This window comes from Marmota flaviventris, chromosome 3 (assembly GCF_047511675.1).
Source record: "Marmota flaviventris isolate mMarFla1 chromosome 3, mMarFla1.hap1, whole genome shotgun sequence".
In the NCBI taxonomy this organism is placed as follows: domain Eukaryota; kingdom Metazoa; phylum Chordata; class Mammalia; order Rodentia; family Sciuridae; genus Marmota; species Marmota flaviventris.
Genome location: NC_092500.1, coordinates 165,060,096 through 165,121,043, shown reverse-complemented (window position 1 = coordinate 165,121,043; position 60,948 = coordinate 165,060,096). Strand labels below are relative to the sequence as shown.

Genomic DNA, 60,948 nt, shown 5'->3' with positions numbered 1-60,948 from the left:
TCTTATTAAAACTTCCAGAAAAGAACAGAAGTTTAAAAAGAAAGACAAGGAAAAAAAAAAAAAAAAGCAAAGTCCAAGTATGAGGCTAGTATAATCTTCATACCAAAGCCTGAAAAAGGGGAAAAAACAACAAACAGTATGGCAATAACAATAACAAAAATTATACGATAACTGTCACTTATGAGTATTAGAAAAAAACTGAAATAAAGTACTTATAACCCTAAACCAACACAAAAAGCTTAATAAGCTGATTTTAAAATACAAATAGAATTTTAAAAAAGGGCCAAGAATAATAGGAGCCATTCTGAAGAAGAATTTGGGAGCACTTGCCATATGAGATACCAAAACTTATAAAAATTGTAGGCACAGGGACAGAGGAATAGACCAAGGGAACAAACCCTGAAAAAGGAAACACAGACATAACAATACAGATCAGTGGAGAAAGGTCAAGAGGTCTGTACAACAGTGTTGAGAAAATTCATATGAAAAGGAGCAAAATTAGGTCTCTACAAAAAAGTGTCAGCAGATCCAACTGAAAATATGATCAAGTGTTTTGCTTTTTCATATAAATAGCAATGCTCAGAATAGCTTTAATTAATTTAATCAAAGAATGCTAGATATTCCTAGTAAAAAGAGTTTGGTTTACTATAAGCTAGTTAGAATTAAAATGATCAGGTTCTATGTGTGTAATGTAATAAGGTACACACACACACACAAATATACCAAAACACAACTTTAACTTTTTGAGGATCTCAAGTTCAAGGGCAGCCTCAAATGAAGCCGCAAGTGGAAAATTTCATACCTGACCACAAGTGAGGGGTCACAGTCAAAACTCAGCCACACTAAAAAAAAATTTATAAAAATTATGTTCAGGGTATATGTAACAAGGCACAGTTGAAACAAATAACTCATATTTAGACTTGGGTCTCATCCCTAAGATCAAAATAAAAATAAAAAGCACTGGGTATATGGCTCAGCATTAAGTAAAACATAACTGGGTTCAACCCCCAGCACCAAAAACAAACAAACAAAAAAACCAAGAAACCCACTTCTTTGTCCTTTTCTTGCCTAAACTTTTCCAAGCATGTTTACTTGTACCTTCTTCTTTCATTGAGCTAACTGCATAACAAAATTACACTTTGATGGCTGGAAAAATTAAAATTCCTATATTAGTTCTAAGAAACAATAATGAATACTAAGTTACCTTCCAAACAAAGGGTAAGTAAATTCTTTTTACTGTATTATCACACTTTTTTTTTTTTTTTTGGTACAGGGGGATTGAACCTGGGGTGTTTTACCACTGAATCACATCTCCAACCCTTTTTACTTTTCATTTGAGACAGGGTCTCAAAAGTTGCTTAGGGCCTCACAGTTACTGAGGCTGGCTTTGAACTTGAGATCCTCTTGTCTCAGCCTCCCCAGTCACTGGGAATATAGGTATAGGTCACCTATACCTATATTCGCCTGGCTATTATCATACTCTTAAATTTCTTTCTAACTTAATATTTTGTAATTTTAATTCTACTTCATTAACCTGATAACAGCATTATTTTGATTAACATGGACATATAGTAATATTATTGTATTCATATTGAACCATTCTGCTGGGAGGTTGAGATAGGGGGATCTTGAGTTCAAAGCCAGTCTCAACAATGGTGAGGTGCTAAGCAACTCAGTAAGACCCTGTTTCTAAATAAAATACAAAAATAGAACTGGGGACGTGGCTCAGTGGTTGAGTGCCCCTGAATTCAATCCTCAGCACCAAAATAAATAAATTAATTTAAAAAAAAATGAACATTCCAAATATTAAGCTGTGGGTAAACAAAACAGATTTGGTAGAGAAATGCTAACTGGCTTAAAAATGCTTTCTTTCTTAATACACCCATATAAAAATACAATATTTAACATGAAACAAGCTACTGTTGTAAATAATCAGAATACTCAGTCTGTTTAGAAATATGGGTCAGGGCAATATTTCAATGTTAAACAAACTTGTACGTGTGACTGGAGAACTAATGATTTATAGGGCTTCAAAGTAGACAAATTTTTAAATTGCAGCACATCCTCTATTAAATAGCGGTAAAAAACAATAACATTGTAAAGTCAAGCAAAAAGAAGGAAATTTCAGTTGTTTTCTAAAACCTGATGATGTGGTGTGTACTTACAACCATGGCAGTAAAGTACTACAGTATACCACATGCCAATTTAATACTTTCTTACCCTAAAAACATATTTTTTATTCTCTAACAGAGGTCAATGTACATTATAATCTGTTCTCCTTGAATGCCATTTTGGATGTTATTTCTTTATACCTGTATGTCACAGATACAAATAACGAACAACCACACCTATCGTTCCTGAGACTAGCTGGCTGCTAGTATATTAAGACTCAGCATCTCCCCTGGCCTATTGACTTAGCATTCTAACCACTAATATAAACATTTAAAAGTTAGAAAGGATGAAAGAGGAGATAAAAGGTACAGACATAAAGGAAGAGGACAATGTTTTTACTGGCATAAAAATCCAAAAGAAAGCTTCTCAGCTTCCCTTATCTCTTTTCCCATGAGAAAACCCCCAACATCATATGTACTCTTTTAGAAAGCTCAACAAGAAAGCACAGTATTAAATTCAAACCAGAACATTAAAGGAAAAAATACAAAAACAATCATAAGTACTTAATCTTGGAATTTTGAACTGTTTTAGAGAAGCAAAAAAATTCATAATGCCATATTTATTCTCTGACCAAAAAAAAAAAAGTATTTAAGCAAATGTTTCTTAAGAGACTTTGGCATACATGCCCCCCACACTGCTGGTTTTCTCATTCTCTGAAATTCCAAATCATTTTTTCCCTTAACAGTTATGTAAAATATCAATATGGTTTTTAAGTTTGTACTACTGTACGAGCTATGAAAAATGCTTTCCAGGAATTCAAGTCAGCAAATAAGGAAGAGCAGACAAACTTCACTATAAAAGACGTAGAAGAACCTCTTAATTTTTTTCTGAGAGAATTTAACCTTTATTATTTATTTATTTATTTGTGTGTGTGTTTTTATGTGGTGCTGAGGATTGAACCCAGTGCCTCACCCATGCCAGACAAGCACTCTACCACTGAGGTATAACCCCAGCCCTTAGAAGAACATTTTAACAGAAGATTTTTAAAAAGAAGTCTTTGAGCATGCCTGTAATCCCAGGGATTCAGAAGGCTGAGGCAGGAGGATTGCAAGTTGGAGGCCAGTCTTGGCAACTTAGGGATACTCTTGTCTCAAATTAAAATATAAAAAGGGCTGGAAACGTAGTGCAGTGGCAAATCACCCCAGGTTCAACTCTCAGCACTGCAAGAAAAAAAAATTCTTTTCTGGGTACCCCTAAAACAGTAATTGATGGGGGATAAACAGATGATGCGTGATAGAGAAAAAGGAATCTGCTTTTCCAAAAGTTAAAAAATAGGACAGAGACACAAAATGGATCAAGAGCAGATAAAGTAGAATCACTCCTTTTTAAAAAATATTTATTTTTTATTTGTAGTTGGACACAATACCTTTATTTAATTTACTCATTTTTATGTGGTGCTGAGGATTGAACCCAGGGTTTTGTACATGCTAAGCGAGCGCTCTACCGCTGAGCCACAACCTCAGCCCCAAGTAGAATTACTCTTAGTTGCCTTAATAGAGAAACCTTTAAGAGATACTGGTGGTTCTACTAGCCAATTCAAATTTGTAAAAATATGACCTCCTCTTTTTTCCATTAAATGTATGTCAATAAATTAAATTCTTGCAATTTCATTGCTGATTGTCACAGCATTTTATGCTTGCCAATGGTAACTGAATCTAGAACAAACTTTCAGGGTTTTACATGAGTCTTCCAGTTGCCATAGTATATCAGAAATAAGATGGGTACATGTTGTAAGGAGGTGACGTTTTACATATTTATAACATCTCAAGGTCACTGAAATGGAACCTCACTATAAAAAAAAATGTGTGTTCTAACCCAAGTCGGTTTCAGAAAAACAATAGTTTATTGGCTATCTCCGCTTAAATGTATGTGAACACCTCAAACTCTGTATATTCAAGACTGATCTTACTCTTTCTCAATGTCTTCTTTATTCAGTCTCCATTTGGCTGCCCAGAAATGTGGGAGTCTGCCTTCTTACTTAACACATTCAGCTGTCAACCAGGTCCCAACTAGTGTAACCTCCTTAACATCAATATTCTGTTTTCCATCCTCACAGTTACTGCCTTACTTCTAACCTGATTACTGCTAGTACAGAATACTGCTTCATCTCCTATTTTGTCTGCGTCCAATCAATTTTCTCTACCACTGCCATAGTAATCATTCTGTCTTTCAATATAGGTTCTTGGTGTTCTGGTCCTTCCTATCATCACATTCTCATTTCTCATCTTACTCATCGTTAATTCCTATAGAGAAGCCATATTTACTTCCTTTTCCTAGAATGTCCTGTGAACATACAGCTTTGCTTATGGCACTCTCTCTGTCTGGTGTGGTCTAAATAATTTGGAGAATACCAAGTCTTTTTAGATCTGGCTTAATTATCTACCACTTTAAGACCTTCCTACTGGGCAGAGTGGCATGTGCCTATAATACCTGCCACTCATGAGGCTAAGGCAGGATGATCTCAAATTCAAGGCCATCCCGGGCAACTTATTGAGACGTTTCAAAATAAAAAATAAAAAGAGTCAGGGAAGTAGCTTTGTGATGTAGCACCCTTGGATTCCAACACCAATAATGCAAAAACAAAACAAACAAACAAAAAAACCCCCAACAAACAAAAGGAAAAAAGACCTTCCTGGCTCTCTGAGGGAGGACTGACACTTGTGGCTCATTATGTTCTATGCATACAGGTGTCACATTACTGATAATCACCTGGTAACCCTTACTGGCATATATATCTGGCTACTAAGGTCCTCAAGCATAGATGCTATACCTTATTCACATTTATATATGCACTGCCTAGCAATCTGGATGTAGTACATGATAAAAAAATACCAGACAAATGAAGGAACTTTACTTATGTACATACTTAATTATCATTCCTTCTATCTCACCAAATCACCAAGATAATAATACTATTGTAACAATGCCATTCTGTTACATACACATCATTTCCTTATACTTACACGCAGAACATCAATTAGAACACCCATATCTTTCAGTGTCAACTGGTGCATTTATATTTCTAATTTAGCAAAATATTTCTAGGAAGGATTAGGAAGATATTGACATTAAAAAGTGAATCACCCAAAACTTGCTAAACATCTCTATTTATGTCAACAAAATAATACTTAATATTTTTGCCAAAGGTGAATAGCTATTTAATAATGTCTTTATTAACCTCCATGTCACTATTTAGAATTAGTTATGCCTACCCCTAACAAGTAGAATCATAGAGATTTTTCAGCAAAGAAACACTTAAATGTAATCTTAATACAGTCATCTCATCTCTGACAAAGCGCCAAAAACAAAGTTTGGAGAAAAGATTGGCTTTTTAACACACAGTGCTGGGAAAACTGGATATCCACGTGTAGAAAAATAAAACTAGATCCCTATCTCTCATGCCGCACAAGTCAACCCAAAGTGGACCAAAGACCTAGAAGTTAGACCAGAAACTTTGCAACTGCCAGAAGAAAATACAGAGGCATCGCTGCAACACAGAAGTGAAGGCAATGATTTCCTAAAGTTTGGGAATGAGATGACAGCAAAATATAAAAAAAAGCTTCTGCATGATAAAGGAAACAAGAGTATCAAGAGAGAACTTATTGAATAGGAGAAAATCTTTGCCAGCTATTCTTCCAATAGGGGGTTAATATCCAGAATATACAAAAAAATTCAAAACCTTAACATGTAAAAAACAAAATAACCCAATCAATTAATGGGGAAATGAACTAAATACATTTTTCAAAAGAATAAATTTAAATGACAAACGTATATGTGAAAAAATGTTCAACATCTTTAGCAATTAGAAAAATGCAAATCAAAACTACATTGAGATTTCACCTGACTCACTTAGAATGGCAATCATCAAGAATACAAACAACAGCCAGACCCAGTGGTTCCAGAGACACAGGAGGCTGAGACAAGAGGATCACAAGTTTGAGCCTGAGGCAACTGAGACTGCCTCCAAACAAAAAGGACTGGGGATATAGCTTAGAGATAAAATGCTTCTGGGTTCAATCCCCAGTACTGCAACAACAACAAAACAATAAATGCTGATGAGAATGTGGGGAAAAAGGAATACTGCTTATACACTTTGGGGACTATTAATTAGTACAAACACTAAGGAAATGAGTAAATGGAGGTTCCTCAAAAGACTACGGATGGGACTGCCATAAGACTCAGCTATACCACTCCTTGGTATCTACCCTAAAGAATTAAAGTCATGGGGCTGGAGTTGTGGCTCAGAGGTAGTGTGCTCGCCTACCATTCATGAGGCACTAGGTTCTATCTTCAGCACCACATAAAAATAAAGATACTGTTATAACTAAAAAAAAAAAATAAAATAAATAAAGTCATTGTACTATAGTAATACGTGCAACACAATTCACAATACCCAAGTTATGGAACCAGTCTAGGTATTCACCAACAAATGAATAAAAAAGAAAATGTGATAAATATATACAATAGAATTTTATTCAGCCATAAAGAACAAAATCATGTCATATGCAGGAAAACAAATGAAACTGCAGAGCATCTTGTTGGGCAAAGTAAATCAGACTCAGAAAGTCAAGGATTACAAGTTCTCTCATATATGGAAACTAGAGAGAAAAATAAAAATACTGGCTTTGTGAAAACAGAAGGGAGACCAGTAGAATTAAGGAAGGGGATTTGGGGAGGAAGTGGAAAATGAAATTGATCAAATTATGTTATGTGCACGTACGACTATGCCACAATGAATCCTACTATTATGTAAAACCACATGTACCAATTAATTAAAAAAAGTGCTGTACAATAAATTCAATCTCAAAACCAGCCATCTTTACCACTTTAACTCAGAATATTTCTGGATTATTTCCAAAACTATAACTATTTATTACTATGAAAAACTTTAGGATATTTTAAAAGTAGAAACTGAAGGGAACCAAAATTTCTAGTATATCAGGACTTAGCATCTTGAATCAGTCATTTAATAGTTTAATATCTTCTATATTCTTCAACTTACTTACAAACTGATTACAAATACATCAGAATTTTAGAACGTTTATTTTTGCAAACTGCTTTGGGAAAGAATACATTAAACCCCTCCCCCCAGTCCTTAAAACACTATTTCCGGCTGGGCATGGTGCTAGACCCTTGTAATCTGTGACTCAGGAGGCTGAAGCAGGAGAAACACAAGTGTGAGGCCAGCCTGAACACTTCGTGAGACCATGTCTCAAAATAAAAAATAAAATGGGTTGGGGATGTAGCTCAGTGGTAGAGCACCCATTGGTTCAATCTGCAATACTGTAGAAACAAATAAACCCCCTAAACAAAAAACAATCAAGTACCTGCCCCCACTATTGCCTATCATGAAAAATATGATTTTTTTCTTTCTTCTTTTTTTTTTTTTTATGATTACACTGCTTCTCCTCAACTTTGGTCAAGAGAACAGAACATATCATAGGCTTATAGCACAAGCAGTAAGTAATCTTAAATCATTTAATATATCCATTTGCATTCATACACATATGGGAGGATGAAGATTGAGCTTATTTTTATTGGCAATATCAAAGCAATTCTATAATATATGTGCCACTTCTGCTTCTCTTTTGTTCACTAGCAAGTTCTTATTCTAGAGTACTACTGTCCAGCAGAAATTTCCATGAAAATGGAAATATTTTACATCTGCACTATGCCACCAGTCACATGTGCTATGTGAAATGTGGCAACACTGAATAAATTAATTAAAAAAAAATTTTTAGTTGTAGGTGGACACAATAACCTTTATTTTATTTTTTTAATATGGTGCTGAGGACTGATGGCAGTGCCTCATACAGGCTAGGTGAGTGTTTTACCACTGAGCCACAACCCCAGCCTAATTTTTAATTTAGGTAGTGATATGTGACTAGTGGTTACCATTTTGGACACTGTAGAAGAGATCCCAGAGTGCCACAGCCAATAAAACATATCAAATAATTTCTGAGTCTGATCTGGTTCTGCCAAACTAGACTTTAGTTAGAAACATACTCTGATTGGTGCCACCCTTGCTCTCAAAGTCAGGCAACAGATTTCAGAACTTTTCTCCTAAGAAAATGCACCAAGGCTCTGCAAACTTTTTATGGAAAGGGCAAATACTACCTCCAACTAAGGTTAAATTTCGTTAAATTTTACAATAACTACCACCACAATTACCATCTAAATCTTCCAATGGTTCTTCAATTTTCCAGGGATACCAGGTCTTTTAATTAATCTCTTTCAAGGAAAATTTCATTGTTATTATCTTCACAATGCCTATCTTGTACAGTGGCTGTGAGGATTAAATGAGATCATGTAAAGTGGCAAGCAGTTAAAAGTCCAATTAATGCTAGCGTGAAGTTTTCAATTCGCCTTCTCTCAAACACATCCTTTCCATTGTATGGTAGTAAGAGTGCGGGCACATGCACACATGTGTGAAGTGGTAAAGAGCCAAGTATGCAAACATTAGAAACACTTAGGACTAGTTTCTTAAATTCTTCCCCCTCCCTCAGGACTTTGATATGCCCCTTGGGAACTATAATCATGCCACTGAGAACTCCCTGCTAGTGAGTCACTGTAATTGTGAGTAAACTGTATTCCTTGAATGTACTGGAATGGAGGAAAGTGGTAATGGGTAGTAATAATCCTTCACTCAGGACTTGTTGACAAAATCATCATCTCATTACAAACTCACAACTCAATAACCCAGGCTTGTTATCATCTTCCCAATTCAAGTATTAAGGCCCTAAAAGTAGGATATCACATCTTGTACTTCCTTCTGTGAGTCCACACAGCAATAACTGGACATTGGTAGATGTTTTAAGGTCATTGGTACTGATTATCCTTAAGACTATAATTTAGTGTCTAAAAATTCAGTTTGTGTATAACTGTCCAGGAACACATATTATAATCATGAACCAGCCTTTCAAAGAGGTCATGAAAGAAACACTGGTAAACCAGCTTTCTGATGAAATGTGAACATTTTCATCTAAAAAGGAATATGTCTTTAAATTCTAGTTCTAAGTTTTGCAAATGATCTGAATTTGCTAACAAATTTTCTTCCAACCCTCCTCCAGAGAGTAGTAATATAGTTTCCATCATGTTCTCAAAAATAAATAAAAGAAATCCCCAAAAGCTGAATAACTACTGTTTATCCCACTGGCTTTGAAGTTAAAATTCTCAAGTTACTCAGCATGAGTTGTAAAAGCATAAAAAACCAAATGACAGAATAGTAGTTACCCTGAAGTATGCAGGGGGCAAGGTATGAGTAGTTGTTGAGAGGGCATCAGGTGGACTCTTAGGGCACTGACAATATTGATTTGATCTGGGAGCTAGTTATAAAAGAATGTTCACTTTGTAAAAATTCATTAAACAGAATACTTTTTTTTTTGTATCTGTCTCTAGGTGTACCGTATTTCAAAAAGAAGTTAAAAAATAACACAGATGAGTCACTTATACAGAGGAGACATCATTAGAAATCCTTAGAAATGATGCACTAGGAGAAGCCCATGTGGTGAAGAACTGAAGCCCAGACAACAGCCAGAAATGAACCCAGGCCCTCAGTCTAACCAAGCCTGCAAGTAACTGAGACCTGGAGCAGCACAGGCACTTGAAAGCAGAAGCTCCAATCCCAGTCAGACCTTGAAATTGACTGCAGCCTACAGCTAGACTGTAAATGAGACCCCAACCAGAACCATCTAGTTAAGCCACTCCCAGATTTCTGACCCTGAGTAAATCTGGGAGATAATGTTAGATGTTTTAAAAACAAAACAAACAAACAAAAAAAAGAATTTCAAAACACTATCTTCCTTACACATATTGAAGTGAAGAGTAGCCTCAGTAGTTGTACCTACAGAGAGACATTAGCTTACTGGTTTAAATTGGCAATTTTCCCTCCTTGAAGAGCTATGGTACAATATTGCTTTCAAAATTCAACCAAGAAGGAAGAAATACAGCTGGTGATATGAACATAAGTTTCGGCATCAAATGGAAGCTAATTTTTCTGTAAGACCCAGGACAGAAATCTTCTCAATGCTTCTTTCTATTACCTCCATCTAAATTGGAGATTATTTCACCACAGTAAAATATGTTGTGTTTTACTGAATAAGTATTTATTTGAATGGTACAGACGTATACATACATCCCTTAATTTTTCTGAGTGTTCTCACAAAAGGAAATAAAAAGTCAAAGAGTTATAAGTTACATAAATACTCTATAGATATATTAGCCCAGCATGATGGCAAGCACCTGTAATCCCAGACTTCAGGAGGCTATGGCAGGAGGACAACTTGAGCCTAGGAGTTTGAGATGGTCTGTCTGGACAACATAGCAAGACCCAGTCTCAAAAAATAAAATATGGACATATTATTTGTGGAAAAATCCACAAAAGAGATAGATGGAGTGGGGTTGGGTAGGGGGATGGAGCTATTCCTGTATCACTCCTGGACCTCCATTTGTGCTTCTGATGACTGTCCAAAGAGCATCAGAACCTGACACCTTAGCTTCTGGCTCCAGGGCCTTCCTTATCCTGCATCCCCTGCAGAGCAAAGGGCCTTGCACACAATTAAACATTCCCACACTGTTTTAGTTTGCTGAAAAAAGTTACAAAAGTTACTATTTTTTTTTCCCTTTCATTTAAAACTCTCAAAAGTTGTACAGGACTCCCTTCTCAAAATGGACTACCCATTGTGCCCATTATTTTCTTGCAGGTTTTTTAAATACAGAAATGACAACTGTCACTTTTGCTATAATATGGCTAAAAATTTTCACTATGTTAAATTTTAACCTATCACTTGTAATGATTTTTCATAGCTCCCTAGAGTTACATTGACAGTCAATATTTAATGACTGCACCTGAAGTTTAAAACAAATTATGACTACTTTGAAAACAATTTTTTGTTATTACATAGTTATAATGAAGAGCCCAGTAAATTAAGACTCTGTGTAAGGCTCAGTATAATAATATAATACATCCATCAAGACCCCAGAATTATTCATGCTATTATTTATATTGTATAATTAATATATTTACATATTAACATATTTAATATATATTCTTCCTGTCAAGGTTCTGAACATCAACTAATACCATTAATACATGATCCTTCTTCTTAATCTTTGTCATTTCCACTTTACTCAGTTGTCATCTCTGCAATAACCAGTAAGCAAAGGAAGACAGTGAATCCTCATTATTTTCACTATCTTTAAATATTTTTTAGAAAATGGAATGAGGGGTAACCAAAGATAATTACATCCGAATGAGTCTGATATTTCCCCCTAGGCAATGCTTGTAAACCACAGCCAATGAGGTAAGTAAATAAGTTCATTTAAGACCAAGGATAAGAAAACCAATCCATCAAAGAGCTGCTTCAGGGTACCATCCTAAAGACACTTGACTATGACAGCAACAGAGCTAAAAGACAAACTAAATATTATAATTTTTCCATTACTAAAGTTTTACAGCACTTAAAATCTTTCATAAAACACAACCTTAGAGGAGAGATATCTAAGACTTCAGACTGAGAGGACTTGACAATCATAAAATGCTTAGCATGGAGTTAAAAAAAAAATGGCTCACCCTGGTGGTTCAGAAAAGTACTAGATATATAATGACTCAACTATTTAGTTCTACATGTGGAGCTTTCAAATAATCTTCATCTTAATATTAATAAACTGTAATAAACTTCTTTATTAAATTTCATGCTCAAACAGCATTTTGAGGAAAGTATTCCCTCTTCAATGCACTGCAGACTGGTTTTTATTTACTAAATTCACTGAAAGGAGAGTGTATCTTTTCTCATGGAAAGGTTTCCTGTTACAATAAAACACCACTTTAAAGTCTGTGAGTGCCCAATACTAACTTGGTGGTCTAACAAAGAAAAGCCACATACCCCATTCTCTCCAGAAAGAAAAAAATCACAAACTTATCCCATTGGCATAGACACCACTTACCACTCAATTGAATCCTTAAAAGTTCTTAAAAGTAAATGAAGAATAAAAACAAATCACTGACAGCATGCTTCCCTGTTTTGAAAAGCTAATTCTTACTTTGGTAGATTTATTTTTGGGTGGATTAGAGAAAAACAACTCCTTACTAAAAACTACAAACCCTCCTTTGAGCAAAAAAATGCTATGAAAATTGCTTTGATACATCTTGACTTTCTAACAATTAGGAATGACAACTGTTTTGCTCCAGAAATGTGGGAGAGTTCACACGAAGGGATCCTTCTTTATAGTAAACAAGACAGATGTATATCTATAAAAGTATCCGCTTCTTCCTCTGCAGGCCAAAGCATCCTTTAAAAAGGCTATCTATTCAAATCATGCTCTGGAATGAGTTCATGGGCACTATTTTTTTACCCCCTAGTATATAAAAGACCACTGGACCCAAAGTGCTCTTTACTGTAAGCAAATTTCGCATCAGTCCTGTTCATCGAGTCTGTTCCTTTAAGTGCCAGAAGTAATTTCTGCCTACTTACTTGTTTAAAATGCAAGGATTTTTTTTTTTTTTTAAATCACATAAACTGCTTCATGCTTAGCAGTAGCTGCAATAAAACTCAAGGTACCATACTACTATTATTATTACCATTTTGTACAAATTTTATTGCTATTTTCGCTGGTGCTGGCCATGATGCTGGCTTCAAAACACAAATCTTGTGGTCTTCATTTGTGGTTGTTTCTTGATATAATCCTGACCTGATAACTTGTCCCTCTCATTCCAAAGATCTGCTCTACATCCTCGCCTGCAAAATGAGTCTTTTATTTAGTCTCTTCTCTTCCAAAGAAACGAAGTCATGCCACTGACGCTTTTGTAGATATACCAGGAATAAGATCATTCTTTTTATTTGAGGAATGATACCATAGAGTATGCAAAATAAAGGCGACATTGCTCTGTAATTTTTACTTCCTGCAACTCAAAACCTGTGGGATTGGTTCCTTAGAAAATCCGAAGGTTCCCAATGGATTTGCATCAATAACTGTCATAAAAATATCAGATCTAAGGCACAGAGAGGAAAAACTTTACCTAGTTTGCCAGAAATACCCTGCGCTCCTCCAGCTACTACTGGGTTTTGTGTGGGCTGTCCTTTTTTCGGGCCTGTGTTGTGTCTTTGAGGAAAAGTGGCCTGGCCCAGAAGCACGCGTGGGGCCGCTCCGGGGCCGGATCAAGACCCTCGCGAACACCATCTGCACCCAACCCTGCAGCTCTCGTTTCAGACACACCCCCCTCCACCCCGCGTTTCACAGGAGGTGTGGGCGCTCAACTCCTTCACTGTGGACAGGGGGACGCGAGGGGAGGCGGGCCGAGGCCTGAGCTCCCATTTTGGAAGACCGGGAGAGCTCGGCCCTCTGGGACGTGCGATCCGGAGTGAGGGAGAGGAGGGCGCATCCGGGGAGGGGGCAGGAGGCCGGATGGGGGTCTATCGCATTCGAGGCCGTGAGGAGGAAGGCGGCGGGAAAGACTCAGCGGAGCGAGGGTCACCGGAGTGAGGATCCTTTTTTGTTATCGCGGCGTGACGGGGCAGCCCCCCTCGGGACATCCAGCAAGGGGTCGCCCTGCCCTCCCTGCTGGGGGACCCTGAGGACTCCGCGGAGGCCTCTGGCCGGCTGGGAGGCAGCCGCCGCCCGGCGCCGGGGCTGTGCGCGCCGGGCACCGATCCTGCCCCTCCAGCGCCTAGCGCGAGGCGTGGGACCGGGTGGGAGGGGATGGAGGAGGCCCCCGGCCCGGGAGGCGGGAAAGGCCCCGAAGCTGCGGGACGGGCGGCGGCTCGGCAGCCCCGAGTGGCGGCAGCGCGGCCTGGCGAGCCCCGAGCCGGCTCGAGCCCCGGGGGCCGCGTGCGCCCCCCACTCCACTCCCCGCTCTCCGCGGCTGCCCCCTCCCCCCGCGGCTCCTCTCACCTGCACATGATCCGCCATTTTGCTCCATTCATGCTCCTCTCCGGCCCCCCCTCCCCCCCAGCGCGCACCTCGGCCGGGGCCGCTGCCGCCGCCGCCGCCGTCGCCGCTGCGCCTGCGCGCTGGGGGCTCGTCGCGCTACGCTCGCGGCGTAGCGCCGCTCGGCTGCGCAGGCCCCGGCGGGTCGGCCGTGGTTGGAGAATGCGCAGCGCGGCTGGGACGGCGTAAAGGCGCGGGCAACGTCAGCGGCCCCGAGACGCTGGGTGGGAGGAAGGAGCCGGCCCGGGGAGCGCGAGGGAGGGGAGCTGGGGGAACAAAGCTTTGTTTACATGGGTTTTAAAGGGGCCGCGTTCGTCACGGCGGGCGGGCGCTGGCGTAGGAGGTGGCGCAGCCTTTTACTTCTGTGCGCTGTGAGGGCTCCCGGATGGGGGCCGGGGTCGTCCCCACTTGGAACCCCTGCCCCCTGGGTATTCCCCTCTGCCCACGTGTCTTTCCCCTTGACTTGCCCCTGGGACGACACCGCCACCACCACCACCACTGCCAACAGCAACAGCAACCCCGCAGCGCACCTACTGTAACCCCCCCGGGGGGCTTCGGTGGTGCGCGGGGCCGACGCATCCCCACATACCTGCACTGTTCATTATTCTCCAATACACTGTTTTCAGCAGTTGGATTTATGTTTGTAGTTTTCTGTTCGGGGCCATTGCCCTCTGATCAGATTTTACCAGCGACCTAGTAGTGATTTCCTTGTTTTCATTTCTGTCGTTTTTGCCTGCATAAGCAGTCATGGAAATAGCTTCCAAATAGTGGTGATGATCAAAACACACAGAAGGCACTGTCTTAATCTCCTGAAACCGATTGCTATCTTAACCAGTACTCTAGGCTACCTCCTCAAAGGGGTCAGATGCTGGGAGGGGTGCTGCTGGTGGTCATTAGGACCCCTGGGCTCAGGCTGGTAGGACAACTAATTCCAATTACTGCTTTTCCCATTATGAGTTACCTGTGTTAGATAATGCAAGTTCTTCTTTAACACTGGATTCTACTCTAGTTTCTATTCAATGCCCCTACATTAGATCTCCCCTCGCCCCCACATTCCATCTTAAGTAGATTTCCAGAGCGTTGGTTATTTGAAGTCTGTGTATTTACTGGGTGCTACCATGTATAATCCAAATGACGGTGGTAGTAAATTACACACCTTTTATGTTCGTATATAGTGGTATGGTGCCCTTGATTCTCCTAGTGTGTCTTCCTGATTCACAAAGGTAGGACGTGTAAAAACTACATTACCCAGACTCCTTTGTAGCAAAGGTTCTGTATGCAAGATTGGCTCAGTAAATGAGACTCAGAAAAGATTTAGGAGGCATAAGTGAGGCAGAGCTTTAGACTCATTTCTGGGGAGCCCAATGCGCCTAACATCTCTTGGTTTCTGTACTTGTGTATTCCAGCCCCCCCCCCCCCCTTAAGCACTATGAGTGTAAAGAAGCAGTGATGGCCTTGAGTTACACTAAGGTGGTATATTCTTGAATTCTTATTTCAGTGATCATCTTTGGATTCCCTCCTTGACTGATTGGGGAGAGGTTACAGCTGGCTCAGATTTGTGTCTTTCCCCTAATGCTCCCCACCCATACAGTTATTTTTCTCTTTCTCTTCCCTTTATCAAGATGGTACCACCATCCATCAGCCAATTGCTCAAAATAAGCACCCAGGAATTATCTTAGTTTCTTTCTCATTAGTACCCTATATCCAAATACATCTGCAATTCTTGCTGAGTCTTTACCTAATTTATGCCCCAGTCTGGCCACTTCTCTATCTCTACTGCTAATACCCTGGTCCTAGCCACCATTTCTCTTAGCTCAGATATTAGATTTATAACTAGATTTTGTACTTTCTGTCTTCCTCCTTTATAATTCATTTTTTATACAGCTGCAGAATTAAAATTATAACAGATAATTTACACCATTACTTACAGTCCCTCAGTGGCTTCCCATTGAATTTAGAATCCAAATCCTTGCTGTGGCTCAAGAAGCCACATGATATGAATTCACCTCTTCAGTGTCTGTGCTTGCTCATAATACTCTGATCATTCTGGCCTTCTTACAGTTGCAATTCTGTTCTATTATAGTCCTTTACTCAGAAAATTTCAAGAACTGGGTGCTTTTAGTACACCATTTCCCCCTTATCTACAGGGGATACATTTCAAGATCCCCAATGGGTGCCTGAAACTGCAGATAGTACCAAACCCTATGAATGCTATATCTTTCCTATATACATCTATTCTAAAGTCATTTACAAAGTAGGCACATTAAGTGATTACCAACAATAGGTGATATAGAGCAATATAAGTTACTTAAGTTACTTAATAAGTTACTTAATAAGTAACTTAATACTTAAGTTACTTAATTGTTTGTTTTTGGAAGTTTCTATTTAATATTTTTGGACTGTGATTTTTGAAATTATAGATAAGGAAGGACCTCTGTGATAGGACAAATAACGTACTTAATGGAGAAAGGATAGTCTAGGAATGAAACTTGGAGACTGGTATTGTCCTCCTCCTCCCCTCAGCCAGGATCCACTGGGCATGGGGGAGGCAGGGATGAGATCTTTCAGAATCTCTGCTCACTTATTTCTTTGTCCAGTCCTTCGTCCTTTCCAGGCCCGTGTCATCTCTCTTGCTTACTTTATACCTGTGCTCCTGTTGTATGCCCAGAGCTGCCTCTTACGTAGTTGCTCCCACCTGTAACATCATTTGAGGTTACTAACCCCCAAGCTTGTACAAATAGTCAGATATAGTTTCTCCTGTTCCTTCCTCTGTTGCCCCCAAAGGAAAGTTTACAAACTTCTTTGTGTTAAATATTTGGTTGCTAATCTCTGTAGGATAGTAACAAAAAGTTGCAAAGTTCTTGGAGCTCTTGTCTCTCTTCACTGCAGCTGAGAAAAACCATTGTGAAGGAAAGGGTCTCAGTGGCCTATAATTGAGGGGTGCCTCTACTATAGACCCTCCCTTTCCAGTGAAAGCAGAAGCCAGGTGCCACCCCAAACACACCTGTGTCTCAATATGGACCCCTGGGATCCTTTGATCTGTGATACTTTTTCTTCCCTTCAGTGGTGCCTGGGGTACTAAACGTTGTCTAATTCTTTTCACCTCTTCAGTTCCTGGGAGGGGAGGTGTCAGCCCCTGTTCACAGGTTGCCCCCAGAGGCTAGGCAGAAGCTACTGGGGTAAGTGCGTAGGTGAAGTTGAACTTGACAGACGACAGGTGTGTTGCTCTTAGTACAGTCCTGTTACTTTCTTCAGAGTGAGGCTGGAGAAGGAGGATTTCTCCAGCTTCCACGGGCCTGGGATGGGATGGGGGTGTCTGGATTACCTGGGGCTGAGGCCTTCAGGTTTAAACAGTTTCCAAGGAATCTGATTAACTTGGGCGCCCCCCTGTGGTTCTGAGTGGAATGTGTCCCAGTTACCTCTGGGGAAGGAGAGCAGTGTGGTGGGAGGAACATCCTCTGCAGCCTTGCTGCCTTATGGCCTGGCCCACCCACCAGGAGAGTCAACATCTCGGAACTGACTTCAGACTTGCCTTATCACCCTTTGCACTTTTAGCAAGATTTGCACACTAAAGTCTGAAGGGCATTCTCTGGCAGTCCCTAAAATATGACCCTAAATCCTCTTACCCCACTAACTTCAAGGCAGGGCTGACTCTCCTTAGGGATTCTAGAGACACAATAGGCCACATCCTAAATGTGTACTCCTAGCCACTTCCAAGTGTATGCTTTATCCAGGACAACATTAATGGTTCTCCTTTGGGCTTTAGATCAACCTTTCAAACCCTGGGCTGAGGGCAGGGAGATGGAGTGGCCCAGCCCCCAGAGCCAGCCCATGCACCTCTGTAAGCTGTTTTGATCCCCTGGCATGTACAACAGAAGGCCTGAGTTATGCACCGCTCTCCTCACTAGGGCACCTGAACCCTTGTGGTAGAGGAAATGGATGCAGTTATATAAGCACCTTTATGGGATTGACCCCACGAGCATTTGTCTAATTCACAGTTTTCCCCAACAGTTTTGCACTGTGCCTCCATCCAGATTGCTTCTTCAAGCCATCTGGTTCTAAGGTGAATTTCTTGTGGAGCCATGCATCTTTCCCCAAAGCCATGTATCTTCTTTCATGGAGTCTGGATTCCACTTTGGGGCCTGGTAAAACAGGGCATTAGAGATGTGTAGCCCTGGGCTTGACTTCCTCCCCCAACCCCCAGCCCCAGCCTTAGCTGAGTTCATGCCTGCCCTGCCTTTGTCAAGGGACACTGGCTGGCTGGTTAAAGAGTGTACTTGGAAGCTTTGGAAAGTATGAAGCTACTGGAATTTAAGTTTCAGATGAAACCCAAGTATCTTTCTAATGCTCTCTAGGGCTAGCAAGAAGGTGAAATCTAGTGGTTGAGATGTATCTGGGGAATAAGTCCCTTCTCCAGAGGGGAAGTTGATGTTTCTAGTATCTTCACAGGGGGATGTGTGGTGTTGTTGGCAGCAGGGAATGCTCCCATGTAGAGGAACAGGTGCATCTGTGTGTTTATAAAAGTGTTGTCCGGCTAGGGTGCAGTTTGGGGCAGTCAAGTCTTTGTGTGGAATGCACTGTGTGATTCAGCTATTACTGAGTCGAGAGCCCTTGGGTTCTGGTTTGGTGGCCTTGAAGGAGTCCCTCAGACCTTTCCAAGTCTGTTTCCTCCCTTTTCGATTAGGAAGTTGTGATGGTTGATTCCTCAGGTCTCTTCCTGCTCAGTCATGCTCAGCACCCAGCCTGAGCCCGGGGTTTTCTGCTCCTGTTTTTACTGTGATTTTCTTTCTGGGTCTCTATTCCTGCCCGTCAGCCACTCCCCATGCTAGTTTCCTTACCTGACTTGTTGCTCACGGAGGAGCTGAAATTTAGCTTTTTGGAAATTGTGTGTTACTCACTGGAAATGCAGGAAGCTTGAGCATGAAACTCTCTCATCAGAAGAAAAAAAAAAAAAAAAAAAGAAGAAAACCACATACGGAGCAAGAAACCGCAGGGCCTATCAGCTTGTCGTCATCGCGCAGACTAGAATAGTGCAGAAAGCTCTAGGCAGAGAGGAAATGAACTTGAGAGAAGGGGGAACACAGGCCAAGAAGAGCGAGGAGCGAGGGCGGGAGCCCGGGCGGCGATGGTCAGGATGGAAGAGGTGGCGGTAAAGCAGGGCTTCCTGCACCTCCAGCAGCAGCAGACTTTTGGCAAGGTGGGCACCAGGCTGGGCCAGGGCGAGGCAGAGTAGGAGCTGCTAGAAATTCCTGGGGTGGGGGGAGTTCAGTGTCTCCAAACTCCTGTGGAACCTCGCTGTCCACCAGGACAGATGACAGCTCCGCCCCAGGAGGGTTCCTTTCTCACCTGACTTGTCTTCCAAACCAGGCCTCAAATCAGTCCCCAAACTGTGCTCTTTGCTGAGGGTTATAGGGTTGGGGGTGGGGAGGAAGGAGGGTGATGACTTAATCTCTCTCGTTCTGTTGACTTCTTGTGGGGACCACTTGTGGGGGACAATTGAGGATGACAGTGGAGCTTCCTTCCCCCTTTTTGACCCAGGTGGGGTGTGTGTGGCTAGCATTAAGCTTGGGCTGGGACCTCTGGGACCTGGGGCTCCAGTTTGTTCAATGTCCTCCTTCTCCTTGGCCTCCTGAATGAGGAAGTCCTCTTTCCTCACTGACCCCCCACCCAGGCACTTCTCTCTCTCATGGCTGGTCACCCTGTCAAGTGGTGAGGCAGAAAGGTTCAGGAGGGAGGAGGGATGTTCCTGAGCCAGGCCCTTCCTCAGGACTTCCCACAGGATGAGGACGCTGTGGTCTGGGCCCTCACTGCCCGCCCTCCTACTCTGTCCAGACTCGGGCTCTTCTTCCTTCCATCAGCCCCTGCAGGGTTGGCCTGCCACCTGCCTTCCTGCAGTCTGCAGCCATGGGGCTCATTCCCATGCTCCTGGATGCCCTCGGCCATCCCTGCTCACCACCTTGCAGGCCTAAAAGTCTTGGTTGCTGGAGGCTGATCTGCAGCGTTCTATCCTGTGGGCCCTTTTGCCTTCTGTGCTTCCTCTGATCTCTTGGGAATGTTCCCTCTCCCTGTCTCCGCATTGCTGCTGCAGTCCCTCTCCTGTGGTTCCTCTTCCCCCTTTGATCACCGCCTCTCCTTCTCCAACTCCTTTGGTTCCCCGCCTCCCACACCTGGGTTCAGAAGTGGCGCCGGTTTGGAGCTGTGCTGTACGGAGAGTCAGGCTGCGCTCTGGCACGGCTAGAGCTCCAGGAGGGCCCAGAGAAGCCTCGTCGGGGAGAGGCCAGCCGGAGGGTCATCCGCCTCAGTGACTGCCTGCGGGTGGCTGAGGCAGGCGGGGAGGCCAGCAGCCCTCGGGACACCAGTGCCTTCATTCTGGAGACCAAGGAGCGTCTGTACCTGCTGGCAGCCCCTACCGCTGAGCGTGGTGACTGGATGCAGGCCATCTGTCTCTTGGCCTTCCCCGTGAGTCATCTGGGGGTGCAGAAAGGGCTACAAGCATAGGGGAGCATTAGATACTTCCTGTGGGAAGGTGGTAGAAGCGCCAAGGTCAGAATGCTGGGGCACTTCCTGAAGGGTGGATCCCAATCCAGAGGGTGGACAGGGCTAGCAGGCTGGGCATGCCCTGAAAGAAAGCCTGGGCCAAAGAGGGCCTTGGGATGGTGTTGGTTGTAAGACCTGAAACTTCTCCCCAGGGGCGGAGGAAGGAGCCCTCAGGGCTGGAGGGGAAGAGTGGCAGGCCCTGCATGGAGGAGAATGAACTGTATGGCAGCTCGACCTCAGGTGAGGGGTGGGCTGCAGGGTGGGCTCCCGGGGCGTGGTTGGGAGGAGGTGTAGCCGATGGCGGCCAACTCTTCCTGCCTGTGGTTGCCCTGCACCCAGCTGGCCCCCTTATCATGCTGACTTCCGGTGTGGCCTGAGGTGGGGGGAGCCCGGGGCGGCTCACCACAGCTTGCCTGGCCCCTGATGGTGGGAAAGGGCAAGCTGGAGGCCCAGGTCAGGATACTTGCTGGGACCTTAGCAATTGTCTGAAAAAAAGAATGGCTTTGTCTCAGGCTTGGCTGTGCAAGGCGTCCTGGGACCGGGAGCTCCTTGGTGACCAGGCAGTCCTGCTCTGCTCACTGTCTCTGTGCCCAGGGTCTGGGGTGGAGTGAGCTGGTGGACACTGAGGGAGCTGGTGGGCTGCCTTCCATCTAAGCTCTGCCTGTGGGAAGCACATGGAAGGGTGTGTTCCTGCTTCACCAGCAGCTGTGCCAGCACAGATTTGGGGGGCTGCTGGTTCAGGGTGAGAGATGGTGGAGAAGCCCAGGCTGTGGCTCTGGCAACAGTGGCAGGAAGGATGTGGGCCCAAGGTTGGGTGAGGTCTGGGGGCATGAGGCCTTCTGTGGTAGGGAGTGGAGGGACCTGGTATTTGTATGGGGGGGGGTCCCCTGGCACACAGCAGCCAGCTTTCAAGATCGGGGCTGGGATCACAAGCACGTGGATGATAGTTTTTAGAGACCTCCGGCACATCCCCTTAGACCCGGGCAGCGTGGGCTGCCAGCTGTTTCCCTTAGCTGCCTTCTTTCTCCTCCCTTCTTCAGGGGTCTCCCTCAAGGAATTTGCTGTTACCGTGAGACCCACCGAAGCCAGTGAGCGGTGCCGGCTCCGAGGACCTTACACGCTCCGGTTGGGGGTGAGTGCCCTGGAGCTGTGGAGTGGCCCTGATCCAGGCACCCAGCTGTACGACTGGCCCTACAGGTTCCTGCGACGCTTTGGGCGGGACAAGGTGAGTGAGGGACTGCACTGGGGCAGGTGGAGACGATGAGCCAGGAAAGAAGGAAGGTGATCAGAGGCGCATTAGTGCAAGGGAATGTGTAGAAGGGAAGGGGAAGGCAGGCAGCAAGGTCCACAGGAGAGAATCAGCAGAGGTGGCTGGGGAGGGAAGCCATGGGGAGGGACCAGGCGAGGGGAGAGAGGGGGCGGCAGGTGAGGGAGTGGAGTGGCTCCTGGGTCTCCAGGAGGACTGCAGCCCAGTTGCGTGCTCAGTGGAGGCAGAGGGTGGGAGAGAGGATGGGGGGCGTTTTGCTTATGAGGAAGAAACTGAGGGAAGAGGAGCGAGGAGCTCAGGGAGAGGGCTCTGGCCGTTCCTGGCGGATGGAAGCTGGGGGCACAGCGTCTTATTGGGGTCGGGGGAGTCCAGGAAAGCAACAGTGCCTTTTTCCTGGCTGCAGACGACCTTTTCCTTTGAGGCGGGCCGGCGCTGTGTCTCTGGAGAGGGCAACTTTGAGTTTGAAACACGGCAAGGCAACGAGATCTTCTTGGCCCTGGAAGAGGCCATTGCTGCCCAGAAGGATGCTGCCCCTCCTGGGCCCCCACCCCCACCAGCCACAGTGTCCACAGTGCCCACTGTGCTGCCCCGGCCGGAGAGCCCCTACTCCCGGCCCCACGACTCACTGCCACCACCTTCACCCAGCACGCTGGTGCCGGCCGCGCGCTCTGAGGGGGAATATGCTCTGCCCTTTGATGCAGTAGCCCGCAACCTGGGGAAGAGCTTCAGGGCCATGCTGGCAGGCCCTCCCCTGCTCCTGGCTGACCCTCTGTACGAGGAGCCCTCAGCCCCTCCACCTGACCACATATATGATGAGCCTGAGGGCATGGCCTCCCTGTCTCTGTATGATAGTCCGCAGGAGCCCCAGGGTGAGGGGTGGAGAAGGAAGGCCACCGTGGAAAGGGGCCCCAGCATCCTGCAGCAGGACTTGTCTGTCTCTGGCTGGCCACAGGAAACTGAGTATGACAATGTTGTGCTGAAGAAAAGCCCAAAGTGATGTGGATGCCAAGATGGGGCCACCTCGAAGTACATGGAGGGTTGTGGTTGGAGACTGTGGAGGAGGAAGCCTGTCTCCCCTTCCAGCTTGGCCACTGCGTGGAGCATCTCTGTGGGCTCCGTCTGCAGACCCAGGCCTGGCCTGCCCTGTTTGGCTTGAGGGATTCTCCCTCCTAGGGCGCACTGAGTCACCAGCCCTGAGCAGGCAGAGTGCCCTGGAGAGACCCACCCTCCTCCCACTCCTTTCCACTTCCTCTTTTCTTTCTTTGACCCTAAAGGGAACCTGGGGGCATTTAGGGCAGAGGAGAAAAGGATATCCACAGTCTCCTGGACTCCCCTCACCCCATGGTTCCTTGGTTTGTGCTGGCCTCCTGCTTGCTGAGGTCCCTCCCTGGGACAGCCTTAGCTCCAGGCATCCAGGAGGATGGCTGCAGCTTTCTGCAGGTTTCAGATTTCTCCGTGGCATTAAAATGTTTTTGAACTACTTCTGTTATGACCTGAGTGCTGTGGGGGTGGGTTGAATACTCCAACTGACCACCACTGGACACCTTTTTGTCCAGCTGCAAGGACCTCCCTAGGCCAAGACTGGGCCCCAACCATCTGTACAATCAGAGGCCCGTGGAGTCAGGGTGTCCTCAGGAAGACCTTTGTCTTAGTCCGTTTTCTGTTGCTGTGAATGAACACCACAGACTGGGTTATTTATAAACAATAGAGGTTTATTGGGTTTAAGGGTCTAGAGACCAGGGAGTCCAGGAACATGGTGCTGGCATCTGCTTGGTATCTGCCATGGACCATCCTGCATCTTAACATGGCAGAGACATCACATGGCAAGACAGAGCCAGCATGCCAGAGAGAGCTCAACAAAGCCACTCCCTGGACACCCCACTAATCTGTGTATGGCTGACTCCAGTCTATGAGGGCTCTGCCGCATGACCCATCACCTCCCAAAGATCTCACCTCCAGACACCATTAATATAAGAATTTGGGGATTAAATTTCCAGTACATGAAATTTGAACCACACCAGTGTTCCCACACGTCTGCTCTTTGCCAGGATAGGGTCACTACAGGAAAAATGGTGGGAGATGCATTGCGGGGGGGGGGGGGGTTGATAAAAAGCCAAACTGTAAGAAAGGAAAGGATTGGAATTTATTGAGCCTCTCACACAGTAGAAATGGGGCTCAATGGCTGCGTGGTGCTGGGCAGTTCCTTCCCTCCCCTGGGGCTTGCCCTCTTGGCAACAAGAGGGACTTGCTCACGTGGGAGCTGAGAGTCCTTCCAGTTCTAATTCTCCCTTGGGGCCTGAGTCCTCCTTGCACTCTGTTTTACCACAGGGTCTCTGTCCTTGTGGTCTCATCAAAACCTGCTTTCATGAGAAGGGATATTTATATCTTTCTGATATCAGTGCTGTGAGTCAATTATGGTCACTGTGTGTGTCACTGTGGACTGCCCTGACCTCAAGCTGTGCATAGCCCAGAAGGGCAGAGAAATGGGCAGAAATGTCTGTCCTGAGAGGGAACATGAGTGCCACAAGAGGTGAAACACAGCCCTGGGCTTCAGAGGAGATTACTATTTGTTGGGGGACCAAGAAAGGCTTCATTCTTATCAAAGGTGTTTAAAGTGAACCCTTCAGGTGGGAAGGAGTTTGGTGGAGTTTAAGTGGGGTATGGGGAGAGCATTCTGGATGCAAATAAGAACACGGTTGAGACTGCACAGGGAGGTAAGAAGTTCTGTACTTAAGAGGGAGGATACAGCGATGTGCACAACATCCCTGACTTGCCTTGGTTCGACTTAGGATTTTTGATTTCATGATGGTGTGAAACCAATATCATTCTGTAGAAACCCTGCTTTGAATTTGGATCTTTTCCCCAGCTAGCCATATGTGGTATGATCACCTCTCTCAAGATTGGGCAGCAGCAGCGAGCCCCAGCTCTTAACTCCACCTAGTAGTTAAAGTATATTATTATTTTTCCCCCATATTTTTTATTGATGCAGTATAATTATACATATGGATTTTGTTGTTACATATTTGTATGCACACACGATGCAATATAACAATATAATTTGGCCAGTATGAGTCCTCAGCACTTCCTCCCTCCCTTCTCACCTCCCACCTTCTTGTCCCTTTCCTCTACTGAGCTCCTTTTGATTTTCAGAGATCTACCCCCACCTTTCTTTTCCTTTTTCCTCTCCAGCTTCTGCATACAAGAAATATATATGACCCCTTAAGTTAGTTTAGGTATATTAAATTCATTTTTGACTTATGACAGTTTCAACTTACGATAGTTTCAACATATGATACATGGGCTTATCAGAATGGAACCCAATAACCCCAGCATAGGTGGAGGAATGCCTGTGGGTGGGAAGGCAGATTCTGATCAGGTTGCAGAGAGTTTTTTTTTTTTTTTTTTTTTTTTTACCTAATTAGAGAGGAAGGAAGAATGAATTAAGGCTTTTGAGCAGAGAGTCCCACTGGAGCTTTAGGTCAATACCCTCGACAACCCCTTGGAAGGTGAACTTGGGGTTGGAGGGGGCAGGTTATGGGCTGAACAGAAGAGGGAAACTCAGAAAAGACTGATTTAAAAAGTGTCACAGAGATACCTCCTGTAGCTGTTGTCCTGTTGGATGTGGACCACAGGGAAGGCAGATTTTAAGGGAGACTCAGGCCTTGAGAACAAGGCTCCCAAGGAGCCGAGTTAAGATGACTGGCCTGGAGAGAGGCTCTGGAACTGAGGAGGGAAGTGAATGACAGGCACATGAGTTGACATCAGCCCCTCAGGAGCATTGCCACACATGGAGACAAAACTTCCTGAAGGAATTTGAGAGAGGGATGGGCAGGCTGGAAATAGTGGGTGGGGACCTTCCTGCTCATTTTGCCTGTGACCAAGGTCTGCATTCAATCCCAGCCTTAGGATTCCTGGAGGCAGGAAGGCCCAATGCTCCTGAGGACCCTAGTCTCTGCCCTCTGTGGGTAGGGCTGGCAGTTAGGGGTCTCGAGCAATGGAAGGCATCTTTCTAATTTCCTCTGTGGCCATCCCAGCCAGGCCCAGCAGGGGGCAGTGTTAGCCTGTGGAAAAGGCCACAGGGGGCTTAGCTGTGCTGGGCTTGGTTGGGGTCTAGGACCTGAGGGAAGGATGCTGCTACCAGAAAGGTTTGGAAGCAGCTGGAGGAATCTGCCTTTCGGAGCTTGTCCCCGCAGACTCACAGTCTTCAGGAGTGTGGACCAGGAGGTGGGGGTCCTAAGCTGAATACTGCTCTTGGCCCTTCTCACTTTTGAGATCCAGAGCCTTCTGGGTCCTTCCACCCTGAGGCTGGCATGGCCTGACAAGGGGAAGTGGCAGAAGGCTCAGAAAGGTGGGGCAAGGCTGACAGGGCAGGGAAGTGGAGCCTAGGGGGAAGTTGGGGGGATACCGAAAGTCTTTGAGACAGTTATTGAGGAAACACTGAGCAGACCCTCAGGGCCCCTCTTGGAAAACATGATCCAGTGGATGGGCCACCTGCAGAGAACTGCTGGTGCCACTTCAGCCAGCTTCAACCTTGCCATCGTCACCCACGGCCTGCCCATCATTCCTGCAGTCAAAAAGTGCCATGGAGCACCCGCCGTGGTCCAGCTCACTGGGAGCTGGGGTGTGGGTAGCTCCACAGGCCTGCCTGCTCTGTGGACACACACTGCAGGGCCCACAGCACAGATGACCACTGAACATGTCCACAAAGGGGTCCTTAGATGCATGAGGCTTGTTGCTCCTTCAAGGGAAGAGCAACAAGGGGCCAGCAAGGGACAATTCATGGGTAAGGAAACCAACCAGCCTTGAAGGCACCAGGCAAAGGAACATCAGGTGGGAGTTCTGCCCAGAAAGTGTCTCTTGGCTCCAGGATCTGCTGCCTGGCAGCTGTTGATACCACAAGAGACTAAGCTGTAACCAGGACACTTATAAACTGGTTTTATTTGCTAATTACACTCACGTGTTGCTTAACAATGGGGACATATTCTGAGAAACTGATCACTAAGCATTTTATCATGTGAATGTCATACCTAGATGGAATGGCCTACCACATTTCTTAGCTGTATGGCATATATATGCATAAAGATCAATATGGCATAGCCTATTGCTCCTGGATAACCAACCTGTACAGCATGTTACTATACTGAATACTGTAGGGAGTTGTAACACAACAGTATTTGTGTATCTCAATGTATATAAACACAGAAAAGGAACAGTAAGAGGACCAGGCGATGGGTATTTTTCAACTCTGCTGTATCTTATGGGGTTTGTGTGCAGCCTGTTGTTGCAGAGACCTGGTTGTGCATTGTATGACTCTATGATGCAGAGGTGGTGTCAGGGTAGGAATAGCATCGTGACAGGCCCCCAGCCCAGAGATGTGTACACAGATTCATAGACTATTGGTGTGCGCACACAGCATACTTTATCATTCTTCTTGTTTCTTTGCTTCTCTACCTCTCTTGCCTCCCTTTGTATTTTTTCAGAGTGTGTGTGCTGTATGTGTGTGTGTGTGTGTGTGTGGCCTGTGGTGGTCATTAGCCTGCTCCCATGCTTGCGGTGGGGGTGGCCAGCCCCCTGGTGAGCTCCCACCATGGCCCTCAGCATATATGAAGGCCCAGATTGCTTGGGCCTCTCTGTTCACACAGGCTCCTCCCTGATGGCTCTACTCAAGCTGTTGCTGCCACTACCTTTCAGCTGTGATGCTAACCAGCCTCCTGCCTCCTGCCTCCTGGGTGCTGATTCAATTAGCCAAGGTGCCCACCTCCTGCAAGCGCCATTTATAAAATCAACCAGGCCAGCTGGAGACCTCAGACAGGGCGGGGCTGGGAAGCAAAAGGAGGGGTCAGTAGCTGGGAGGAGGAGGTAGAGGAATGAGGGGACCTGGTAGGGGGTGTCTGATCCGATTAGGCATGAGGCTGGCTTCCCCCTGGCAGGTGGCTGTACATCACTGCCTGACTTTGGCCCTCATGGAGCGGAGCCCATCAATCTCTGGGCTCTGGCCAGGCTGCTCTCTTCCTTGCCTCCTCCCGCCCCAGGAACCCTCTTCGTGACACTAGCTTCTGCATCTCTGGGCTAGAGGTGGCTGATGGGGGCAAAATAGGTGTGGAGGGGAGACCATCACGTTCTGACAGATTTGTGGGGGTGCCAAAGTCCCAAGGCCGGGGCAACTGATTCCAAGATCTGCACCCAGGTGCGGTCAGCCTTGTGTATCCAGGGGTCTGGTCGGAGGGCTGTGGGGTGTAGGTGATCCTAACCCTAACCCTAACCCTCTGATGAGGCATGCCCCGGGGGAGCATTTTTGAGTCTGCACAACTTGTGTTTGCAAACTGCTTTGGGCAGCTCAGTGTCGTGGGTTGTGCACACAGGCTTAGCCTGACTCCCTGGGTTCAAACTGGATGCCTGGGTGCAGGCATCTGTTTCTGCATGTGGAACATTGAGATGATAATCACATGCTCCTTGGAGCCTTGTGGTGAAGATGAAAGGAATGAATGAATACAAAGCTCCTAGAATGGTGCCCGGCACACGCAGAGCTCTTCTCAACTGCTCCTCCAGATGGGTGGGGCAAGTCATCTCTATGTTATCAACAAGACCATGGCAGCCAGGAGAAGCCAAGTCCTACCTTACCTTTGCAGGGTGGACTTGGGCTCTGTGGAGGGGGGAAGGCTTGGGAAGGAGAGGTGGGATTCTGATAGGAAGAAAGGCAGAAGAGAGTTCAAAGAGAGAAAACATCAGTGGCTTTTGCTTTCAGCTGGATGGGGGCTCCACGCTGGAGAGAAGTTCACCCCTGCTCAGAGCTGTGCTCCTGTGGTTTGTTGTGCCCAGTCATGGGAAAGCTGGGAAAGGAAGATGCTTAGCAAATTAGACGACCTTTGGCTTGAGGCCAGGCTGGAGGGCGGGTGGCCACCGGCAGAGCTCCTCCTCCATCCATCTGCTGCAGGCCCTCTCACCTGCACATCAGGGACAAGAAAGCAGCCCCTTGCTGGGCAGGAGCACCCTGCAGGCTGGAGACAGGAGCACAGAGCCCTGGGACCAGGCTCTGCAGCTGCGCCAACAGAGGAACTCTGTTTTTAAGAGTTTTGAGAGAAGGAAGCTGGGAAGGGGGTAGCAGAGAGGAACTCAGAGAACGTTCTGAGGGAGGTTTACCATCTCCCTCACTAGACGGCAACTGTCCAAATGACAGGAGTCATTCTCCACCAAATTCATTGTTAAGTCCTTCAACACTTCACAGGAAGTCTGGCATGATTTCTTGGTTGAAAGAATAAGCAAAACCTACGTGGGGGTGGGGGTGCACAGATGCTTTTCAATGTGCGTGATTTGTGGTGCCCTGGAGGTTGACCCACCTGGAAATTTCTCCCCATCCTTGCCAAGAATGCTGCTGAATGCATCTGAGCTCCTCCACATCTTTCCTGGAAGGACTTTTTTTGGGGGTGCTAGAGATTGAACCCAGAATTGCTGGTCACTCTACCACTGAGTGACAACCTCAGTCACCAGCCTCTTTTAAAAAGCAAGGGCTCTGGGGGGAAGCATTGCTAGGGGGTCTAACCCCTCAGAGCAAACGAGTTTCCCCGGGAGGCCCAGGAGAAGCTAAAGGTGATAATAGGGCCTGTTGGTGCTGAGCCTCTGGTGTACCCTAAAATCGGCAGGCAGGCCTGCAGATGGAGGGTGCACTGTCAGGCCCAGGGCACAGGCACATTTCCTTCCCTTGATGCCACCTCTCTTCCGGAGCCCCTCTCCTTCCATCACCCCAAAATCCTGCCCAGGCCAGGGTCCTCTGGAGGCCTGCAAGCTGAGAAAACCCTTACTATTGAATTTGAGGAGCAGGAGGTCTGAGCAAGAAGAGGCCTTAGCAAGCTTCCCACTTTCCATTAAAGGAACTGAGGCCAAGTTAATATTTAAATCCCTCTTAGATGTATTTAAATTTTATGAGAATTTGAGGATTGAACACAGAGGCAATTTGCCCCTGAGCTACATCCCCAGCCCTTTTTATTTTTTGTTTTGAGACAGGGTCTTGCTAAGTTGCTGAGGCTGGCCTTGAACTTGAGATCCTCCTGCCTCGGCCTCCAGAGTTGCTAGGTTTACAGGATTACACCACCACACCTGATGGAGAGGTAATTTTTGACCTTCTCTATGGATAGGGGAGGGGCAAGAGGGAAGGAGACTCTGGATTCCCCCACTCTACCCCTGCAAGGGCCAGTCTCTGTACAAGGATTTCTTCCCTTCTCCAATGCCACTGTTGCAAGTCCCTGAGCAAATGCCCAAGGGTGTGTGGGAGAGGCTGGGGTTAATTAAGGGCATCTGAGATGGACGCTGTTCATTTCCTGCTGGTCACCTCCCGAGCCGTCCTGGAAGCCAGGCTTTGTGGACCTATTCCCTTTCGGTTTCCCTCTGATGATTACTCCCCCATGTTATCCTTGACCTTAGCCCCTGAGGAGCAGCTCTGCTGGCAGTCATCTTGATACCAGGGTGCAGCAGCCGGCTCCTGGCTCCGATTCACTTGGTCCATGAGTACATTCGTGACAAAGCAGGCTGGGCTGAGGAAGAGGAGACGGAAGGCCTGGGAGGCCCCCAGGATGTGACTAGGAAGGTGGGGGCACACGAATGATGGACCTGGCACAGTGACTGGAGGAGTGACCAGAGGATCCAGGGCGTGGGGTCATCAGGGGAGGCTCTGGAGAGCAGCCTGGGTAAGAGGACTCTACCAGGTCTCCGTGCAAGGAGGGACCTCAGAGGCTGCTAGTGAGGAGCAGGGTGGTTCCTGAAGCCAGCTTTCAGGGCCACCAAGTGAGTGGGGACGTTGGATTGTCTGAAGCCAGGGTTACACCCAAGAAGCAGTGAGAAAAATGCTGGTGTTGTCAAGGACCCTTGGCTGCGGGGAGTGGGGACCTGTCTGGCTCAGGGCCAGAGGTGCTGCAGGGAGGGGCTGTGGGCCAGTCAGGGTGGACCGAGGCTGGCCTCTGGGGATAGAGTACTCAGCAGGCTGTCGCGGGCCAAGGTCTGACAGGCGGGAGCTGAGCCCTGCAGGAAGTGGGTGCCTGCATTCAGAGCTAGACCTTCAGGATCCAGGGCCTTGGGGCTGCTCAGGCCAAGTGACCCAGCCCAGCCCCCCATGCCAGCCCCAACCCAGGCAGACATCGGGCCACTTCCTGTGGGGCATTCGGAACCGCAGCCCTCACCAGACCCTCCTGCAGCCAACCTGTACCTGACCTGTGGCTAACCAGGCGCAGGGTCCTGTGGCCCAGCAGAGAGAAAAAGAGGAAGAGAAAAAGAGGAAGAGAAAAAAAAAAAAGGATCCCTTTGAGTCTCCCCTGGAGGCTGGAGAGACCAGAGGCCCTGGAGAGGGCGCTGAGCTCGGGGACTGTTGCTCGCTAGACGCGCCTTATTCTTACGAAACTAGGAGCTCTAAGCCCTGCTCTGTCACAAGTGACCACAGGTTATCAAGCAGGTCTGTTCCCATCTCGGGGGCCTTGTCCTGCCATCTGCAAAAGGACAGGGTGGGATGGAGGACCTTCCAAGTTCCCCTCGACCCCACAGGCCTGTGTCTTGGGGCAATCTTAGGGCTGCAAAGCAGCAGAAAAGACTCTGTCAAGAGGGAGTGAGGAAAATATGGTTTTGGGTTTTAACTTAACCCTAGAGTGGGGCCCACTGCTGGGATTTGGGGTAAAGTACTCATCCTAAAGGAAGGAGAGGACATTTACAGGATCTCTGTGCATGGCTGTGCAGGTTGAGTAGTGAACAACTCTACTAGGCACTGAAGGCAGTGAGGGCTCGGGAAAGCATGGCAAGCCTCACCCAGGAATAAAGAGCAAGTTGCCAGGGAGAGGGGATGCTTTGAGGACTATGTAGTGTCTACGGCCCACCTCGTACAGCTGCACAGGCTGTGTACCGCACAAGTCCGGTGTGCACCTTTAGACTAAAGTGGAGCCGTATGTGGGTATCTAAGACCCATCTCTGAGTGTCCCTCTTTCACTTAGATGTTAAGGCCTTTGGGCACTTGCTGACCTTAGAGTGTTCCTCTAGCTGAGGTTGAGACAGAAAAAGGACAATTTCCTTGCTTTGCTACAGGATGCCGAGCACTGTCTGGGAGCAGGAGTTTGTGGTGCTCGGTGGACCTGGAAGTGCAGAAGTGTCATCTTGGTGGAGGTAGCACCAGTGACAGAAGATGGTTAGCCCTTGGGGACAGCCACAAACACTGGGAGGCACTTTTCACAGATTAGGGTTCTTCACTCAGGGTCCCCGCGAGTGGCTATAAAATCCAGTGTCACACTCCCTTGGAAGTGAGCCTTAGAGCTGCCCCGTAGTCCAGCTGCCTCCCCTCCCTCCCGTGGCCCTGGCTGGAATGTCTGCTCCGTGTGCAGATCTTCCCGCCCCCAACCTCGCCCTGCTCCTTCCAGGGTTCCTCTCAGCCCCTGGCCTGCTCCTCTGTTCCTTTCACAAAGGAAGTCATCAGCCCAGAGAGGGTGACAGCAGCTTCTGTTTCCGGATGTCACAGTTAGCTGCAGAGCCTCTTTGTCACACCACACCCCAGAGGCTCAGGGCAAGGGGCATCTGGGTGTGGTGACCATGGCTGGGACACAGGGGTTCCTGGGGGCAGGGCACCCACGTCCTCCTCCTTCCTCTCGAGGCCGAGGTGTAGTCTGTATTCTGACGGAGGAACAAGTTTGGGAAGACTGGACAACTCGCCACAGCCACCCCTGCTCATAAGGGGCCAAGTTGGGCTGGGCTAAGCCCTTCCCAGGGCACCAGGCGGCTGCCCAGCAGGGTGTCTGTGAGTGGGATTTGAGATGTCCGAGGGGCAGCAAGCAGTGCCGACTGAACGAGAACTCACTCTGGGGCTCTGCCCCTGACAGCTGTGTCACCTTGGGCAAGTTACTGCACTTCTCTGAGCCTCAGTTTTCTCCTCTGTCAGCGAGAGCCAGCAACATCTGTTGACCTCATGAGGTTTCTGTGCAGCTTAAACAAGTCCAGTGGAGATTGTTTACTTCTGTTCCAGCTCAAGTCATTATCATCCTCCCAAGTGCCCCACGGAAAGCAAGTGCCGACATTTTTCTCATCTCGGGGTCTTCTGAGCTTCCACAGGTCACCAGACTAAGGACAACCAGGGTGGGACACAGGAGGGACCCCTGGAGGGAATGGGGTATAGAGAACTTAGATTGTCCTGGTTGTGACTCAACAAGCTTCCTCTGGTGCTCACCAGAGGCTATGCTAACAGCAAGACCAGGGTAAAGGACCAGGGCAGAGGGAGGCATCCACCAAGGGCAGCACAGGGCACCACCGGGCAGGACCCAGCTCTTTAAGAGGCCATGACTTCCTGCTGATCCAGGCAGGTGGACAGATGATGGACAGGCTGAGGAGGAGGAGGAGGTTGGAGTAGGAGGCAGGAGGGACTGGAGAACTGACCAAGGCAGAATCTTCAGCAGCTCAATGAAAACCATCTGGAGGGAGGGGCTGCCCTGGGGGCGGGGAGAGTCCTGGCTCCTGGGCCTGCTGTGCACTCCCTGCCTCCATAGGAGACACGGCTGGAGCCCTCTCCCTGGCTCCAAGACAGCCCAGGAGCCTTCCCTGCCAGACCTACCCCCAGGAGAGGCTCTGCCCGAGCCCTGAGGGTGTGGGTGGGTGCTAGCTGACTTAGCGTGCTGGTGATTCAAGGGTCCCCCTGATAACACAGGGGTCAGGAGGGGGTCCTCCCACTGCAGGGTCTGCCGGTGGCCAGATTCTGACTGTCTCCAGGCTTGTCATCGCTAACATCTGTGGGCACCCTTGGGTGACTGCTGGGTGTGGGGCTACATCCTGCTACCTCTCCAGCTCCTTCTCTAGGAGGTCTGGATCAGAGACTGTCCCCACGCGGGGTAGGGTTGGGTTAGCAGGATGGAGCCTGCCCCTGGTGCAAAAGCTCGGACATACTCACAGAGGGGATCTGCCCCAGTAAAGGGACTCTCTGAAGGACTCCCTCTGTCTACAGGGGTCCTCCATTCGGGACCTGGCCAGATTATTAGGGCTATGGGGTAGGAGACAGTGACCTGGGGCAGGGAGGTTCCTCTGCCTGGATGGTCCATTGAAGGACTCACGAGTCACCTCTACTCTGTAGAATCTCCTGCTCTGGCCCTTGCTGTGGGGTCTAATGCCAAGTGCCAGTGTGCCCACTCTTCTGGCCCTAAGGGTCCTGGTCTAGGGACGCTGACCCACCAGGCCTCTGAGAGTGAGGACCACACCACCCTGACCTGGCTGGGAACCCTGTTCTCCAGAGCTGTGCTTCCCAGCACTCCAACTGCAAGCCTGGCGTAAACATCTGACTTTTTTTTGACGAAGATCAAATAAGTTCTTATGTGTCGGGGCCAGGCTGGGGGAGGGGAGGGAGATGTGAGCCGTCAGCATCAGCTAGCTCTTCCTCAGGGTTCGGGGAGAGCTGAGCGAGGCTTCCGAGGGTTGGGGCTGGAGGCTGCGTGACTTGGGGGCCTGACTCCTATCTGCTTTGAGGAATTCTGAGTGGGGAAGCAGGGAGACCCCAAAAGACCTTCCCCAAATAATTCATCCATGATGGCTTCCCTCCATCCTGGCTCATGAAAGGTTTCATCATTCCTGAAAGCCGCCCTTGTAAAATGCAAATACCTCTATAAAGTGGTCATGACTTGAGTTTACTATCAGCCAGCACCTCAATTATGATCACGGTAATAGGAAATAAGTGACAGTCAGAAATTTGATCTGTACAGAGGTTGTGTGCGTGTGTGTGTGTGTGTGTGTGTGTATGTGTGTGTGTTTGGGGGGGGTAAGTGGGTGGGAGGTGTATTTATTTCATTTATTCCACAAATATCCATCAAGCACTAATGAAATGCCAAATCATGCTCTTGGTCCTCGGGACAGAGTGTGAACAGTGGAAGGGAACCTTTGCCCTCGTGGACTTTCCTTTCTTTGTGGGGAAGAGGCTGATAACCAAAATGTAAATCAAATGGGAGGTGTGTCCAGCCTCGGGTTCTGCCTGGAGGAGGAGCCAGCTTCCAGAAGGACCAGCCTCTTTCTCTGAAATCTCCAGGAAGAGGTGAGGCCAGGAGGCTCCTCCAGCCAGGGAAGTGGACAGAGGAGAAGACAGCATGCCCTGCCCCCCAGGAGTCAAGTGGGGAATTTGTGGGTCACCCAGGAGGGGTGTGTTAGTGCTGAGGGGACGACAGACACAGCACAGGGGGGTGGGAGCCCAGAGAAAGAGGGCCCAACTCCATTGGCACTGAGGAAGTTTTCTGGGGTGCTGTGAGAGCAGTACCCTTATACTGTAGAAAGAGAAAATGATACTCCAGGCCCAGAGACTGAGTTGGGTCACTGCAGAGTGTTCCTGAGTGCTTCGAGTAAAGGAAGGGCTCAGAGCTGCGGGGATGTCCCCCGTGGAGAAGGAGGGGAAGGGGCACAGTGGGCTCCCACTGCAGGGCAGGGTGGCCCAGGAGGGGGTTTCACAGGGAGAACCCAGTAGAAGGGAAGCCTGAAGCATCTGGTCCTTTCTCCACAGATCCATAATCAGGCCTAGAGGGCGAAGAGAATCGCCTAAGACCCCACAGTCACAGGCAGAGTGGGGACCAGAGAGCGTGCTGGCCCTGGAGCTGTGGTAACTGGACGAGAGTCGCCATCATCCGGAGCATTGCCCTGATGCTCTCCATGTTAACTCATCCATCTTCACAGAACCCCGTAAGGAGGGTGCCATGCTGTCCCCTGAGGAACCCTCGGGGACACGTAACAGTTCATTTATTCTAGGGTACTGGTCACTGTGTGGGGAGCAAGGATTGGAACTCCACAGTTTGTTCTAGGGACTGCACTCTTCTCCCTGGAGGTGACATGGAACATAGGGGTCAACCCATGTCCTGGCTGACTAAGAGAGGGTGAGGCCAGGGGCCCCTGTCCAAGCATGGCCCTGGCAGGGTGAGCTCGTCTCAATTTCCCAGCCCCCCATGCTCCCCCAAAGTCTTGTCACTTCCTAGTGACCCCATCGATCATGATTTTTTGCAGACCCTCAAGCAGGGATGAATTCCGGTGAACAGCCGGCTCTGGGTGTGGGATGCTGTCATTTGCTGATTGCTGTAGCATGAATATTCCCACAACGGCCAGTTTCCAGCTATCAGCTGGATCCCAATCAGCTCGCAAAACCGCACAATCTCACAAGGGACTCTGGATCTGTGCAGACTCCAGTCACCAGCACAGCCCCTCTTCCCTCCCAGCTCTGCCTGAAGCCCCCTTCTCCCTACCCTCCTCACTTACCACCTCTGATTAAACTAGGTTCTCATAAACGGGTATGATTTGAAAGTTCTCATCTTGGGAGGTTTATTTCCTCTACTCAAAAAGAAATAATAATAAAAGATTCATGGAGTGCTTCCCACTGTCATCATTTCCTAGAAGGGGCCTTCCTTCGTGATTTAGTTCAAATCTTGGTTCTACAGATAGGGAAAGTCTGCCCCAGAGGCGCACAGCCAGGAACTCACTGAGCCCAGCCAGAAACCAGGGCTCTGGACTCTGGGTTCCTGGCTTGCTCTTCTGCCACATCTCAGCATGCTCCTAGATTCCTGGGGGGTGATTCAAAGGCAGATAAAACTTTCACTGTTCAATTGGGAAGATAAGATGAAAACATACAGCAATCCGAAAACAATTCAAGATGGCGTTTTGGCTCTTCCACACCAGCCTACAGCTTTGAGCCAGACTCGTAAATGCTTCGAGTCTAAGCGTTATCATTTTAAAATGCAGATATTATGAACACTTTCCTCATGTATCTCACGGGGTATGGTGAAGACCAAAGGAGATAATGGGTAGCAAAGTATGTCTAAGATAAGGGAATACAAGGGCCCTTAAATATATACAACAATGTTCAACCTCATTCAGAATAAGGGAAATGAAAATTAAAATTACACTGTGATAAACAATTTTTTCACCTATCAGATTGGCATCAGCCCAGAAAGTTGAAAATACACTCTAATAGTGATGTTGTAAGGAAATAAGCATTCTCGTCTTTCTCCTGGGAAGACAAATGTGTGTAACCTCTATGGAGGGTAATTTGGTAATATCTATCAACATTTTAAACACACAATCTTCTGACCTAGAAATTCCACGTCTGGGAATTCAGCCTATAAATATATTCGCATAAGTGCCAAGGATCTGTTTACGGCTCTTTGTTGCATGATGTTTGTGAAGGAAAGAGATTTGAAGTGATATAAATGCTCATCAAGAGGAGTCTCTTTTGGCTGAGGGTGTGGATCAGGATCAAGTGCTTGCCTAGGATGAAGAGGCCCTGGGTGCCATCCCCAGGGATCTCTTTAAGAGGCTTTGATTCATTCATATCATGGAGAATTACACAGCAGTAAAAAGGGAAGAGGAAGAAAGCTTCACAATTATGTACAAAGCAGGTCATCAAGTGAAGAAAAGTAAGGTACAGAGAGAGGTATAGTGTATATAGTAGCTACGTTCTGTGTCTTTAAAAAAGGGAAATAGGAATATTTGCCTGTGCACACAGAATGATACTCCAGAAGAATCTTTGAGACTGTCATGTATAACTAAAAAGAAGAAATAAAAGAAAATTATACTGATGGTTATCTATCAATCAGGGGCAAGCCTGGGGTCTGGAAGGGTAGGAGAGGGGAGGAGGGTAAACAGGGAGATTCTTTGATATTTGCCTTTTACTGTAGATTTTTGAATTTTAGAACTATTGTGAATGTATTCCCAATTCAACAACATACATTAAAAATTGCTTTGGGCTGGGGCTGTAGCTCAGGGGGAGAGCACTTGCCTAGCACGTGGGAGGCATTGGGTTCGATCCTCAGCACCACATAAAAATAAATAAATAAAACAAACATACTAAACTACAAGTAAAAATATTTTTTAAAAAAATGCTTTGTGGATTGTGAAGCACTTTACCAATGCTTGTTCCTTGGACTATTGCTAGTATTTAAGTGGATTAAATTGCAGGGTCTGCAGAAGGCCTAGAAGAGAATTCTTGGGGGTCCCAGGGGGTAGGATTAGCTGGAGTGTAGGGTCTTGAGGGAAGCATTCCTTGTTGTTCAGTTCAACAATGGCTGGTCAGAGTCTGCAAGTGTGGCTCAGTGGCAGTGTGCATGCCACACACCAAGTCCTGGGGTCAAACCCCAGCACCCCATGTTAAGCAGTCTGGCCCACCGTAGGCCAGACTGGTGAGGACTGCTCCTCTTGCCCAGGTGACCATGGCAGTGACCCTCTGTGGTAGCCGGCTGTTTTGTTCACGACTTGTGCTTGTTTGGACATTGGTGCCAGGACTCTGCAGTTTGCAGCCAGCTTTAGCAGAGAGGTATGCCGGGCTGGAGGGCCCTGAATGACCTTGACCTTCGTGATACAGGGGTGAGTGTGAGTGTACCAGGGTCTTGGTCCACCCAATCCTCTCACAGGGCTTTGAGGTAGAGACTGTGATGGTCTCCATTTTACAGATGATGAAATCGAGGCGCAGAAAGGTCAAGACCTTGGTCCAAGCTGGCCTGTGATTCCAGGCAGCCTGGCTCCAGAGCCACCCCTTCCAAGCCGGGTGGGGCTGCCTCTCCCTGGGAGACCCCTGGCTTCCTCATCTCCTGCCGGAGTCCCTGTGGCTCTTCCTCCCTTTCCCGGCATGCCTGGGTAGGTAGTGTCTCTGGATCAGAAAGGAGCCCTCTGACTGGACGATTGGTGGGAAGGAAGCTCCACTGGTCAGGGCGACTTTGGTCTCTGCTGGTCACCTCCATGGCAGGCACCGCGTGGGCACTGTTCCTGTGGCTGCTCAGATTCCTCTGTCCTTGGGGCCGAGTCCTGCTGCTTTCCTTCTCCCCTCTGAGGGACATCAGAATCCCCTGGAATCCCCCACCTTTGCATCTTGATATCCCAGAAACGAATCCCAGCGGACGGAGGCCTCCTGTCCATTAGAGAGACGAGGGCCTTGCTATCTGTGCGGGGATCTGCGAGAGGCGGGCCGCGGCCTGGTGAGAGCATCATGTCTCCAATTAAAATGCTGAGGATTCATCTTCGAACTCGGCCCCCCTCAGAAATTGACATTTATTAGGTTGTCAAAGCTGATTTTTTCTTCCTGGTCCTTTCCTGCCCCCACCTCTCATCTCTCTCTCTCTCTCTCTCTCTCTCTCTCTCTCTCTCTCTGTACAAATGTACATACAAGTAAATATCTTTATTTTGCTTTTCAGAAATTAAAAATGCAGCATCTGGCTTGGCTCCTTCATTCCTGACAGAATGGAAGGTGGTAACAAGGGAGCAGATTCAGGCTGTGTGTGTTTGTGTGTGTGTGTGTGTGTGTGTGTGTGTGTGTGAGTGTGTCTGCCTGTCTGAGATGATGATAAGGAGTCTGTAATCTGGGGTGAAGCTGGCCATGTGTAGAGACGGAGGTTGCCGACTGTGTGGTTTTAGAATGGCCCTCCCCACCATCCTAAAATATATCTTTCTCCCATCTACTACTCAACCTGAGTTTGCACTACTGGGAACTCACTCCCATGAATTTCCTCAGTCAGCCCCTTCCTGGGGGCTCTTTTAAATGTATTTCCCTGAGAGGGAAATTCACTGAATTAGTAACATCCCAGAAACAGAATTCAGAATGAAAAGAGACCCTAAAGAGTGTCTTGTCCTCTCCTGCAGGGAGAAAGCTAAAGTCTAGGAAGACGAAGGCATTTGCCCGAAGGCACTCATGTTAGTGACAGTGATGGGGCCGTCACCTAGCTCCTCTGATTCCGAATTTAGTGGGATCTAGTTTTTCAGATTGGTTTTCTCTGGTGACAAGAGCGAGGGAGGTTGGCTGTAGGTCCTGGCTCCCAAGGAGAAAAGGCAAAATGAGGGGACAACTTGGCCCATGTCATAATCTTTGTATGTATTGTCATTTTCATTTCCGTATTCTTTTCATTTTTGATTTGGGACATTAAAGGGAGGTAGAGAGTGACTTTCCTTAAGACAGTATGTACCAAACTTCAATTACTATCCTCACCTCTCCTTTTTTTTTTTTTTACCATATTTTTGTGCCACTCCTATTCATGTGACATAATATTTTTCTTCAAATTAACTCATTTTTTAAAAACTTAATCTATTTATCTGAAAAGGAAATGTTGTTTTGCTGTTGAACAGGGAAACCAGTTATCACTTGCCAGAAAAAGATAGCAATCATAAAAATAAATATAATGAAGTCAAACAACACTAGCAAAATTTAGTGAGGTTTCTTTTCTGCTGAAAGCTCTTAGCCGGAGGAGGGCTCGTTGCTCTGTGTAACAAGGAAAATTAGCAAGTGTTGAAAAGGCATTAAAAGCTTGCCAGCTCCTGGGGGACCTTCTCCCCAGGTCCTCAGGGTCTGTACTAGTTTCTCAGAGCTGCCGCAAACCGATTGGCTTAAAACAACAGAAATTTGTTGTCACACACTTCAGAGACTGGAAGTCCAAAATGAAGGTGTCAGCAGGGCCCTCTCTCTCTGAAACTGTAGGGAGGATCCTCTGATGCCTCTTCCGGTTTCTGGCAGCCCGCTGGACCGTCTGCTCCTTGGCCTCAGCTCCATCTCCTCTCCTCTGCCTTGCTCAGCACACAGCCATCTCCCTGTGGTTCTCTTGCCTTGACCCTTGTAAGGACAACAGGTCATCCCCAGTCTGACCTCATCCTAACAAATTATATCTGCAGCAACCCCATTTCCAAATAAGGTCCCTTGCTGACTTCAACACCCCCCCCAACAGGGGATGAAACCCAGGGGTGCTCTACCACCGAGTTACATCCCCAGCCCTTTTTATTTTTAATTTTGAAATTGTTATAGTCAGGTTTTTGTTCCTGTGACCAAAAGATCTGACAAGAGCAACTTAAAGGAGGAAAAGTTTATTTTTGGTTCACAGTTTCAGAGGTTCAGTCCACAGTAGGCTGACTCCCTAGTTCTGGGCCTGAGGTGAGGCAGAACATCCTGGTTGAAGGGCATGAAGGAGGACAGCAGCTTCGGACATGATGGCCAGGACGCAGAGAGAGAGAGAGAGAGAGAGAGAGAGAGAGAGAGAGAGAGAGCGGTCCACTCATGAGGGACAAAATATAAACCCCAAAGGCACGCCCCCAGTGACCTACTTCCTCTAGCTACACCCTACTTGCCTACAGTTATTGCTCAGTTAATCTCTGTTAGTGGATTAATCCACTGATAAGGCTACAGCTCTTCTCATCTAATCATTTCACCTCTGAACATTCTTGCCTTGTCTTGCACATGAGCTTTTGGGGGACACCTCGTGTACAAACCGTAACATAAGTTTCCAAGGTAGGTCTCAAACTTGCGATTTCTCTTGCGTCAGTCTCCCGAGTTGCCAGGATTACAGGCACGTGCCACCTTGCATGGATGAACATACCTTTCTGAGGGATACAATTCAATCCCTTAACATGATCACTGAAAGATAATTGAAAAGAAAACTTTTCACTGTGTAGACCTGCCTTGGGCTTGACCACTGCTTGGGGAAATAGTGCATTATGGGGGTGTGGACAGGCTGTGAGGTCCCCCCTCAGGTCCCCTTCCTGTCAGAGGCAGGCAGTATTCTTCAGGTCTGAGCAGGCCTTTGGGGTCTTTGAGTCTGTTTTGGGGTCAGCAGGTGGCTGTGGGTGGTGGGGGTGTGCTCACTGAGACGCACATAGCCCCTCTTGGACCACAAAGACGGACTCTACAAAGCAGCCAGCATTCACTGAGGGCACCTTGGGAGTTCCTGGGTGTCCAAGCCTGGAGTGTGTGTTCTGAGCCCATCCCTGGTGGTACCAGGAAGAAGACCAAGGGAAGAGAGCCAAATGGATGGGCAAGGTGGGTGGACTGGGAAGGAGCAGCTGGTCTCGGGGACCCTGTTGAGCACTTCCATGAGCAGGAGTGGAGAAGGTCCACGGAGCTCTGCTGGGCGGGAGGGAGAGGAGACAGAGGACCATATGCCTGGTGGTGAGGGTGCAAAGAAGAGAAAGAAAGCAGGTTAAGGGGACAGGGAAGAACATTCCGGGCATAAAGCCCCGAGCACCTCAGCCTGCCCGTGGGAGAACCCAGGAGGCCTGTGGGGCTGGAACAGACTGAGTGGGAAGAAAGCAGCAGGGAACGGAGAGAGGCAGAGGGGCTTGTAACCCCTGAGGGCCCGGGTATCATACTGTACCCTGAGTGCCAACGTGGGATTTTGAGCAGAACGGCCAGTCATCTGACTTCATTTTTTTTTTTTTTTTGGTCCCGCTACTTTTTATCACGGTGGCAAAATACACATAACATAAATGGCGCCATCTCGAGCACTTCAAGTGCACAGTGTGATGGTATTACGTGTGGTCATCACGCTGGCAACCCTCTCCAGATGCTTTCCATCTGGCAAAACTGAAGCTCTGTCCCCATTAAATGACGACTCCCGTATTCCCTGCTCCTCCGGCTCCTGGCAGCCCCCATTTTACTCTTTGTTTCTATGAACTGGCCCACGCTAGGTGCCTTCCATCCACGGACTCACACAGCTCTGTCTTTTGGAGACGATCTTATTTCACTTAACATAATGCCTTCAAGTTTTATCCATGTGATAACATGTGCCCGAACTGCCGTCCTTTGTGAGGCTGAAGGATATTCTTTGTGTGGTTATGTCACATTTGGATCATCCTTTCATCTGTCAGTGAGCATTTTAGTTATTTTATTTTTCAGTGAGCATTTTGGTTTTATTAGCTATTGTAAATAAGGTGACTATGTCGATGGGTGTGAAAATATATATATATATATATATTTTTTATAGTCCTTGGGATTGAACCTAGGGATGCTGTATCACCGAGATGCACCTCTCCTAGCCATTTTAATTTTTTATTTTGAGACGGGGTCTCGCTAAGTGCTCAGACTGGTCTCAAACTTGTGATCCTCCTGCCTCAGCCTCCTGAGTAGCTGGGATTACAGGCACAAATACATCTTTAAAATGTTCTTTCAATTCTTTTGGGTATCTACCCAGAAGTGGAATTGCTGGACCACATGTAATTCCATGTTTTAATATTATAATCACCCTACTGTTTTCCAAAGGCTACACCATTTCACCTTTCCACCAGGAGTGCACAAAGTTTCCAATTTCTCCACATCCTCACAAAGATTTGCTCTCTTCTTTTTGTGTATTTAATTTTCTAGCAGTCCTCTTAAAGGCTATGAGGTGGGATCTCCACGTGGTTTTGATTTGCATTTCCCTGGTGACACGGGGCATCTTTTCATGTGCTTGTTTATCTTCTTTGGAGATGAGTCTGTTTGAGTCCTTTGCCCATTTTTTGAACAGAGTTGTTTGTTTTGTTGTTGTTGCATCTAGTGATCTGACTTAACTTTGAACAGAACACTTTGCTGTTGTTGTGGGAACGATGGAGAGGTAAGAGTGGAAGCCAGGGGGGCGTTCCTGTAATAATCCAGACAGATGAGGGAGGTGCCAGTCAGGGTGACAGTAGTGGAAGTGACAACTGGTGAGGAATGACTGGTGATTTACTGACTGGAGGAGCTGTGGGGTTCTAGGGATGACTCCAAGGACTTTGGCTTTGGTCCCTGAAAAAATGGAGCAGACACTGACTGAGATGGGGGAGGTTTCAGGAAGAGCAGGTCAGGGGGAAAATCGCGGGTTCTGAGTAGGTAGGTTAAATGTGGCTTCCAAGAGAATATGGAGGGTGAGTGATAGGGTGGACGGACCTGGAACAGAGAGAGTGTCTGAGTCAGTTATCATGTTAAAGGGTATTTTAGAGCCACAGGGCATTTTGAGCTCACTCTGAAAGTGACTGTTCATAGAAAAGGAGCCAAAGGACTGGTCCCTGGGTCACTCGGGTCAGCAGGGCTAGCAGGACCAGCCTGTAAAGACAACAGGGAAGGCGTGGCTGGTGATGTAAGAAGATGTGATGTGAGAAGAAGCCCTGGAGAGTGTGGCCCCGGAGGCCTGGGGAAGAATGCCACCCACCCTGAGCATTAATAACTGTTGCTAGTAGGTCACTGGAACAGGAAGGAAGGCAGAGAGGGGCTCAGAGGCAGCTGGGACCATGGCTGCAGCTACAACCACGAGAGCTCCTGCTTCATCTATTAAACAAGGATCAGAGGCTGAGGGAGGGGAGCCCCGAGGGGTTGGGAGAGACAGGACGGAGAGAGAGGGACTTTGGGTTGGGAAGAATGGTGGTGGTCGAGCTGCTCCAGGGCTCACCCCACCAGAATGTCTGCGTCGGAGGGGCGGAGGGACATGGGTCTGCTAGAAGGGAGCTGGCAGTGGACCCACAGAACTAGTAGGTGCCTGAAAAACTCCAGTTGTCCCTATAAAAAAGAGCTGAAGGAGGAGGACAGGGTGCCAAAGTCCCCGAGGACCCTCGCAGGGGAGGGCTTTCTGGATAAGTTGACTCCTGTGGCAAGGAATCAAGCATCCCCTCTGTCACCTCTGTGTGCTGTCACCAGCAATGCAGCCCAGGGGTGGGCCGAGCGGGGAGGAGCAGAAGCAGACACAGGGGACTTCATGTCTCTCTCCCAGCAGCAAAGAGATTCTGTGACAACTTCCTTCCCCCTCCTCTCTCAAAGTACCAGTCAGATGTGTAGGCAGATCTGAGGGTATAGACTGTATCTCTAAAGCACTTTGGCTGATGAAATTATACACTGTTAAGGTTTAGATGTGAGGTGCCTCCCCAAAAGCTCATGGATGTTAAACTCTGCCAGAATTTTCAGAGTTGAAATGATTGGGTTGTGAGAGTCTTGACCTAAATAGTGGATTAATCCACTGATATGGATTAACTGGGCAGTAGGGCATGACTGGGGAAGGTATGTCACTGGGGTGTGTCATTCGGGTTTATATTTTGTCCCTGGTGAGTGGAGCCCTCTGTCTGCTTCTTGATTGCCAGGTCCTGAGTCGCTTTCCTCCTCCGTGTTCTTCTGACATGATGTTCTGCCTCACCTTGGGCCCAGAGCGATGGAGTCAGCCATCTGTGGAGTGAGACCTCTGAAATCATGAGCCCCGAACCAACGTTTCCTCCTCTGAAATTGTTCTTGTCAGGTCTTTTGGTCACAGCTGTGAAAAAAGCTGACTAGAAACATACACACACACACACACACACACACATGCACATACATGTGACTCCAAATACCAACGTGTCATCTTGGGAGGCCATGAACTTATTGCAAAGATGTTGCCATGGAACAAAATATTCCTGGAACTCCTTTTTGGGGACTCCAACTGAGCATGTGACACATTCTCTTGACTGTTCTCTGTGGGGGTCACTCTTTGCATTTCAAGGGTACGTTTGATTTCTGGAAACAGCCTGAAGTCATTGAGAGTCAAGTGTGATAACTAAAATTAGGGATTCGGGTTTATTGTGGCCACCGAGGAGATTTGATCCAGCTAGAATAAAACTTGTTTTGTCTTGTTTAAAAGAAGACAATTCTTCTTTCATAGGATTTAATAAAGTATGGTGGGTAAAGAGCCTGGCGTAGTTTTTGATCTATCTCAGGCATCTCATAATTGGTGATTATTAATATTCTTAAAACAGAGAATGGAAGCATTATTGAAATAAATGACGTGTCCCTCAAGGTGAAGGCTTTGAGGGGACAGACTTTATCTAGAATTAGAAATTTTGCTCAGCGTGGTAAAAAATACTGAATTCATAACTTCACAATCTTATCTGTTGCTCTCTTTATCAAGCTTGCGAGAGGAGGATTAGGAGGGTTCTGGGTCACAGACCCGAGCAGCTGAAGGAGATCTTGGGAGAGGAATGGGGCCAACCCCGAGGGCACCCGCAGGACCACTCATGTGTACACCAGGGGCCGGTAAGCCCAATATGTTCTCCCCTCCCCTGCCACGCTCAGTGCTACCCCGCTGGCTTGCTTATGTCAGGCAAAAAGCTCTACCCTTAGAAATTCTTGTCTTTGGCTTAAACTTTTAATCCTGCAGGACAAGAGCAAGTAGTCATGAAGATAGCAGGGGAGTAATTTACAGCTTTGTGTGCAGAAGGTTACTAAGTCCTTTCCCGAGGCCAGGTCTTAATGGAGGCAACCGGAGGGCTGTGGGAGTTTCTGCAGAAGGGGTGGGAGGAGGCGGCCTCCCCAGGGAGCTGGAGGCACTGATGCAAACCACCTCGGGTTCAGCTTTGTGGACAGCCAGACTTCTCTATGGCTGCCTCCCCAAGGTCCACCAGAAGCAGCTTCCTGACCCAAAGCTGTGCATGGTGAAGACTTCCAGGGTCACCTTGCTGCCATGGGGTACAACAGGAAGACCCAGTCCTCACCTGGGTCCTGCCTAGCCAGGTGAGCAATTTTGGTTACATGCTGTGTAGTCTTCAGTTTCCCATGAAAGAAATGGATGGTGTGGGGCTTTAATAGTATTTAATAAGCTTTTATTTTTTAACCTTAGTCTGCAAGAAAGAATACATTTAAAAATAATCATATTTGTGTAAGTATGAATATATACTCATGCATCACATAAAAACTTTGCCAGGCTCTTTACCCTCCATACTTTATTAAATCCTTGCTTACCATGGTGGCCCCATAAGATCACAGGCCCTATGATGTCATAGCAGTGTTTGTATAAGTACCCTCTGTGATGTCTGCACCACGGTGAAATTGCCTAACAGGTGCTTTTCTCAGAAAATGTCTCTGTCATCATGCGACATATTTCAGACTACATATACCACACGTCTACGCATATGAATTTGTGCACATTTCATCTATTATATACACCTATCATTATCTATGTGTCATCTATCTGAACCCAAAATGGTATGACTTGCAGTTTAAAAAATATGAGATGGGGTAATTGATAAAGCCCCTTTGAGTTTGTTATTTTAGGCCGATTTCTTAGCAAATCCTTGGTTGATGTGTTCAACGTGCAGTTCAAGGTTACAGGACGTGTCCACATAAAGACTTCACACAGGGCCCAATTCACAAGGAGGGACTGTTCCTTGTGACTTTTGCTGTGGAATTGGCTTCAGCAGCCGAGACCCATGTCACTTTCCTTTTCTCCTACAGGTACATCCCATTTCCTGCTGTCCTGTAATTTTTGAGTGTGAGATAAAAATTTCTCTCCCTTGTCTCGCATCTTTCTTCCCAGATTTTATCTCCTGAGCCCCTTTTCTTCGTGTTGCTCTATTAAAACCCAAGCTCCAGTTCCACAGGGTTCCTGTGATTACCTCTCTCACCATCCCAGGCCTTAACATGGACACTTACTTGTCGGAACTGGGTTTTCTGTTTATTTGGGGGCTTTCAGCATTTTTCTTACTTTTCACCAGTCCAGAAATGCATTTACAAAATTAGTTTGTTATATTTTCCACTTTTTGATTGGTGCATTATAATCGTACATAATGATTGACTTTATTTTTATTCATATTTTTGGTGTTCTTTATAAGGAGAGTTGTTTTCTGGACACTGAGACTATCAATGACATCAAAATGGAAAGTCCCACTGATCCTTCTCAACAGAGAAACCTACAGGGGAGACCACCTCCTCTCCAGCAGGGAAGGGAAGAGGCATTATATCCACTGGATAACTGGAAGACAATGATCTTCCTTTGGGGATGTGGTGGATGGGGGGCAAACTTGGAAACTCTGAAGAGGTACCTGGATCAAGAATGTAGCTGCCTGACCCCATCCCAACCCTGGAAGATATTCCCTGTGTGACTTTGGGCTGACAGATTATCCTCTGGCTGTATCTTGGATCTGGAATGTCTATATTTTAAAGGCTTTGTCTCTAGCTTGTAGCACTATTGGGAGGTGGCGGACGGAGCCTTTAAGAGGTGGAACCTAGTGGGAGGTCTTAGATCATTGTGGGGGTGCCCTTAGATTATGGGTCATTGATTTCTTCCTCTTTCCCTCTTTATGTCTGAGCCATGAGATGAGCAGCTTCCTCTGCCATGTGCTCCCACTATGGTGTGCTGTCTTGCCACAGGCCCAAAGCCAATCATGGACTATGACCTCCAAAACTGGGAACCATGATAAACCTTTCATTTTTTAAGTTTATTGACTCAGGTATTTTGTTATGGTGGCACAGAGCTGACTAATGTGCATCTGATGGCTCATCTGTGAGGTGGAGATAATTGCACCACTCAGTAGCACTTTAGGAAGAGTTAATGAGCTTGAGTGCCTAGCATAGTGCCTGGCAAACACCACATATTCAATAAATGCTGACTGCTATTGTTTTCTTTCTTGACTGCCTTGTGGGCAGAGCATTTCCCATCATCTGAAAAAGCTGCAGTGTCTGCACTAGGTGTCTGGGGACCCAGGTCACTGTCTCACTGTGAGAACTGGGGCATGCCACTTCATTTCACTATTTTCTCACATGTAAACATTTTTCTCCTCTGTAAAAAGAGGGGGTGGACTAAGTGATTTCTAAGGATGCTTCTCGCCCTCACAGTATGTGATTCTCTTAAGAAGTGGTGTGAAAAGCAGAATGTACCCCCGAAAACACAGCACTTTCCCAGGCAGCCTTCAGCAGGGACGAGGCTGTGCTTCCCAGAGCTGATTTGTTCAAGTTGAGTCTTTGGAATTTGGCACATATGTTCCCATAGGAGTAGCCTTCTAAGTGGTTGCTGGCTTTTCAGGGCTAGCTCATAAAGCCCTGCTTAATCCAGGAGGAAGTAGGAACGCTATGCATTTGCATTAGAAATGGCAGGAAACAAAACCGCCACCATACTAGTAATTAAACAAAACAGAAAAACAATTCTATTGAATAAGAACTCATTTTTTATTTATCTGGAATTCTGGTGCTTGAGGGAAGCAGGTTAATGTAGAAGAGGAGGAGGTCTATGGAAGTGTGTGTGTGTGTGTGTGTGTGTGTGTGTGTGTACACGCGCATGCGCACTGGGAAGTCTGCCACGCTCCTTCAATGCTCTCTCAAGGGATTCAGTGGAGGTTGATGGCACAAGTTCTTAAAATGTCTGATTTTGGTTAAAAGTTCAAGGATGCCACCTTATCTTTTCTTTAAGGTAGAAAAGTATATAAGTTTTTCTCATATCTGACAGTCACTGTAATAACTTGGGCTTATCAATGGAAAGGGGTGAGAGGAAGAAAGCAAGTAAGAAACAAGGGTGAGAATTACCCTACCATCACAGATGGGGGCCCCTCAGGTATGTTTTGTTGGGATGGTTCATTTTAAAGTTTCTAAAAATTAGCTATCAGGATTTAAAAAGGAGTAACTTAAGTTTATGGCCCTACATTGTCACATGGTGATACCAGGCTGGTACTGAACAGCCCCCTACCTTTGAAGCTAATTACCAGAACAGAATACTTCATATCATGAAAGTATTTTCTGTTTGGCCCTCGTAGGCATTTGAGTTTGAAAACCCCAAGTGATATAAATTGAAAAGGGCGAATTTAAAAGAGCATGAGAGCCAGGTGCAGTGGTGCACACTTGTAATCCCAGAGACTTGGGAGGATGAGGCAGGAGGATCACAAGTTCAAAGCCAGCGTCAGCAACTTAGCAAGGCCCTGGACAACTTAGCAAGACTCTGTCTTAAAATAAAACACACACAAAAAGGGCTGGGTTAAGTGCTCCTGGGTTTAATCCCTGGTACAAACAAAACTAAAAAATAAAAAGAGCGTGAGAGTGGTTGCATGAAGGAAATGCTTGGAAGGGGAATCAGCTGAAAGAAGTAATTTAGATAGAAAAAGAAAAGGGAGGTGAGTCATGCATCCTTACAGAAAGCCAGGAGGAGGGCCAGGCTAGGGGAAGGGGTCAGGTTTGACAGTTCCTCTTTTGGCCACCAGGTGGCCTTGCAGTCCCTGAGCAGCTTGGTTGCTGTTTGGGATGACTTCTAAATGACTGGGAGAAGCAGCGTGCAGACCTCTGTGTATATGAGGTTTCCAGCTAAAATGTCTACACCTGGCTGGTTAACTTTTTTAGGATACAAATCCTGGGGTCCCTCCCCTAATGGTGTGCCTATATTTCTGATTCATGGGCATTTGGGCTGTGGCATTGGTACTCCCTTAGTCACTGGGGTGAATCTGGCTGAGCCTGATGAATGGGTGGGGTCCCCTCTACACTGGAAGTTACAAGTGGGACTACTTGAGCTCTGAGCTGGTGTCAGGTGGAACGCTGCTTCTCCCTACCTGTCACCCCTAGGTGCTGCCTCTGTGTCTTCTCTTTCCTGTTCCTATTTCACTTAGTAGTTTCTGAGTTGTTATGGCAAACAAGACCCCTCTGGGATTTTGTTCTCAAGTTTTGAAGTGCACTGGTCCCTCCTGAGGAGCTTGGTAATATGTAGATTCCTGGGGTCCATTTCAAACATGATGAAATTGACTCAGGGTGTGGGACTTAGAACTCTGCTTTCAAAATAAGCAGCCCAGGAGTAAGGTATAGCAGCACTTAGCATGGAGACTTCTATAGCTTGGCCAATCCCTTTCCTCAGTTTCCCCATATGTAAAGTGAGGGCTTTGGATGGGCTTATCTCTTGGGACACTTCCGGCTCTGCAGCCTGAAATCTCATAGCTCTACCTCTGTTTAAACTAGTCCTCATCCATGGTCATTCACATATCCTTCTCTCAGGCCCATTTCTCAGAAGGCGTGAAGCATCAGGTGGTCACTCAGGAACGCAGGGTTGTCAATTCCCTGCGTCTTCTGAACCATAAGTCTTCTTCTTCCAGCCCTGTCTTCTGATGCTGAGGGAAGTCTTCTGGGTACCCAGGGAAGAGTCTGCAATGTAACCATCCTGGCTTTGGGTGTTCTTTCCCCTCCAGGAGCCTGTGCTATGGGGCTCTGGGGCAGAAGGAAGCTGTGTCCAACATAGGCAGCCTCCAAGATCTTGCAGGGTTAAAGGTGACATATATCTTTCTAAGTGTTCATCACGTTCCTGTTCCCCAAGGCTTGCCCCCAGCTCTTGGTAGTATAGGCTTAGGGTTATGGCCTTCCAAATTTGTGTGTTTCAGTCATAACCCTCAGTCGATTGATATTTGGAGAAAGGGCCTTTGGGGAGGTAATTAAGGTTAAATGAGGTCATAAGGGTGGGCTCCTAATCTAACAGGACAAGCATCCTCAGAAGAAGCAGAGACCCCCAGAGATCTCTCTCCATGTGAACACAGAGGAAGGTCTGTGTGAAGACACAGTGGAGAGGCAGCTGTCTTCCTTCAAGAGAGGAAGAGAGAGCTCACCAATCTCCTTGATCATGGACTTTTGGCTTCCGGAACTGTGAGAAATAAATATCTAGGGTCTCTTGTTATGGATTCAAGCAGATAGTGCATATGAAACACACGAATTACCTGAGAGGAGTCTTGAACCTTGTCAAGGATTTGGGTAACCATGTCAAGGTCACTGTGGGTCAAGTTTTTCTCAGCTTTGTCCAAACTTCCCCAGAGTCTTACATCCAGGTTAACAATTCAGAGTACAGTCCCTCAACTTCTATCTTGGTCCTTTAACTGCTTCCTGCAAATTACCAGTATTTGGCATCAAAACAAAAAAGCCCAAGAAGTCAGGTATTGTTCTGAGAAGTTGCTTGGTGTGCACATGGATAGGAAGCCCATCTGTGTGTGGGTTTGTGTACATGGACACCAGGCATCTTGCAGGCATAAATGGCTACATAGGAATCTTCAAATGAGGCTGTGAGTTTGCCCCTGGATTTGATTTCTGTACATTTGTTTACATATAAAAGCCTATATCTGGGGTGAGGGGTGTGTGGCTCAATGGTAGAGCACTTGCCTAGCACTGGTGAGTCTCTGGGTTCAATCCTCAGCACCACATAAAAATCAATCAATCAATAAAATAAAGTTATTATAAAAAAACACTAGACTTGGAATCTGAAACATTGGGTAGAAACTAACTTTTTGCTGTTCAGCCATGTTCTCTTAGTCAACATACTCAATTTCTTTGGGCCTCAGTTTGCTCATCAGTGAAACAGAGAGGAAGGAAGTGTCTCTCAGAGGTGAGCTGTGAGGATCCTAGAGTAAACCCTGCAAACAGCACTGTGGTCCATGGATGTGGGGATTCCAGTTGCTCCTCTCCCTGAGGCTGTGTGGCCTGCCCCTGGCCACAGACATTCCCCTGTCCCTGTGGCCTATTGGCTCCAGGACCTAGAGGGCAGGATGGCCAGGAGCAGTGCCTCTGCCCAACCTGACCTCCCAGGGCTGTTGGGTCAGTAGTGGTGCCTCTGCCCAATCTGACCTCCCAGGGCTGTTAGGTCAGTAGTGGTGCCTCTGCCCAACCTGACCTCCCAGGGCTGTTGGGTCAGTAGTGGTGCCCAACCTGACCTCCCAGGGCTGTTGGGTCAGTAGTGGTGCCTCTGCCCAACCTGACCTCCCAGGGCTGTTGGGTCAGTAGTGGTGCCTCTGCCCAACCTGACATTCCAGCGCTGTTGGGTCAGTAGTGGTGCCTCTGCCTAACCTGACCTCCCAGCGCTGTTGGCTTCCTGCATTTTTCTTCCTCTCTTTCATGTGCCTGACCCTGGCTCCTACTGGGTGGTCAGTAACTTTTTGAAGACATAAATGAATGAATGGCACAATGCATGATACCCAATTTCCAATCCCTGAACGGAATGAGTGAGGCGTCCTGGGGCAGGTGGGGGACTCCACCTGGGCACAGTTCTTGTCAACTGGAGTGACGATGGGAGATAAGGAGGGGAAAGAATGGTTCTTGAGCATCTGTCTGCCAAGAACTGTGCCAACTTCACCCTATTGTGTGGAAAGTAGAGGAAGAAAAAGGAAGCTCTCTGAGGTGCATGTGAGTCTCCTCACATCCCCAGTGTTAACAGGGAAGAAAAGCAGATGATCAGAAAGCAATCATTTGTCTGCTATGTGGTCTTCAATGGTTCCCATTTATTGAATGGTTCCCATTTATTGAACAACTACTACATGCCAGGCACCATGCTGCCTGCTGGGGCTAAATTCTCAGCCCAAACTGAACATTCTCTTCCAACCAAAGTCGTTGCATTTAATTCTTCAAGTGACCATGTGATAATCAGATGAAATATTGCCCAGGAGAAGGGTTTATAAACTGTAAAGTGCTATAAAATGTCAGGGATTCTTATGAGGATGATTCGTTTTCCTTCCTCATCTCTGCAGCTTCCCAGCAGCCTTCCTGGGCAGGGTTGGCACCCACCTTGCCTGTCTCCTTCCTGGCTAATTGGGGAGGCTCTCCAGGCCTGATTTATGCAGACACTCACGCATTCTCCCACTGAATATTATTCTAATCAGACACCTCATTATTGGAAGCCAGCCTCCCCGGGCTGCCTGGACAGGGTTATTACAGGATATTATACAGACCATTTGCATGGCCACCTTCAGGTCATTTCCATCACTTTAAGCTACTTACAGGCCCATTTTCTTCCCCATAATATTTGCCTAATTCGATTACTCTGCAGCCTCAGCTGGCTCCAAACGGAATCCGAAGTTACCATGGGGCGCAAAGGCAGCTGGATCCTGGCCCACCCTCAGTCCTCGAGGGCCTACCTGGTCCCAAGGGACTGTTGACAGAACCATGCCCCAGATCCAGGGGCGGACTTCTGGGCCAGGTGAGGAGGGGACCGCAGGGGAAAGGGGCAACTTGCTGGGTAGGCCAAGATTTCAGACTCCCAGATGACGCCCAGGATCCTTTTCTGGCCTGAGTTCATCTCTTGTGATTTCATTTAAGCCCCTGGTACTCCTCCATCATTAACCCTTAACACCTCTTTAAAAAGATTGATGGTTTACATCATGCTATGTGAGGGCAAAGGCTCTGCTTATCTTCTTGGTCTTTGTGTCCCCAACATCCGGCAGGGGGCCCAGTGTGTAATGCTCAGTCCATAAGTGGATAAATATTTGTCGATCGGCTGATGGAGCAGATGACTCGTCATTGCTGTTAGCCATTCTCTCCTAGGAACGTCCATGTCTGTAGTGAGTCCTGACTTGGTGTCAAAGGTCCTATTCATTTTGTGCCATTTGCAAGCCTCCTGTGTCTGGGTCTGAAGGATCCTGTCTGATACATTTACTCATGTCCTGACTCTGTGCTGGGCGAGAAGTCTGGGAGCCCAAAACTCTGGAGCAGGGGGAAGGAGGGTGGGGGAAAGGTTGATCAATAGGGACTAAATGACAGTTTGATAGAAGCAAGAAGTTCTGGGGCACTATTGCACATTAGGGAGACTGTAGACAACCATTATGCACAGTGTATTTCAAAAGTTAGAAGAAGGTATTCTGAATATTTTTGCCCTAAAGAAATCATAAATGTTTGAGGAGATAGATGTGTTTGACCTGATTTGAACATTTCACAATGTATCTATGTATTGAGCATCATGGGGTAACACTTTAAAGTATAATTTTTAGTTTTTGTGTATTAGTCAATAAAAAATTTTAAAAAGTCCTTCACCTGAAGGACTTTTTTGATTGTCACTTGTATTAATCAGTACTCCATTACTATAACAAAATATCCAAGGCTGGGTGATGTAAAAAAGAAAAGAAGTTTATCTAACTCACAGTTATGAAGAGTCAAGAGACATAGTGCCAGCTTCAGCTCAGCTCTGGTGAGGATCTCACAGTGAATGGCATCATAGTGGGAGTGAGTGCAAGAAGGAGAGATTACATGGCAAGAGAGGAAGCCAGAGTGGGGGGAGGGGCCATAGGGACCTCCCACTAGGCTCCACTTCTTAAAGGTCCCACTATGTCTGAATATTGTCACACAGAGGATCAAGTTTCCAACACAGGAACTTCTGGGGGTTATACATAAACCATATCCAAGCCAAAGCCTAGGGTGTTCTATCAGCATCTGTTGGCAGGCTGTGGTGCTGTTGTGTGATGTAGCAGACAGCCTCTTACAACAGAAAGCCACCCAGTCTAAAATACCAAGTGACCAGGGTTGCCCCGGAGTTACCCCAACAGTCTTAAAATTCCTCATGAGCCGTTGCATTCTGCTGGGGCTCGAAGGGACTTTTATGTGACGCCTTCTCTTCCCTGGCCATGTTCTGAACCATCAGACAGAAGGAGATAAAAATACCTCTTATTACTGAGAAAACTGTGGGAGAACAGGGTTTAGCGCAGAGACGGCTAACTCCACACTCCTGCATTGGACTTATTCATCTCTCTCGAAAACACCCGCTTCCAGATACAGCCTGACATCACCGAGGGAGAAAGAGGACACCCACCGCTCGGAGCCATCTGGGCCCAGTTTCTGTCCCCACTGTGATAAACTTCTCGGCCCCAGTGACAGTCAGTGTGGCCCCGACCTAATGATGGTTCAGGGTCTCTGCTGCCTGCCTCTCACCCTGAAGGAAGCTTGTGGTTCTGCCACGAGCACCAGGAGTCAGTGTGGCCTCTGGGCTTTCTTCCACCCCGAGTGCCATGGCTTTACTTTCCTAATCTTAAACCGGAGACAATAGACACGGTCCAGCATTGTCACAAACCTCAAAGGAATCACAATGGAACAAGTGCCTGTGTGGTACCGGGTGGGACCGTGCAGGGACCACAGAGGTGGGCAGGAGCAACCTGAGGACCACGGGGTGGGGTGGGGATGGGGCACGGCTCTGGGTCCACGGCTCACACACTTGGCTGTTGGCAGTGGCACGTGGAGAAAGTGGCTTTGGGTTTGGGCCCAGATGAATAGTTATTTAAAAAATATTTGGGAAATTTTAATGGTCATAACATTTTGTATATCATAAAAGCAATACACATTTATTTTAGAAAATTGAAAATTAGATCAATCCCAAGAAGGAAGTTCAATCCCCTGGAAATGCGTTAGCCCACATATAATCACTGACACTGGTTTTTGAGTTTGGGGTTCAGATAGGGTCACATCCACCTCCTCCTCACATCAGTAAATCTAGTATCTCCACTTTGGGCCTCCCCTCCTTCTAGCCCCGGTGGTTTTTACAGGCTGCGGAGGTCAACTGGATCTCAAAGTCAGGCAGAGTGAAAACTCAGAAGCTGGGGCACAGACTGAAGGGCGGTCCTGGGCCTGGACTCCGGGTTTGTAGCCCCATTAGTTCCTGCAAACCTTAATCATTTCTCCAGTGCTTGTGAATATGCCAGGGTAGGTGTCCACAAAGGCTGTTGTCCCCAGGCTTGGGCCATCTCGGAATTTGACAAGGGGGTGGTGACGTAGCCCCAGAGGTGGCTTCCTGCCAGGGGTGGTGTTGGGGACCCATGTTGCCATGAATCACAACTTACATAGGGTCTTAGGTGGCTGGACTCTGGTAGGGCAGCTTCTACCTTCCAGAGGACAGAGTGTTGGGTGATAAGGCTGGCTTTGAGGAAGAGGAGTCTGTGCCTTTGAAAGTACCAAGGCAGCTGGGACAATGGGCTTCTCGGTGCTGCCTGTCTTGGGCTGCCTTTGGAATATATAATCTTCCCAGCAGGACAGGAGTCCTCCAAATCATGACTGAGATGGAATTTCTTGCCCATCCTTGAAGATGAGGGTTTGTAGCCAAGTTGGTTTGATTTAGACACATGATAATGTGGCATTGCTTGTGTCTGAGTGCTGTGGGACAAATTTATACCTCGGGTTATATTGGGCCGTAACAAACATTTTCATCTTAGTCTAGGAGGTGAAAACTTGGTTCTTTCCTGTGACAACCAAGTGGAGAGGGAATGTGTCCAAGTAGATATTTTTACGTGATAAAGACCAACTGGGAAAGGGACCAACCAGAACCAGCCAAAGATAGAAGAAGGAGAGGAAACCAGAGGGAGCCCACTCCCCACCTGCCAGTCCTGTGCCCAGTGAGCCGGAGCCTTGGAGGATCACCCTGCCCCCCAGCCCCCCAGGATTGTGAGGAGGAGGTCACGTGAGCAGGGGGCTGGGGAGTCACCCTGTGGCCTCTTGATTCTACCACCTTTGTGTTTCAGACAACCCTTATGCCTGAACCCTCTCATTTTGTAGTTTTAGTGAAATATTTCAAGAATAAAAATGGAGACGCCAATAACACAAGGAACATCCATTCATCCATCACTTGGTTTTATCATATTTCAAGATTCTGCCCTATTGGCTTCAGATCTTCTTCTTTTTCTAAAAAATAAAATATTACAAATTTAATGTAAGTTCCCTGAATAACCCCCAGCCCCAGCCCCATTCCCTCTTTCCCCCTTCTTCTTCTCTAGTGATCACTCTTTTGAATTTGGAGCTTGTCACTGCCATAATTTTATACTTTTGATACATATGTGTCTCCATAAACGACCCTCCCACATACGCCTACACATAAAGTTTGGGTACTTTTAAGAGCATATAGATAGCATTGTACTATATAAATCTGTGACTTGCTTCCCCTCTCAACATTATGGAGGATTTTCCAATAATGTTGTAATCCTGATTTGTTCATTTTAGCTGCTATATAATTCATGGCATGACATATTAAACGTCACTTGTCTAATCTTCTGATAATGAATGTTTAGATATTTTTCATTGTTCCTCTTGGGCACCGAATATTCACCTGTGCAAGGAGACCTGGGTCTCCTTATGCCGTGGCTATGACACCCTTTCTAGAACATACAGTGATCCTCCCCCACCCTTGGGGGATATGATCCAAGACCTCTAGTGGGATGCCAGACAGTAGCAACCGATGGTAGAACAATTAGAACAAGATACAGTATCAGAGGTTATCGAAAACGGAGGCATTGTTTATTTATGGAATTTTCTGTTTAATATTTTTGGTCCTCACCAAAATATTAGAGGTTGAACACTTTTTCATGATGATTGAGACCTGGCCTCCAGTGAACTATGTGTCCATGTTCTTTGTCCATCTTCCCGTTGGGGCATTTGTCTTTTCCTTATCGATCTGTAAGGATTTTGGATGTTCTGAATACAGGTCCATTTTCAGTCACATGTGTACAGCCACCTTCTCCCAGTCTCTGACTAGTCCTTTTATTTGTTTAAGCGCTCTCTTCTGTAAAAGCTTTTCTCTCTTTCTTTCTTTTTTTTTTTTTTTTTTTAAATGAACCCTTTCCCTTTTCCTGGTGAAGCCAGGACTTCTAAGGGAGGGAATGGGAGGAAGAAAGGAGCTGAGGGGGGATGAAGCTCTGGCAGGAATGAAGGGGTGGGCTCCGTCAGGGAGGGGTGGGGACTGCGTGATCTCAGTCGCTTGGTATGTACCAGGGGCCTGTGGGTATAGTAGGTGGCTGCTCAGAGGTCCTGCTAACTTGAGTGACCACATAGTTCTCTAACCAAACTGGGACGGTCTTGAGAGTGTAGGGAAATGAATAACCACAGGGGTGCCTGAAGGAGACCGCGACTGTCTCAGGCCAGCCAGGACCCAAGGTCCACTGCTTCTGGAGTCCCCCTTCCCAGTCCCCACACTCTTGCCAGTCTCTACCGCACCTCTGTGCACCCCTGATTCCCACTGCCCAGGAGGGCTTTGGGGCCCTTTTTCTGTACCCAAGGCCTTGACCTTGCCCCTCAACTACTTGTACAGAGCCCAGTGTCCTCTGTGCAAATCTCGCTCCATACAGGGCCCTTCTTGGGCACCCAAGCTTAGAGTCCACTCTGCTCTGAGTTCCTAAGGACTTCCTCTATGTTGGCATTTGGACATGAGACCTGTCACCTTTGGGTGTACCGCCTTTCCTGTTGGCTTGGAAGGGCCTTGGAAATGGGGACAGGTTGCTACACTGTCTGCCTCTGTCCTTCAGGGACTGCAGCTTGTCCCTGCGCTGCACGTTTCCCTGGTCTGCTCACTGCAGCAGCGGGAAGAGGGAGGCCTTTTCTCCTTGAAGGGAGTGGGTTTCTTTTTAAGCCATTTCTTTCAGCAGCACAGGTGGCTACCCGCCTCCTGACCATGTACAACCCACTCCTCCATTTTGGTTGTCCTCTCTCCTCTCTGGAGGGTGCCGTTGAGGCAGGTTTCTGGAATCCTGCACATTAGAGAGTGGAGCACATCAGTATGCCAAAGTGCATATTCAAGCTTCAAGATAAGCATCTCGTCATAATGCCCAGCAGAGGCCTCTAATTTCAGGGATGCATACATTGTGGCATAATTAAGAGGGAAGGCCTGTCCTTGGGAAAGATTTGCAAAAGGGGTTTGTAATTGCAAGAACATAGAATTAGTTTGAAGGAGCCTTGACGCTTGTGATAATCTCTAGAGCTTCTTTATCAATTCATGGCCAGATGATGTTGCTCTCAAGTGGTAAGCAATTGGCTAGCAGAGAACTCTCTGGCATCTTATGGCCAGGCCTGGCCTTGGTGGGGAGAGGGGAGGCGTCACTGGCCAGAGATGGAATATGTTTCCAGCATTCTGGTGTGGACTTAGAGGTCTATAATGGCTTGACCTTCCTGGAAATGATATTAGGATGGTGAGTCCAAAACCATGGGGTATTTTCTTAGTAGAAATTATATTGCTTTTGAGGTCGTTGCTTTTTGTAGAAGCAAGTAGCCCCTTGAAGGCTGGAAGCTATTACTTTGTTTTGAGAGTAAACACATCTGCCATGTGGAAGGAGAGGCGTAAGGGTGGCTAACTAGAGCAGCAATGACCCAGCTGTCCAAGGAAGTGACCCTGAGGTCCCATTCCACATTTCTCTTCAGTCGGGACACTACCTGTGTGCAGATGGTGTGAGAGTCACAGAGGCCTCTTATCCTCTTATGAGTTTATCTTCTGTTGATTTCAAGACCAGGGCAATATCAAAATACAGTTCCCCGCCTGGAGGAAGTTCTAGGGGAAGTGCAAGTCCTAGCTTTGAAGGTGCTCAAGTCCAGATATCCTTCAATGAGTGACAATTATTTGAGGGTCCTTGGCAGTATTTCTATGGATTCACTCTTTGTTGTTGTTGTTTGTTTTTGAGACGGGAGTCTTATTACATTGCCAGTCTGGTCTTGAACTCCTGGGTTTAAGCAATGCTCTTGCCTCAGCCTTCAGAGTAGCTGGGACCACAGGCACCACTACTCTGGTTTGGATTTTCTCTCTCTGTCTCTCTCTCTCTTTCATACCAGGGATTGATCCCAGGGGCACTTAATTACTGAGCCATATCTCTAGCCCTTTTTAAGTTTTTATTTTGAGACAGTGTCTTGCTAATTTGCTTAGGGCCTTGATAAGTTGTTGAGGCTGGCTTTGAACTTGCGATCCTCCTGCCTCAGCCTTCTGAGTAGCTGGGACTACAGGCACACACCACCGCACTGGATTCCTTTTTAATAGACTTGGGCAAAATACCCTCGCCCCCACCAGTGTGGAGCTGAGCTGCTGCTGGGCTGTGGACACAGTTACACTAGATGCAGTGTCTTTTTTGCAGGGCACTGCGGTCTCCACAAAGCCCTCGTGAAGGGCATCAGCCTCAGCAGTAACCCTGGGCTTATGGGGTATTTCCAGATGGCCTGATAAATGATCTCCCATGTTGTCTTTTCAAATTGCTTTAACATTCTGCATTCTAAAGTTATTTATGTATTAATTCATCAAACATTGGGGATAGTTGCTAGGGATCCAGCAAAGAGCAAGTCATGCCTGGTCCTGCCCTCGTGGGGCTTGCAGCTGAGCGGTGGAGACGGAGGAGAGTAAATAATGAAGCATGATAAGGGTTGTGAAAGGGAAGGAAGGCCAACTGTGGTGCTTATTGCAAGGTGGCCTTGACCCTGGCTTTCTTCTGAGATGCTGCCTGTCTCAGGGGACCTGAGGAAATCTGCTGCACCATCCTCTGCCTTCCCAAGAGGCTCTGACCCTATCCCTGTGGCTTCAGCTGGAGGGGTCACCTGCAGGCCCATAGTCATGCTGGAATCAGTAGCACTTTCTGCTTTTCCAGTCCCCAACTTGCACGCTGGTCCTCAATCACTGTGCCACAGGGTGGTGGAGGAGCCCCAGGAAGGTATGGTCCCTGATTCTTGAGGGACTCCAAGCCCAGCTGACAGCTACCTGGGAGCCACACCAACTGTCTTCTCAATGCTGCCTCACGACCTGAAAGGTGAAGATAAAGACCTCCGAATTCCCCAGTGGGGTCTGAACAGTGGGTGCTCTGGGAGCTGACCTTCTGGAGGAATCTGTCCTTGAACCTCAGAGCTACCAGAAGCCCATCAGGGTACCCTGGGTTGGAGTTATAGTCTCTGGATGCGGGCAGATTTCTGGAGCCAGCAACCCCGTCCTGCCGCCCATGTCAGTAGATGTTCTCCACACTCTGTACGGTGGGGATGGCAGAAGCTGCTCTGGTAGGTCTGAGAGATGAGTTGTCACGAGAGTAAAGCATCCTTGTGGAGGACTCTGTTGCACACTTTGTGTATGTTATTTCGTTTCCATGAATATTAAACA

The 60,948-nt window shown here is 47.2% G+C and overlaps 1 protein-coding gene and 1 long non-coding RNA gene across 3 annotated transcripts; both read left to right on the top strand.

The window, feature by feature from the left end:
* Positions 1-19,142: 19,142 nt before the first annotated feature.
* On the top strand, positions 19,143-23,381 carry Dok2 (docking protein 2). The gene is made up of 5 exons (XM_027927174.3): positions 19,143-19,294; positions 20,275-20,556; positions 20,787-20,874; positions 21,675-21,859; positions 22,305-23,381. Exons 1-5 carry the CDS (start codon positions 19,223-19,225, stop codon positions 22,896-22,898), a joined length of 1,221 nt encoding a protein of 406 aa, XP_027782975.1. The 5' UTR covers positions 19,143-19,222; the 3' UTR covers positions 22,899-23,381.
* Positions 23,382-29,434: 6,053 nt separating this feature from the next.
* Positions 29,435-36,246, top strand: LOC114085848 (uncharacterized). Of its 2 annotated transcripts, XR_003581558.3 has the most exons (3): positions 29,435-30,006; positions 30,320-30,582; positions 35,391-36,246. It is a non-coding gene; the product is annotated as an uncharacterized lncRNA (long non-coding RNA). The 2 variants fall into 2 exon arrangements; XR_011707183.1 differs by lacking the exon at positions 30,320-30,582.
* Positions 36,247-60,948: the final 24,702 nt, after the last annotated feature.

Bases quoted from the DNA above. Each gene is read 5' to 3' on its own strand.
- Dok2 (XM_027927174.3), top strand. From the start codon at position 19,223: ATGGTCAGGATGGAAGAGGTGGCGGTAAAGCAGGGCTTCCTGCACCTC. The intron at 20,557-20,786 runs GTGAGTCATCTG...ACTTCTCCCCAG, and splicing joins TCTGTCTCTTGGCCTTCCCC to GGGCGGAGGAAGGAGCCCTC. The intron at 21,860-22,304 runs GTGAGTGAGGGA...TCCTGGCTGCAG, and splicing joins GACGCTTTGGGCGGGACAAG to ACGACCTTTTCCTTTGAGGC.